Below are 72089 nucleotides of genomic sequence, written 5' to 3'. Positions count from 1 at the left end.
GTCTCATTTAAACACCTCATGACCCAGACCCATGGGGATGGGATGGAGAGAGAGGGAGTTTCCTCTCCCTTATGTCCAGGATCCCCTTGCTCTACTTCAGATGATCCATTAGTTCATTCTCTACTCACCAGATGTTTATGAAGCACTTACTACATGCTAGACATTGGGATAGGGGCTGAAGACAAAGTGATGGGAAAACAACACCTCTGCTCCCACAGAGCTGGGCGTGGTGGGCTCGGAGGGTCCTTAACAAGTCACTGGAGGGTGATGCTTCTGCCATGAATAATTCTGATGTTTCCACAAAAGTCTCTCCCACTCACTTCAGTCTTTGCCTGCAGGGTCAAACACTGAGTTTAACCCTCAGAAAGGACCCTGATGGCCATTTCTCTTGATCAGGGTGGGGTTGACAGGCAACTGCCTTGGATGATCTGAGAGTGCTTAGTTCTAAGCATCAACAGCACAGATGGTGCTAACATGCTCTGAGAGGACAGTCACCTGAAGAGCATGTTTTGTGATCCCTCATGGCAATGCATTAGGCATCACAGCCATACCTGTATGGGAGGTACTTGCTTCCTGGGTATTTTGGGGCGCCAAAGGAATCCCTTTGGCCCTGGGAATTTGTTGTTGGACGTTCTCTCCCCTGTGATGTTGATGGCACATCTGTACCAAAATAACACACAATCCAGGAAGTCTGGTCAAGGCCAAGACCAAGGAAGCACTGGGTCTAATTCAAGTCTGAGACCAGGGAGTAAGACTCTGCTGCTCTCAGATCTTTCAGGAGTCTGGAGTGGCCAGACCCAGTTCAACAGGTGCAGCTGGTGGCTGGAGAGGGGTAGACAGTACATGGGGTGGCTGCTGGAGGGAGAGCGGTCAGGGCCTCTTCCATCTCAGTCATCCTCCCACCCCTGCCCTAGGGGTGCTCCTCAAGGCCCTAGCTCCGTACTTGGTCCCCTATCCCACCTTGACTTCCCAGCACCGCGGGGTTTTCAGAGGTCCCAGTTGGGCCCACTAATTCCACCAAACAGAAACAATAAAATGATGGACACCATTGCATTCCCTTTTTTTGAAAGTTTCTTGTAAGAGTGCCTATAAATGTACAGAAAATTTAAGCCTATATTTTGCTATGTATTGTAGAGTGTACTGAATTTCATTATCTGACTGCCAGGAGGGTAACTCCCCATTGGGTTACTAATTACTATTTAATTACATTTAAGAGACTTTTCAATTTGGGGTGATGATTTGTTTTGCCTTGTAATTAGGAATTGTGAATAAATTAGAAGGGTTTTAATGTGATTTGGGATTTTCATTCACCATCACACTGAAAGATGAAAGAATGGGAAAGACAGCAAGATAAGAACGTGGGATGTGATTATCACCTCATTCTCCTGACACAGTTGTTCTCAGTTTGTGGCCGGAGAACCCTGGGAGTTGCTGAGACCTTTACAGGAAGTCTGTGGAGCCAAAACTATTTTCCTAATGATATTCAAACATTATTTACCTTTCCCACTATGCTGACATGCATACAGAAGCAATGGTGGGTTAAACTGCTCGTGTCTTAGCACAGACCAAGGCTGTAGCAGCACATTCTGCTGTAGTTATTATATTTTTCATCGCCACACACTCAGAGAGGGAAAAAGTCTCACTGAAGGACGACCTAAATGAAGCAGTAAATGCTATTAATTTTATTACATCTTGAACATTGTGTATGGAAAAAGATCTGTTCTAAGTGGGAGAAAGACCAGTGGACTTTAATGTAACATGTAACAAAGTCTGTATCGGTATGCTTTTGGATTCCACATTGCAACTAACCTTTAAGAAAATAGCATTTGTTGAATTCTGAGGTAGTAACAAAGAAGAGTCTCCACAATTATCTGAAAATGCCAGTAAAATGCTCCTCCCTTTCCAACTACTGTCGCAGATAGAAAACTCAGTTTTCTTCTGTTAAGGCAGGCATTACAGAGGTTTGCAAACAAGTAAAAAAATGTCACTGTTCTGATTTTTTCTTTTGAAAATACAGTTTTTTAATTCAAAAATATGTTAAAAGGTAACATGTATTGTTATCAGAGTTATTTTTAAAGGAGTTAATACATATTTTATTTACTTTTAGTCTATTTTTATTATTTATTTATTTGTTTGTTTGTTTGTTTGGTGGCTGGCTGGTACAGGGATTGAACCTGACCTTGGTGTTATCAACACCACGCTATAATCAACTGACCTAACTGGCCTGCCCCATATTTTAAAAATTTCTGTTGTAATCCATGATATGGAAAAATGTTGATAGGTATAACCCACATATAAATGACAGCTCTTTGGGGTACTCAATCATTTTTAAGAGGACACAGAGTTCCTTAGAACAGAATCATTGAAAATTCACTAACTTACCAGGCCCAAAAATTCTTCCCTGCCTCACTGAGAAGTTCATAACAAGAAGAATCCACCTAAACTAATGAAACCAGAATGAAACCCACGTCCCGACACTGGCCATCTACAAGCTGCCAGGGCAGTCTGGAGGAGCATGTCAAAGGGCAGGAATTTGAGACTCAAACGGTGAATATTGCCAGCACTGTGACAGTATCAAGCTTGCTATGAAGTATGGGAACTGCTCTGTAACATCTGTTCTGGGGGCCACATTTCCTAATTTATACTTAATGCCAAGGACAACTGAGCCTGGGCTTTCTCCTGATGTGTTACCCTTTAGTCTCCAAGAGAAAGTTTCTACCAATATCTCTTATGTGCAGAAATACTGTCTGAGGCAGGAAATAAGTTTAGATAGTCAAGACAGATACTTGATGTTCTTTCTTCCAAGATTCACCCCCTGAGATTTTAGCCAGTGCCTATAAAAGTTGGGCCCAAGTACGGACTTTTAAATAGGTTTGCAGATCAGGCTGTAAGAGAGCCCTGGGTGTTAGCAACCAGAAGGTATCATGGGGCTCCAGATTCTGCTTCACACTCAGCTTTAACCAAAGTAGCATTCTGGATTAATAGTTCTCCAAGTGTGGTCCCTGGGCCTGCAGCCTCAGCCTCACCTGGGAACTGTAAAATGCACATCCCAGGTACCCTCCCCCACCCGCCCCAGACCTGCTGAATCAGAAACTCAGTGGGTGGGGCTCAGCCATCTGTGTTTTAACAAGTTCCCCAACGCTGATGTGGCTCCAGTTTGAGGACCACTACTCTAGATAAAAGGTGAAGGAGGCTATGTTTGTCTCTGACACCTTCCTGCTGCCATTCCAGGGTAACTTATCTCTTTCCCAGTGGGCTGGTCAACTCCCAGCCATCTCTCCTACTTCACACTGTGACAGGACCTCACCTTTATCTTGCTGTCAACCCTTCCCAAATGTGAGCAAATACAAATCCCTCAATGTGGGGCTCAGGAGTGCTACCCAGAGACGGCTCCCTTGCCCTTGCTCTTTATCTATGACCCTCACCATTCAGCTCCTGTCCTTTTATGGTTTTGTCTCTTTTGGGAAGTACACACCTTTCATCACTCTTTAGCTCATGCGTAACTAATGAAAATATCCATGACCAGGCAAGCGAGCTTTGCCCCTTCACCTGCTTTCTCCTGCCCGGTTTTAGAGCAAGAGCTACTACACAGATCCTGTCACGCTCATTTCTTGTAACACCATGGAAAAGGAGAGGAAACTAAAGCCCACATGTTGGACTTCCATGACCGACACAACATTGTCATACCTGCTGAGTGCTTCTGAGGTGGATTCAGAGTCCTAACTAGAACTGCTAAGCCTGGCCAGCTGCATGAAAAATATGCCCAGCCAGTGCAATGTGTTACCTCTACTGGAAGAATAACTCATATTTTGGATTCTCTTGTTGGGGACTCAGGAGTATAATTACCATGGGAAATACAGCAGCTACTTAGAGAGCCAAGTGGATCGGGGCTCAGGAAACGGTAGCAATTGCCTCCCACCATCACCTTGCAGCCTTACAGAGAACAGTGAAGGCGGAACTGCCAAGATCTCCCAAAACCACCTGCAAATGTGGTCAACTCAGAGTCTTCCACCATGGGCACCAAAAGAGACTCACCTTCAGAGACTGGCATTTACTAACCTCTCATCTAAGATGTGCCACAGACTGACACTTTGGTTTTGTCTGTTTCCATTAAATATGCAATGAATTGTCCAGGATATTCTTATCAACAGAAGCACCATTTTTGAATGTGAACAAATGCACACATATGCACCCCACCCCCTTCTTCCAGGTGGCACGTTTGCCTGTCACCAAAATTGCTGCCAAGAAAAAAATATTGATATGTATGATTTTGGGGGAGCAAGGGGACCCTTGGTCTGGCAAGGCTAAGATACGTATAAAGACTCGAAAGGAAGTTTAATTTTAAAAAAAATCTTTTTTTATTTTCTTAGAAAGAATATTATTTTGAAAATGGTTTTGAAATTAAATTATTTTCTAGATCCACTAAAATAATACAACCAATCTGTTGGTCAATAAACAAATATTTCCAAAATTGTAGAATTGTGATGATTTTTTTAAAATTTAATACTTTGATAACGTTTAATAATTTAAACAATTTCAGCAAAATTAGTCAGTTTCTTTAAAATGTATAAAAACCTCATCAGGAAAACACAGAGATGAATGTTAAATGTACTTTAAAATATTAAATCAATCTAGCTTTCTCCTTTTTGGCATCTCAAGGAGAAAAGGCTGGAGGCCGAGGGCAGAGGGATTTCTGTGTTCTAAGCCTGCACTGAACTTCTGCAGCACACACAAGTCACCAGATCTTGGGGAAGAGGAATTCGTGAAAGGTCACATCTATTATGTCACTGACTTTTGGCAGGATCACCCTATGGCAGATGTAACATCATCGTATTCTTAAAGATCTGCAGAGAAATATGTTATTCCTTCATCTCTTTCCTCTAATGGCACAAAAGAGGACAGTCTGGGAAAAATTCGGCAGCCTTGCCTCTCCTCGTGGCACCACTGTTACAGACTGACTGTGTATCTCCAAAATCTGTATATTGAAGCCCTCACCCCCAATGTGACCATATTTGGATATAGGATCTATAAAGAAGTAATTAAGGTTAAATGAGGTTATAAGATTGGGGCCCTAATCCAACAGGATTAGTGTCCTTATAAGAAGAGATTCCAGAGGGCTGGCTGTCTCTCCCCGCAAATGCAACGAAGAGTTCGTATGAACACGTAGTCAGATGGCTGCCATCTACAAGTCAGAAAGAAAGCCCTCTCTAGGAACTGAATCCTGCCAGACCTTGATCTTGGACTTTCCTGTCTCCAGAACTGTGAGGTAATATATTTCTGTTGTTTAAGCCATGCAGCCTGTGGTAATTTGTTATGGCAGCCCTAGAAGACCAAGCAAACAGCTTAGTCCATGTGCTATGCTATTGAATCACCAGGGTTCTTGGTAGCGAGTAACAAAAACTGGTTCTGGCTTTTTGAAGCAATAAGGAATTTAAGAGGTTATTACCTGGCACTGTTAGAATTGGTGGGAAGCTGAAAGAATAGGTTTGGGATAGTGAGAACTATAAAAGATCTGGAGGGAAGGGTCATAATGACTGAAACAAAGCAATGGCCTCGCTGCAGGTGCAGTGTGATCAAGACATCCCTGTGACAACAACTTCCACTAGTGGGACAAATCTAGTCTCTGAAACTCCCTTTCTTCTCCAGGTCACATGCACAGAATCCAAATTCCCCAAGAGCAGGCATCTGATTGGCCAAGCTTAAGTCATTGGTCCACCCAAACTGGCTACAGCAAGAGGCAGGTGGAGGAAATATTTGGCCCTTTGACCTCCTCAGTGGGGAGAGGCAGATGGAGGCAGGAACCAGGATGTTTTCTGGCCAAGACAATGCTCAAAAGGAGGATGAAATTCCCAGTAATGAAATTGGGTGGCTGTTGGGAAGGAAAATGGATATACCATGGCCCCATAACAGTAATATATCAGTCTTTCCCCCAAAGGGATATAGGTGTTGAATATTGTGCTTAGGGTCAAATCCTGACACGCGCACTGTGGCATTAGAACACAGTTAAAACTCATAAAAGGTAGCATGGTCTCATTGAGGTTGATTTCCATGAGCTTTGATTGCAACCCTTTCTCCTACACCACACACTTTTCCTACATTTCTCAAGGCTGCTGGATGAGCAATGAACTGCCTGGTGTACCTCCTGTTCCTGTTGTCATGTCAACATTGACAGACGAGTTGTACTTTGGTGGATTTTTCACCACCCCATCTCCGAGCTTGGCTTCTTATAAGGCACAGTGATTTTGCAAGCATTTATCCACCTAGATCTTGATGAAGGTGGCTACAGTGAGTGTTCCATGACAGAGAAGTAAAGAATGTTCTGTGGCAACAGCTGAATCAGTCCACCAGAGCAAGAAGAAACTGATGCATCCTATAGAATCCCTCCCAACTAAGAATCCATGGTGCATCAAAAAGGGAACCAGTAGACCACTAGAGGACAAAGTGTCTTCTACTGATCAATGACCAAATGACACACATTTCATGATCTGAGAGCCATTGTCTATAAGAAGCACCATTTCTAAGAAAGAAAAAACACTGCCAAACTATGAGACAATGTTTTCTTATGTAGAAATTTTATCTTATGCCTATTGAAAGAGCTGTTTTAGTCCTATTTAGACATAGGTTTTGTAATATATCACTTTTATGTGCATATCAAAAGGAAAACAGACGAGAAATAAATTACAAACATCTTCACATGTGTACTCTGACTCTTCCAAATCACTTTTTGACTCAGAGTTGCCGATGGCTGTATCTTCCTACATAGGCTGTCCTCTTCTCCCTGAAGTTTAGTGACACAGTATTTCCTAAAAGAGTCCATCAGAAAGCTAGAAGTCATTGGTGCTGAGCTCCTAAGCTGGCTCTGCAATTATTAGACTTTGCCTTCTTTTGATGTGCACTTTAGGAATTGCTAAACCCATCTGATTCACCACTTTACTCTCATCCTCCCCCACCAAACCAATTTAGCCCCTAGAGGTTGTAGAAGCCCTCTGTGATTGTCATCGGGCTTTTCCAGGCTGCTGTCACCCATCCTACAGACTTTGATGTTGGCTTTTTTAAAGCTTAGGCAATGGCAAATAGGTGACTTTGGATGCCTGGCTGACAGTGCTTGTAAAACCCTGGATGTAAGATATAAATAAAATTCAGAAGCATTAAAATGTAAAAAACAAAATAAAATTTTAGAATCAATTAAATACAAAATTGGAAGTTGCTCTTTAAACTTAGAGGCAGTACAAAATGAGTGAAGTTATTAATGTTGCCATATAACAGTTATTGTCACACAGGACTGAGCAGTGGGGTACATGATATTTATATGGTGCCATATGACTTGGTCATTTTGCTGAGTATATTTTGACATCCATACATATTTCATAGACTTAATCACCTCACTAAACATTGGAGCGATTTGTATGTTGCCATCTCCCATCTCCATCTATTGCTTGTCCTATTTTGGAGTCTAACCCTATCCTTCACCTGACGCCTTCCCTGAACTTGAGCTCCACCCTGTGGGAAGGTGGGGTGGATTTGAGGATGAGATGAAGGTGCCTGGATTAGAAAAGATGACGTCAGTGGGCAGGTGAGCTTTGGGTATCAGTGGGCACTGGAACTGGGAGAGGCCCAGGGTCTGGGATCAAAAAGGGAAAGTTTAGGGTTAGGAAGAGTGTGACAAGCAAAGATCAGCAAGACAGTGTATGGGTGGTTGAACCAACATCAAGGACTCGATATTGGCATTTGCCAAGGACACATGGGGAGTCTGGAGAGTTAAGCAAATCCAGCCACAGGCAGCACTAGTCATCTGAGTACAACGCAGTACAATGCATCAGCAAGTCTTGGTTACAGACCTCATCTGTACATCCTGCAGAGCAGAGGCTGGGCAGGGCATAGACCGGCCCAGATCTAAAGAAACGAACAATAGGTGAACTAGAGCTGGATGAAGTGAGGAGACCTGGGACAGCGGTAGAGTCTGAGTATTCCTGGGGCTCATGTAGGATGACACAGGATCTATTATTCTTTGAGCATCTTGGTACAATATCTTCCTCTGGCTCTCAGAAGGACTTCCTCATTGTTTTCCATGGCCCTTCCCCAGAGGCACCCTGATGCTCCACAGCAGGGGACAGCTTAATTCCAGATGTAGAAACAACCGTGGATGTATTTTCATCTAATGTTGTTGAACCCAATAAAAGATAATGACAACTTGAAACAAAAATGAAACTTTCTTTAAGGCTCAGCCGCCTCACCTCACAAACGCAGCTGGAGTTTCCTGCTAACGTGATCCTTGAGTGTTTGGAGGTCCTGGCCAATTGACAAAACAATTTGCTCATGATGGTGGCTTAATGACAAAGAAGAAATCTCTTATGGACTCCTGGGGAAGCAAAACCTGTCCAAAGAACACAGCTTTGTGTTACTGTAACCATAGCGAACAATGGGGCAAGGGATTCTTTTATTTTCCACTGTGACTGTTCCAAAAATGACAAGCTCTGCAGGAAATCCTGGGTCCTATATGTACATAGATATACATATGTGTATATATATCTCCCTACTGCTGGTCCCATTCAGTCCTAATCAAGTCCTACATCATCAATGAGCTTATCCACAATGGAAAAGAAGAAAAACAAAACCCTGGTTGCAAATGCCTGCACAGGACTTGCTTTTAATGTTATCTCCCAGTGCTCTCCAGGAGAGAGGAAGCTATGGAAATGTTCAGGACAAGCAGCAGCAGGGTAGGGAGCTAGCAGGAAGCTTGGTGTTAAAGGATTGTTTTATTTTCATAGCTTAGTTTAGTTCATTTTGGTTACTCTTTTGATCTGATCAAAAAGTAAAGTTTTTGATCTGTAAATCAATCTTTTATAGAAGTTAAGACAAAGGACACAGTGTACTGATACCTCATAATTAAGTATTTTCTAATCTCCAATGAAATAAACTAAATTCATAAGCACAAGTCACTGAAGGCTTATCTACTTCACACTAGGCCAGATAACTTCCAAGACTGTATTAATAATTTCCTTGATATCCTCTTTTGCTTGGTGGGATGGTCACTTCCCTGAAGATGTTACGTGACAAATGACCATCTTAGCATTAGCAGACTGGAGCAAGGGATTCTCCTTCTGGCCTTGAAGAAAGGAGTTGCTGTGCTGTGAGGGGACCATGTGTCAGGGGACCATGGGCAGCTTCCAGGGGCTCGGAGCAGCCTCAGCTCACAGCCAGTGAGAAAATGGGAACCTCGGTCTCATAATCTTGAAGGACAGAACTCTGTACAAACTTGGAAGAGGACTCAGAGCTCCAGAAAGGAACTGAGGCTAACAGCTTGACTGTATTTCTCTACTACAAATGCAGTAATGAACCGTCTTCTACACACATGCATTTCTGACGGGCACATTATACAGGGAGGATTTTCTTACTTAACAAATATTGCCGAATTCTCTCCCTGTCTGTACCAATTTATACTCCTACCATGATGAATCACCTAGGAGAATGTGTAGTCCCCCACCCCCTTACCAGCACTTAATATGAACATGTCTCCTATCACTAATAAAGATGAACATATTTTCTTACATTTACTGGCCACTTGGTTTTCCTCTTCTGTGAAATGCCTTTTTATATCTTTTGTCTATTTTTCTATTGGGTTATTTATCTTTTTAAAATTGATGCATAGAAATTATTTTATAAATCCTGAATACTAATCCTTTTTTATTGTATATCCTGTATATCTTGCAAACATATGGTGTTTGCATATCAAAAACTATAGCTCATACTTTTTCTATAACTTGTTTATGATTTTCTTGTTATACAGAAGCTTTTCATTGTTGACGGGTAGTCAAATTTATTAACTTTTATGTGTTTTGACTTTGGTTTTTTTCAGAAGGCCTTCCTAAAAGGAAAAAGACCTCCCAAGATGATTAAATATATTATCCTATATTTTCCTACAATTTTTTTTTTATATTTTTACTTTTACTTTTATTCCATCTGGAATTGATTGAGAGTCACCCACTCTTCCACCCACTGTGATCTGACATCCACCCTCCCGTTCACCTGATCCCACTTTGGGCAAGACCCCTGGAGATTTCCATGCTGCCGAATCAAAGAGACAGTCTGCAGCTTCATTCTATATCACCTTCCAGCAGCCTTTGTAGAGTTGAGCACAATTTTTAAACACTCCCCTCTCTTGGCCTCAGGGACAGCACGCTTTCCAAGCCTTCCCTTCCCCATGCTGACCTTCTTGGCCTCCTTTACTGAATCATCCTTCTCTTCCCCCTGTCTAAATGTTGGTATTTCTCAAGGTTTGCCTCTGAGCCTCTTCTCTGTCTCTCCTTGGGGTTTCAAGCTTTTTGTAATCTCGATAAGGATTCCTTAATTACATGTCTAGCCTTAAATGTCTTTCCCAAGCTACAGTTTTGTATATTCCAATACCCACCTAACATTTCTCTGTGGATAATCTACAGCCATCCGAGGTGAACATGTTCAAGACTGAACCCTTGATTCTCATCCCCTGTCCCCAATCTGTTCTCGCTCTGGGCTTCATCACCACCCGCTCCTCTGGCTCAGACCAGACATCTAGGCGTCATCCTTGTTTTCACCCTTTCTTCTACCCTTTTATCCAATCCATCAGCACTTCCTATCTACCAAGTCTATCTTGATGGCATCTGCTGCCTTAGTCCTCACAGCACCCTCCTCCAGGGCACTGTTGTCCCTCACACGTGCCTCTGCATGGTGTCCCTGCTTCCCTGCTGTCTGCATACATGAGTGGTCTTCTTTACCAAGTACATCACTGTAGTCCCTGCTTTAAACTTTACAGTGTCTTCCCATTGTTCTTAGAATAACCCAAACTTCTTCCCAGGGTCCCTAAGACCTTGGGTGGCCTGGCCCCTGACTTTCCTCCCTCATCGCAGCCCACCCCCCAGGGTCTTCCTTCAGATCTTTGAACAAACCCAGATCTTCACCACTTCAGGGTTATATTAATTTCCTGGGGCTGCTATAACCAATTACCACAAACTTGGTGGTCTAAAACAACAGAAATCTATTCTCCCACAGTTAAGAGGCCAGAAATCCAAAATCAACTTTATAGATGAGAGACTGAGGTTTAGAAAAGGCCACACAGCTTCAAGAACCACTCCCTGTTTCCTGCCTACAAAGTTAAATATCCTCAATAAGATCTTTTTTGTAACAGCAGATCATGGTCACGAGGACAAAGACCAGACAAAGTATTTGTCATAGAGGGTCATTTGGTGAAGCAACTGGCCTAGAACCAGATGGAAAAAGCTCTGTCACTGTGGCTCAGGCTATGGAAGTAACTGTAATGTAATGTCCGTGGGTTTTCTACATTCAAATTTATACAAAGGAAGAACTTGAGATCTAGAAGTCTGGGCTGATGATATAAGGAGAATTTTGTATAAGGAGAATTTCCCTGGACATCTTTGAACATCCAGTTCTGTGTTTCACTGAGTTGCGTCTGTTCCTGAGGCTTTCAATCCACCAAAGAGAGGGATTATAACTCTTTATGACTCTGCCTGTAAAGTACGGCAGGGCTTGACTTTCCTCCAGGCCAAGTGCCAGCCGCATTCACGTTTCAGTCTGCTTTGAAAGGGCCTGCTTTTCCTCTTGGAGGCTTTTGGGATCTGGGCAGACATACACGCTAGAGTTATCTCCTCTCAAGCAGATAATTCAAGGATTATCTTATCTCGATAAACACATTGATCTTAGAAGGACAGTCAATCACATCCCAGAAGAATTGGAAAGTCTCAAGAGGGAAAGGGAAGCCATTCCAGGCCTCCCTGAGTGAACAGCCCACAGCTAGAGCCTCCTGGAGAGATTCTGGGTCACCAGCATGCACTCCAAGCCACTGTGCCTGCAGCGGCCTTAAACAGGGAGGGCTTCAGGACCCGTTTCCACTTTCCCCCACAGCAGAAGAGTTGGAGGAGTGGCAGGCTCCTTCACCAAGCACACCTGGAGAACCATTCAGTGGTTTCCCCCTTTCTCCCATCCTCCTAGAGGAAAAGTGCCTCGGCCAGCTGCAGCTGGCATTGTTGGCAACCACACGAAGGTCTGTGTCCCAGCCCAGTCTCCCAAATGCTTTATGACCCTCTGGCAGCCCACATTTTCATCTGCTTTTTAGATATTTAGTCTTCAGACTTTCAACTCCTCCTCCATACTCTGTCTGGCCTTCTGCCCTAATGACTAGATCAAAGGTTTCTAGCTGGTTTAGTGGTGGATGCTTCACCCACCATATAAGAGTCCAGTGGGTGGGGGGAAATTTATTTAAACAAAATAAAGCCTTTCTTTACTATGCTCTCTAACAGGCTAATTAATACTTTAAATCTCCAAGAGAAGGTAGAGTGCACAGGATTTCCCAAACATGCGTGATTACAGCACACCCGTTACTAGGGACCCACAGTCTACTAGTGATACACAGGACACAATCTGGGAACAATTGCATTAAGCCATATACCTCCTCTGACCTCAGGAGAGTGGCAAGATAGTGAAGATAATATTTACTGAGTGTCTGCTATGTGCTGAGAGCTGTGCTGTGCCTTTTGCAGGCATTGCCATTTATGTCTATAACTTGGCAATGTGGGTTTCAGCAGCCTTATGTCTTAGATGTGAGATGAAGTCCTTTGCAGCCATAGTGAGGTGCAAACACCAGAAGCATCCAAACATAAAATTGCCCTAAAAGGGTAAGTTTTATGATTGCTCTAGGTTAAACGTGTCCCCCAAAAGTTCATGTATTGGAAACTTGACCCCTATTGTAATAACGTTAAGAGGATGGAAACCCCAATTATGGTACTTGAAAGGTGGGGTCTTTGATTGGTGATTGGATTGTGAGGACCATGCCCTGATAAATGGGTTAATCCATTCACGATGTAATGAGTTATCACGGGCATGGTTCTGATGGCTTTATAAGGAGAGCAAGTGAGAAGGTTAGCTCTCTGGCTCAGGCCATGTGACATCCCGCATCCCTATAGAGAATCATCACCAAGAAAAAGGCCCTTACCGGATGTGTTCCCTGGTTATCCATTTAATAAATCAGGCCGTTGTACTAAGAGAGGAACAATCTGCCATGGTGCATGGTGGTCGTGTGCTCTGCCTGCTGGGCTGCGAAAGACTGGTCAGTGAGGTCATGGTGACTTTGACCATGAGATAAGGAGGGGGTGGGGGCGGGGCACCACAAATGATTCAGTCAAAAGATACTGTGAGATGTGAAAATCTCCGAAATTCATGAACAAAGGTCATTTACAGTTGAACAGGAGCTACTGAAGATCCCCAGGCTGAGGGAGAAACCCCAGAAAGAAAAGAGTGGCCAAGCTGGCCAGTCCTCTCAGGGCCGGGGAACCTGTGTGTCGCACTAAAGGAAAGCACAGCAGGTGAACTTCTGTTTTTTAGAGACAAATCTGACAAACTGTATTCTTACTTTCTTTTTTGGGAATGAACATTTTATTTTAAGATCATTTTAGATTTTTTGAAAAGTTGCAAAGACGGTACAGAGTCCCATAAGCCCACACCCGGTTTACCTTCCTGTTAATGGTGATCACTACTAATGAACTGGTAGTGATGCGTCATTATTAGCTAAAGTCCACATTTTATTCATCTGCCTTTAATTTTTACCTAACGTCCTATTTCTGTTCCAGGATCTCATCCAGGATACCACATGACATTCAGCCGTCTCCTCTTCATTGGGACAGTTTCCTAGACTTTCCTTGTTTTGGTGACCTTGACAGTTTTGAGGAATACACGTCCAGTATTTTAAAGAATGCCTTTTAACTTGGGTTTGTGTGATGTTTTTCTCATGGTTAGATGGAGATTATCAGTTTTGAGGAGGAAATCCACAACAGTAAAATGCCATTCTCATCACATCATGTCAAGAGCACACACTATGAACATGATCGTGTTGACCTTGACAACTTGGTTAAGGTGGTGTTTATTGGGTTTCTCCACCATAAAGTTATTCTCCTGGCCCCCTTTCCCTACTGTAGTCTTTGGAAGGAAGTCACTATGTACAGCTCACCCGTAAGGGATGTGGAGTTATGCTCCATCTCCTCAACAAGGGAGTCTCTACATAAATTGTTAGGAATTTTTCAGCATGGAAGATTTGTCTATTTTTCTTCATTTATTTATTTATTTGATCATTAATGTATATCATTATGGACTCGTGGATATTTATGCTATACTCTGTATAAATATATACAAATAACACCATGTTAGTTATTTTCTTGTTCAAATTACTCAGCTTTGGCCATTGGGAACTCTTTCAATTAGTTCCAGTGTCTCTTTAATGTGCCCCCATTGCTCTGTGCATGTGTTCTGTTCATTCATTTGTTTGTTTGTTTGGGGGGGTTGTTTATTTGGTTTGTTTTGATTTTTAAGCTCATCCTTGCTTTCTGGCACTATAAAATGCTTTAAGCTCATCTTGCATATTCCCTGTTCCAGACCTAGAAAGAGACCTGGGTGCCTTCTATCGGAGGATGGTATTAGAAACCAATATCTGAGTGCTGCATGTGTTTGTTGTTCCTTCCAGCAGACAGAGCAAAGAAATACGTGCATGTGCACTAACCAGTGCCTGTCACCACCTGTATCGAAATTAAGCTAAACATGAGTTCACACTGATGCCTAAAATCCAACAATGAGAAGCCTGGCTCCCACCACCTGCCATACATTTATTTTGTTGTTCAATTCTGGTATACCTGTCTAGTGGATTTAGAATTGTTAAACCCTATCCCCATGGAAGATAGCTTTACCAACTACAGTACAATGCTTATGAGCAGTTTCTTTTGCTTTTGGCTTTACAGTCTCTATTCATTTCCCAAGTGACTCGGTCAGCATCTTTTCTCCCCGCCCCTCCAATGAGGGTATGTCACACATCTGTAATACAGTTAGATTATTTTGTCACACTCTGCATTCCATCCTGAGATCCTCTAACCTCCTAAATGATTTTTTTAAATTTGCATATATTAAGGTTAGTGCTTTGTGCTGTAGACTTCTATGTGTTTGACAAATGCATAGTGTAATATATCCAGCCTTACAGAATAGTTTCACCATCCTAAAAAATTTCCTGTGCTTTACCTATTCCACCCTCTCCCTATATTTTTGTGGGTTTTTTTTTTTCCATTTTCAAGTAAGCAGATATTTTAGATGAATACCAAATAATGACATATATGTAATTAGAAACCAATGTAATTTTTAATTGCCTTCCATAAAATTTATAATAAATAAAAGATTTTAAAAATAACATTATTATAGAATATGTTTATTTTTTACCATACATACCTTATGTCCCATATTAGATAAAATGATTTACAGACCAAAACCTCTTCCTTGAGATCTTTGTGCCCTTTCAGTGTACACATAGCTAAATTCCAGAAATATCACTAGTTTAGAAGAGGTCAAGGCCTGGCCATGCCCACTAAAAGATCAATACCATGGCAAGTGGCAGGGTCCATGTTTAAACATGTGTCCAGCTTTTCACTGCTGCCTTTCAGAACTTTCATAAATCTGGTGGCTCAATAACTTAGGATCTTCTGTTGCCATGTAACCAACTTTTGCCCCACCCCATGTTTTAAAAAGTCTGAATCATGTTTATTTACCAACTCAAAGTTTTGCAACAAAGGCATTATTATGCCCACTCTGCAGCCGAGATTGGAGTGAAATGCAAAGGATCATTTATTTACCCCATGCTTGTAGTCAGTCACTATTTTTCATCGACTACAGTTTTACGATCTCAAGAGCAAATCTCACAGTGGTAAAACTTTTATGACTTACATTAATTCAGTGTCCTCGGCTGTCATGTTTCTCAACTTGCTGTCAAGCCACAGAAATATCTTTTTAGGATATTTCTAAGGGAAGCAGTGTGGAGACTTATCAAGCAAAATTTATAGCAACACTTTCTGAGAAACTGGAGCAGGTGGCTTCTGACACACACATGCACGCATGCGTGCGTGCACACACACAGAGTCTTGCATGTAACAGGATAGGAAATGCGTCCTTTGGGAAGGCAGCCACATCACAAGAACGTGCTTTTGTATGTACCATATGATTCCCAGGCTTGAATTTCCTCTTTTGGTCTCACTTCAGGCTCCATTGGGATGCGACCAGGAAAAGCATAGTGAGGAAGGTAGGAAAGTCGGAGGGAGGGAAGGAGAAAGTGGGTAGGAAGAAGGGAGGCAAGGAGGAAAAAAGAGAAAGGAAAGAAGGGAGGAAGCAAAGAGAGACAAAATGAGAGGGACGGGGAAAGAGGAAGACTATTTCTTAAGCACTTACCATGTTTCCAGTCATGGGCTAGTTGCTTCACGTCCATTTTTCTCCCTGATTCCCCATGGCTACACAACAAGGAGGATGACCAAAGTGACACCCGTGATGCCAAACAAGGGAGAGAAAAAAATTAATGGAGAAAATCCAGAGGAGTGAAGCAGTCAGAAGCAAGACCTCATTAGACAGCAAATTGTTTCTCCCAGTGTGATTGATTTGTTGTTGGTGTGGTTGTTGTTTAACCTCAGTAAAATCTTTTGCCTCCAACCTACCCTCCTCTGATCAGAGATAATAAATGTGTAACTTCATTTTTGTGTTATTAGTCACTAACCCAAACAATACTCAGGGCCCTGGGCAGGCTCTTTTGCCTTCATGGGCCCTCCCTCTATTAAAAATGAAATTAAAATAATATTTTATGACTATGTTGGTATATAGACGAACATATAAATATTACATATTGAAACATCTTCTCTTCTGATTTTGAAAGAAAGTAAAACATTTTCGTGAGTTCCTGAAAGTATTGTGGGCCCTAGACACTGTCTCCACTTGGCTTAACGAATCAGTCATCCCTGAAGACACCCTTTGTCAACTGATGGGTATGGTTTGCACATGTCACCACATGATCACAACTAAGTCTGATTCCTGACGTGGAGGATCAATGCTCTGTGTGACCAGGGGGTCAACTTGGTACTGCTAAGTGCCAGTGGTTGAATTCAACTGATCTTTATCCGCAAGGTCTTTGCTTAACTATCACCTGAAAGTACGTGTACATTTATTCCGTAGTTGACAAAAGCAGCACTCATGTGGCTGAAGAGGGAATGAGTTTACCCAGAACTTTTGCACATGGTTACTGCAGCCCAGCTCTACCCCGTGCATGTTTCTGCCTGTAGAAGCAGTTGCCTGGAGTGGAACAAAGTGACCTAGAATAGATAAGGTATCAAGGAACAGAGACTGGTCATTCTTTCCTCTGCGAAGATTCTGCGGGTGTGGGCATTAAAAAAAAAAAAAAAAAAAAAGATAAGGCAAGATAAGATGAAAGAAAAAGAAAATGCTAAATTCTTTCTTTCTCTTCTTGAGAATTAAATACCGTCCCTACAGTCTTTCACAATTCTTAGTATTTGATATTATGACAGTCTTTGGAATAAAATAAGGCATTTATTTATCAAATTGATCTATCATCAAAATGTAGTGTTTATATTTTTGTAAAATCAAATTACTAGAGAAATTCACAAAAGAACTTTAGGATGAATTATTTTTTTAAGTAATGAACAGCCTGTAATGGAGCTTTTCTGTAGGCTGGGGGAGTGAACCGGACAGTTTGCAGCAAGTTCCCGTGAAAATAGATATGCTAGGGAGGTACAGCAGAAAAGACATTTATTTTGCATTTGAGTTGCATTTTTCTAGATACTTCTCCCAGACCTTTGCACGACTCATGCCTCATCTTTGAGACCTGAGCTCAATATTCCCCCCTAGAAAGAGAAATTGGTTGACCACCCTAGAGTTCTTTATGTCACTTTACTTTTATTTCCTGATGATACATGTGTCATCTGAAATTATTTAGATAATTGTTGATTGGTGATTAGTTCACTTGTTTGTTATTTATCTTCCACCACCAGAACAAGCTCCACAAGAGCAGACCACATGCACGAGTATGTTTTGCTCACCGCTGAATTTTCAGTGTCTAGAATTATGCTGGCACATATGTGTTGAACAAATGATTGAATAAATGAATGAACTCAAAGATCCTTCCAGAGAATGCTGGCAACAGACATCTGAAAATTTCTGGGAAGGAATGAGGAGCAGTATACTGGATCCCAGAGTGTTAGAGCCACAGGGTCCTGGACGGTCACCTGACCCCACTCACGCATTTCAGAGATGAACACAATGCAGTGGCCTTGAGATAAGACACGCCGTGGCAGAATCACTCAGAGGCTCAGAGTGCCCCAGCTGCTTCCAATTCCTGAGGCAGTCTCCAAACCACAATTTTAAAATAAAGGCATATGAAAATCAAACAGGGTACCAACCAAAGTCGTCTTCTCTAAGATAAATCGGTCTGTCTACTCTCACGCAGCTGATATTAACCAAGGCAAGACCATCTGAACACCAAAACCAAATACGCACTCTCTCTTTTTAAGTTTTCAGCCCAAACCAGTGATCACCTCTCTCTCATTTCCTCTCTCGGTTTCCCCCTGTCCCTTACTCAAGGATGGTAAAAAGGAAAAGAACTAAAATTTATTGAGTTGACCATGTCTCGGGCATTTCCCTAAGTGTTTTACATTCCTCATCTGTTATCCCCATTTTATAGAAGGGGAATTTAGGCTTAAAGACATGAGATAATTTGCCTGAGGTTACACAGCTAATCATAGTGGAGTTTGGGTACCATCTCAGGTTGTCTGACAGCAAAACCTGGACTAAAGATTTTTTTAAACAATTTTTAAAGTAGATAGCACATTCACAGTGTTCAAAATTCAAAAACCATATATAGATTTGCTACAAAAACTCCCTCCTACCCAGAGCTACCCAGTTTCCCTCCCCAGAGGCAAACAATATAATAAGTTTCTTGAAGATCTTTCTAGAGATATTTTATGCACATACAAGTCAACAGAGGTGTGTACGTGTGCATGTGTCTGTGTGTATTCTTTTGTAAACTTTTTTTCTGTGGAAAATGCTGAGCATATACAAAAGTAGACAGAATCCTCTAAGGGAGCCCCATGTTCCCATCACCTGCTTCCAGTAGTATCAATTCAAGAACAATCTTGTTTCATGAACATCCCACTGACCCCTCCCAGACATCATAGTATTTCATCTATAAATATTTCTGTGTGTATATTGAAAAGATAAAGACTTTAACAACATAACCAAAATGTAATAATCACCCCTTAAAATTAACAAGAATTTGTTCAGTACAGACCAACATCACATATCCAGTCAGGATACAAATTTCCCATTGCCTCATAAATGTCATTTTTTTTTTTTACAGCTTATTTGAATTAGGATTTGAATAAGGTCCATGGATTGCAGTAGTTGATAGGTCTTTCAAGTCTCTTTTAATCTATAGTTCTTTCTCTACTTCTCTTCTTTTTTATCTCTTGCAATTTATTTGTTGAAGAAATCAATGTATTTGTCCTACAGAATTTCTAAGAGTTTGGATTTTGTTGACTTGTATGTGAACAGTAGCATGAAACACACTATTTTGCACTTTGCTATCTTCACTTCACAAAATTCATTAACTCATTCAACAGATTTTTATTGGGAACCTAACACTGTCCTACACATTGAGGATATAAAAGGAAACAAAACAAACACACAAGCAAAGAAAAAATCCTCACCTTCATGGAATTTCCATTTTAGTGGCTGTCTCCAAGCCTTGGCATTACAAACAATGCAGCATTTTGCATGGAAAGGTGAATTCTGTAAGGTAAATTTCTGGGAGTAAATTAACAGCTCAGAACATAGTGCATTTCTAATTTTGACATATACAGTTTCAGTCCAGTTAAGCCATATCCATTTCCAAGCCCAGCAGCAACGTGGGGGAAGCCAGCTTCCCTCATGCCCCCACCAAGGCAAGGTTAAGGCTTTAGGACTTTTCCTATTTGATAGCTAAAAAGATGTTATCGGTGCAGTTTTCCTTTGCATTTATCTCATGATATTAGGCATACATTTCATATTTAAAATACATTTTAATTTCCTTTTCTGCCAATTTATCATTTTCCCATTTTTCTGTGGGCCTTTCTTTGGACTTTGCCTTCTCAATTTTGTAGGTGTTCATTAGAGGGATAAGCCCTTTGTCCATGACTCACAGATATTTTCCCTCAGCTTATTATTTCCCTTTTGCTTTGGGTATAGTGATTTTTTACCGTTTAAAAAAATTTGATTTTTAAAAAGTGTCGTCAAATTTATTAATTTTCTCTCTTATGGCTTCTGAGGTTTGTGTCAGAGTTAAATAAAGCTTGGGTCTTTAGTCACCAGTTTATTTCACTGGCCAAGATTGCCTGAGTTAATCCACTGTTATAAATAACCACAGAGTCTCTTAACACAACAAATCTAAGTTCTTGCTCACACCATATGTCCAATACAGACCAACTGAGCTTACACTCACTCAAAGACCCAGACTTCAGGGACCACTGTGACATGTGTGTCTGCCATTGATGTGTCAGGAGAAGGGGTTGTGGCAAATTGCACAGCAGCACTTGAAGACTTTCACTCACATTTTGTTGGCCAAAGTTTTATTCACCACCTGAGCTCAAGGTGATGGGCAGTGCAATCTCAAGTGTGCCCAGAAGGAGAATGGGCCCAGGTGGGAACAACCTGCATGACTGCCACAGGGTCCTCCTTTCCTTGCTTGAGTCAAGGTGAAGAACTGCTTTTCTGCTAATTCTAATTCTATGACCTTCCCTAGCACATCTGCAAGCACAGCAGTGCAATACAGAACCACATACTAGAATACCTCGAGTTGAATGTCTTCCTAAATTTACTCCCCACTGTAACTGTTGAGGGTGGGATATCCTGTTATGGTAATTGAAAGGTGGGGACTTTGAGAGGTGGTTAGATTGTAGGGCCATGCCATAGTGAATGGATTAATAAGTCATGTATTTGCTTTGCAGGGCTTTAAAAGGAGAGTGAATAAGGAGGTTAGTGTCTCTCTCTGCTCTGCCATTTTTGCGATGTGATACCCTGCCATCACTGTCACCACCACTAAGACCTTTACCAACTGTGTTCCCTGGACTTTGGACTTCCCAGCTTCAGAAACTGTAAGTAACAAATTTTGTTTTCTTACAAGTTACCCAGTTCTATGCATTTTGTCATAAGCAACAGAAATGGACTAATACATAGAAGGTCTCTCTGATGGGCTGCATTGCCAATTTGAGAGTCTGGATGAAGCAGATGTTCAGAGAGAGGCAGCACTTATTCAACCACAGAACATCACGGCCTCCAATGTCCCAGTCTTTGGCATAAGAACCGTTGTTCTCTAAGCACAAGGAGGCTTCAGCCTTCCCACTTCAGGAGCCAAGATGACACTGTTACCCACTGGCTACTTGAGCTTTTTTGGGTGCAACATCTGGAACAAATGCATAATTTAATGTTGGTCACTTTTACATAAAAATAAATAGTCTGCATCCTACAGACCCAGTGAAAGGTGCTGTTTGTTTAGACAGTGGATTTTTTGCAGATTTTGCAAAGCCAATGGAACTTGGAACTTTCAACATAAACAATGAGGAAACTAAAATAAACCCTTATGGAGCATAAGAGATAGGAACATTTTCTTCAGCATGAATCATGAGCTAATTATTGTTCCTAAAAATATAAACTAAATTAATTTATGCCCAGTCAGCAGCTAGTGAATAGGGGGAACCCAGTACCTGCCTTGTGTTCAGATACAGAATATATGGAGACAAGAGATGTGTGCGATTTTTCTGCTTGCTAGAATGTAATCTCTCACAAGTTACTTCTATGGGGGTTCCTTTTGAGGACATATACGTAAGCAATAAGAGAAACAGGGATCTCTTGGGAACCTAAGAATAGAAACCAGCATACACCCAGACTTGGATGGAACTAAAACCGCATCCAAAGCATGTCCAGGAACTCGCTCAGTAGCAGGAGTGGGTTCTACATAAAAGAAGTACAGGGGAGGAGCAGGGTTCTGAGAGTTGGTGCTAGTGCCTCGGTGGGATAAGCAGCAGTGGGGATCTCCTTCGTACCCTGGGATGGAATGCTAACATTCACAATGTGCAGTGGTAAAGGGGCTCATTGAAGTACCAGCCATCTTTGGGGGATCCAAGCCACATGCTCACTGAAGAGACACTGATGATAGGGACAGAAATGTTAGAAGACAGCTTCTTACCTTAGATAATTGTGCCACAATACAGAAAAATCACTGTTTTGGATTAGCCAGTTTAAAGAAAATTTAAAAAATTAAAAAGCAACTGTGATCAATTGTATTATTTATTCCCAATATTTGCTGTTCCTCTCTGCTAGGCTCATCTTTAGGAGGCCTCTCCCCAGGGGCCTGCGTGGTAGGAGGAGTATATATCTTGCTCCTTGAGGTCAAGGTTCACCATGTGGCTTTCTTTGTCTGATGGAATTCATACCATGTCTGAGCAGATGTTTTAAGAGCCATTGCATGATTCTGCCATTGCTTTGTTCCCTCTGCCACAAGACTAAGATAGAGGCTGCCCCTTCAGCCTGTATCACAGAACAAAAAATCAAGAGTGAAAGCTGACCCCTGCCAGTATGTATATATATGGGCAAGAAATAAACATTTGATGTTGTTGTCAGGCTCTAGGATTTTGAAGGCCATTTATTATTGCAACATAATTTAGCTTAAGCTGATGGATACAGATACTGGGACCAGAAATGTGGTGCTAATCTAGCAAAAATCCTAAAATATGTAACATGTTGCCTGCAACAAGTTGTTGCCTGCAACAAGAAAAATGGACCAAGTGAACTTGTGGCTTTACTTAAGAAAAACAAAATATTGGTAGCACGAGTTTGCTTCTATTGCCAGCATATGACAAGAAAATAAAAGAAAGATATTATCTCCAAAAAGGATTTCCAGTTTGAAAGCAAAATTGGAAGGGAAATATAGGAAATCCAGATATTCCAAAAATTACAAAATCAGAATTAGGGGTAAAGAGGATGACAGAATAAGGAGAGCTGAGGAATGCTGTTTGAGAGACAATCGATCTCTAAATTCCATCATTTGCTCCATACCCTTGGGCCACCACTCCTTCCTCACTTCTCTAGAGAGGATAAAACAGAAGGTCATGTGACTGAGGGATGCCAGTCACAGAGACAGGTACAGGCACAGTTTGTATGCTGAATGCCTACTGCACAGATACCCTAGCCATTTTCTGCCACTCATCTCCCAAAGCACTGGTGACCAGCCCCTTCTTCTCTAGCCAGGAGACTAAAAGATTCTCCAGAGAATTTTAACAGCCAAAGAGGAAACATCTTAACAGATAGTGACATTAGATATCCTCCAACAAATGGTCCTCCTACATCACACTATAGTGTGAAAATCAACAAGTCCCAGTCATGAACTCAGAACTTGCAATTACCCTTGTATTCCTCAACTCTTAAATTGTGCAGAACAAGGATTACCAGACAGCTGAGAAGAGTGAAACAAACAAATGGAAACAAATCAACTTGAAGAAAATAGCGACCATTCAGTGAGAGGAAAACATATCTATATAATAAAAACTTTTAAAAATATAAAAATTTATGTTATATAGAATTAATATTCTTTTTATTAAAACCTATCATTATATAACATATATAATTAGTATTCTCAGAGACTTAAGAGAAATGTTTGCATCTGTGATATAAGAATGAGGTTTTTTGGAAAAGGATCATTCAGATACTCAGAAATCAAAAAAGAGATCTTAGAATTTCAAAATACGATTGCAGAAAAAACAACAACAAACTCAATAGAACAGTTCAAAGTTAAATTTGGGGAAATCTCTCAGAGAGTAGTCAAAAAACATGAAAAGTAAAAAATAGATAGTGAAAATAATAAAATTAGAGGACCAGTCCAGATGGTCCAACAGTGATATTTAATAGGAATTTCAGAAGGATATTAGAGAAAACGAGGTGAGGAAATCATCAATGAAGTGATTCAAGAAAATTCTCAGAACTGAAGAAATTGAGTGGCCAGACTGAGGGAGCCCACCAAGATTCATACCAAAGTACATCATGTGAAATGTTAAGTCCTGGAACCATTAGACGATCCTACAAGTCACCAGAGAGTAAAACACAGGTCGCACATAGGACCAATAATATTCATGGCTTTAGACTTCTTAAGAGAGACACAAGAAGAAGGAAGATATACTAAAGAAAAGTGATGTTTGACCTATTATTCTATATCCAGCAAAACTATTAATTGAGTATGAGAGTAAAGTAATTTTAAGATATGGAAAGCCTCAAAAAACGTATTTCATATATTCTTTCTGAGGAATCTACTACAGGAAGCACTCTAACAAAATGAAAGCGTAAACCAAGAAAAAAGAGGCATGGAACACACATGGGAAATCCAACAAAGAGAGGAAAAGGGCATCTCTGCTATGATGAAAGGAGGCCCCAAGATGACCAGACAGAGGGAACATTGTTCAGATGAAAGCACTGTCCTCCAGAGATGTGCCAAGGGGGTCATGAGCAAAATCTCCACTGCCATTACTTTTAACTATGGTCAGCATGGCCAGGTGAGGTTATCAACTGATCTTGTCCATATACTGATAAGGTTTCTTCTTTCTCCTCCATGACCTACTGCTTGTATGAGCCGAGGATCGTCATTTCACCCCACAAGAATGTTCTTCTTTGACCTCCTCCTGGGAGCTGGAGGAAGGTTGTAGGAGTTTAAACCTAGGAAGTTCTGAGCAGCCTATTTGCCTGCCTGTGTTACTGCCGGACCCAGAACGTGTTCTATGACCAGCAGGGTGTGACTACCTGTTTCCAGGTTTCAGCAATGGCCTTGCCCCTGACCTTCCTGAAAGAAGTGCTTTCTATACATCCAGAGAATCCAAATCCAGGGATTCAGTAGAACTTATCTTCTCTCAGGAACCTAGTGGTAGTTTGCTTTTTTATGATAGTTAAGTTTGCTACTCAGTCAAAACTGAGCAATGTTTTTGTTACAGGGATTCATTTTCTTCTTCTAGCTGTGCATAATTGTTTATGTTCTATTATTTGTGAAACATTTTACAAAAAATGATTCTTTTAATTTAAAAAAGAGTCAAGTCTCAATGAATGATTTAAAAAACAAAAAAGACTGAGGAAGCTCTGTGTACTGACATGGAATGATATCCAAGGTACTTTGTCAGGTGAGAGAAAAGGGGACAGAATGGGATGTTTATGAGACAATGATTGAGTAGAGAAGTCAAAAAAAGGTACATCCCCCACACATATTTGCCTGTGTGCACATAGAAATGCCCATGGAAGGATACATCAGGAACTGATAACACCAAATTTGAAACTGGGTACCTGAAGAGCGGAGACAAAGAATTCTCACATTCTAGCCTTTTATAGTTTTGAATTTTGAAGCACTTTAAAGTCTTACTTACTCAGAAAACTTTTTTATCAAAAAAAAAAAAAAAAAAAGAAGTGCCTGGCAACATGGAACCAAATGTTATAGAAGATATGGACTCATTTACTACTGATAGGAGGGCAAATTGGTAAACCTCCTTGGAAAGCAATTTGGAAATATCTCATAAGTCTGGACCGGCAACTACAGCCCTAGGAAAATTTCTTTCACATGTGCCCCAGGAAACATACACAAGAATGCTCAGAACAGCCCTGTACATGATACCTGCAGTGGATTGAATGTCCCCCAAACTCACTGAAGCTTCATCTCACTGTAACTGTTGAGTGTGGGAAATCGTATTATGACCATTGAAAGGTGGAGGCCTGAAGAGGTGATTAGGTTGTGAGGACCATGCCCTTCGTGAATGAATTGATCCATTTGATGGCTTAATGGTGGCCGTGGGTGTGATTCTGATGGCTTTAAAAGGACAGCATGTGAGAAGCTCTCTCTCTGCTCAACCCATCTGCCATCACGCAATGTGACACCCTTCCTTGCTGAAGTCACCACCCACCAAAGAAGGCTCTTGCCAGATGTGATCCCTGGACTTTGGACTTCCCAGCTTCCTGGGAATAAGCAATAAATATTGTTTCTTTACAAATTACCCAGTTTCGAGTATGTGTGTTATAAACAACAGAAACAGACTCATACGATAACCAAAAAAGGAAGAAAAAAGGGTAGCAACCTAAAAGTTCCCCAAGAGGAGAATGTATTTAAAGAAATCTAAAGAAATTGTGGTTGATCCTACAGCAGTGGAATTGAATCAACATATAAAAATCACAAATAAAATGTGGGAAGGAAGCAAGTAGCAAAGGGTATGTACTATTTGATGTGTGCTGTTCCGACCTGAACAAGTTCTCTATGTCCATGCACGTAGTAAAGTCTGATGAGCATGACAGTGACAGAGACAAAATTAAGGTAGTGGTTCCCTCCAGGAGGGAAGTGAGAAATAAACTATGGGAAACGTATGTAGGGGCTTCCGCTGTGTGTGTCCTGCTTCATTTCTGAAGCTGGGGTATGGGTCCATCTGCTTTATTTTGTTACTCGAGCTGACTTCCTGATTATCTGTTATACTTGAAGTAAATAAAATTGCCACCAAAATCACCTGGAATATAGTATCTCACTCAGTCTAAATAGGATTATAATCACAAAAGAATAACAGAAAAGTACATTCCAACAAGTCTAATCTTTCATTGTCTATCACTTCACATTCCAGGTCTGGAATTTTTGTTAAGTTGGGTCTTGCTAGATTCTCTTTAACAGAAAAATGTAGGAATAAAAATGTCCTGGAGTTTTGCAATTAAGTCATCAAATGTTTAGAGTTAGGGATAATTTTGTTAATTGCATAGTCCAAGCCCCTCATTTTTATAGGCAAAATGGAGGCTCAGAATGGCAAGGGACCTTCCTAAGGTCATCAGACAGAGAAAGTCCTTGATGGGACCACAGTCTTCTGGCCCCTGGCCTGGTGCTTTCTCCTGCATGGCATATTCTTATCAGAGAAGAAAGTGTCCAGTTCTTGGACCAAAGCATTAACCAGGCTCAAGTTTGGGCAGCACCCCAGTGGTCTGCCTGGCCAATCACAAGAACAGGATTTCCTGGATGGGGCCGACCAAAGAGCAGAGCGTGTGAATCGTAGCTATAGTGCAGCTACACACCCAGAGGTGCACTCTGTTAATCATCCTGCCAGACCACCCATCTGAAATGGTGTGAGGCTCCATGAGTCCAGGGAGAGGCAGGAAAGTTTTGTGGGGCCTGTCTAGGAAGCGTTCTGGCCTTGTGTCTGAGCCTTGAACAGCAGCATGGGGCGTAGAAAGTAGGAGCACTGCATTAGTCCTTGCTCTGCTACTTACTAATCTAGGCTCAGACTAGTTCGTTCCTTCTCTAGTCCTCTCGTCATCAGAATAATGAGAATCATAACAGTGTGATCTCATCTCATACAGTTGCTATGGAATTACTTATTTCAAATTACGTGTATGCATACAACGTCTAAGATACAGTAAGTGCTTAATGGTGGGTGCTATTATCATTGTCCTTTCAGGAGAGAAAGGTCACAAGTTTTCAGAGCCTAAAAACAAAGCTGCTCTGGGCCAGACAGCAAAAACTCAGTTCTCACTGGGCCCCTGCCCTTCCACTACATGACGCAAGCCTGAGGTCACCTACGCCTCTCCCAGTTTGCAGAAGCAGTGCATGTGGATTTATGTCTCCCATCTTCACAGCCCAGCTTTCATGGAGACCAGGAGAGAGGCTGACGACATAAAATCAAGCTGCTGTCCCTTAAACCCCACGTAGGTCACCTTCAGTGGCTGGGGACACCCTGAGCAGGTGTTTACAATGTCCTCAGCCAATAGACCCAGCAATCGATGAACCAGGTAATGACTCCTCTTCACTCAGGCAGTCACATGCCCAGGGTACCCAGCATTTCACACTGGGCCCTGTGGGGACTCCAGTGACATTCAGGGAAGAGTAATGAAAGAAAAGAAAGAATCAAATCCAAACAGCAGGCAAAAAGTTGGGTGGTCTTCAGAAGATGAAGGGACCATCAAAGCCCCCAGGGTAAAAAAGAACTGTCCCAGCCTTTGAGCCTTTGAGAGCACTGGGTGGGTTTTGAGTCCTCCGGCCACAGACCTTTCTACTGCCCCTTCTCTGCCTGCCTCATGAGGACCACCTCCTGCTCAGAGCCCTGAGCATCGTCCTCCCCACTTCTCCTCTCTGTGGCCCAGTGCTCTTTGGTGTCTGGATTTTCAGTCATTCCAAGTCCCCCTAAAGGATGGAGTTTCTGTTCTCAGATTGGATTTCCTGAACTGGGAGATTAAACTTGATTAGTAACTTGATCCTAACAGGACAGGACATTTCTTTATGTGGGAATACTACCCAAGATGGTCTGAAAAGTGAAAACATCAGGTTTGATGGAAAGGAAAGCCGTGCGTGTGCACACCCTGTGCGGTGGCAGCCTGCACACGCTTACTTTCTCAGAAGGAAACATTCTTGCCACGGGGTGGCCTTTGGGACTTATACTCCTTTAGCTGTGGCTTCTGGCATTTTGGGGCAACCTTGCGGGTCTCCTATTTTCCACCATCTCCCTGCCGGCTGCTGGCCCGTCCTCCCAGGAGCAGCCCAAGAACATCGCTCTTCCCTGATCCCCTGAGCCACTGCATGTGGCTGACTTGCAGCTGGTTCCTCCTCCCCTCCCCTCCCCCCGACCCCCAGTGGCAAGCTGCACATGCTGCCTCTGCAGCTGGCACTGCCACTGCACTGGAGCCCCTGAGATGCCATCTTCACTGTTCTCCCACCTGGGTGGGGAACCATCTCTCTTCTCTGTGTTAGGTCCCACTGGCAGGGCTGAGCACAGCTGATCTGGAACAGCTTGGCCGTGTACTCACTGCCCCTGCTCCAGGGGCGACTTGACCATGCACCGAGTTGGACTGGGAGGCCAACTGAGGCCGAACAGCAAGCTGAGCTCACAGCCTCATCACTCACACCCCCATGCCACCCTTGCCTTTGTCGTTGAGTCAAACTTTCTCATGCCAGACTCCGTCTTTCCTCAGGATAGGTTTCCTCCTAGGAGGTGTCACAATCAGTCATTAAAAAAAGGGTTTGGGAAGACCTCCCTTACCACATGACCCCTTGAAAGGGCTAAACCTTCACCTGGGCTCCAGCTGAACCCCCAGTACAGGTGCATGTAGAGGGAGGGGCCACAGCACAGGCTCCCCACTTGGTTTATGAATCAGGGTCAAGACGATGCCATGCATGCCCCTCCACTGCCCAGGGGAGCTAGGTGTTTTCCACCTCTGTCCAGAGTGTCCAGAATATCTGCAGGGCTAGTGGTTTCTGATGAGCAATTCAGTCCCCCAGGAGACTACTGCATGAGCAGAGTCTAGGTCTGCATTCTGGAAGCTTGGGGTTAAGGGATTTATAGGGCCACTGAATGGGACCTTTGGACAATGCAGAATTGTCCTGCGGGCCTGGGGCTCTGGGCAGGGCTTCCTGCTTCCCAAGCCAGGCTTTGGTATTGACTGTATTTTGTTGGACAACATGGGAAGCAATAAACCCTCTCTTTGCCTTTTTTGGAGAAAAAGAAATCAGGTTTATGTTCTTGGGAAAGACGTGGTGGAGAACATGCTTTTCATTATGTTACACAGAGGCAGATGAATATCGGGTCAGGCCTGGACCTCTGCAGCTGAGGCTTTAGTGCTGCCTGGTGCACTCCACTTTCCCAGGAATTTGACACTGTAAGACTCAGGACATGGGAATGAAAGACTTGGAGAACCCCATTTCAGTTCTCCCATCGGCTTTTTTCTTCCTTTCCCCTTTAACCTCTCCCCACCTCAGCCCTGCCATTTCTGTTTCCCATTGTCCCAGCTGTCCAGTTTCTGGCCCCATCTCCAGAGCCCTGGGGCTCCAGCGCCCCGGCCCCATCTGTGCCAGGGCTGCCCAGAAGGCAGACAGATCAGAGGTCTCCCCTTGCACGTCAAGGGACGCCTTCACCATCTGCTTTCAATGAAGTGTGGGTTTTGGTGCATATTATGGAAACAGAAACGGAAAAACCATCGGGGTCCCTCCTGCAAAAACAATCATTACCCACTGAAATGAGCTCTCAGGAACTTCCGGGTGGACTGCACATCACTATTAATGAAGAAGAATTCAGACAGGAATTCTGGCAGGGCTGGATATTTAGAAGGGGAAAAAAGAAATGGAATGTTTTGACTCACCCAGTGGTTAACAGAGCAAACACAACAGTCCTCCAGCCAAGACTGTGGAACCTGACACCCGCCTGGTTTCTCTCTGACTCAAGAATGTGGCTGGCAGGGCTGCTGTACTGGGGAAGTGGGCTGAGTGGCCAGAGCAACACCCAGCACACACCCACCCGAGTGGCAGCAGAGGCTAGAGATGCCACGGAGCCCCAGTCAGTGATGGGACCTCCAAGTCGGCCCCATCCTGGGCCTTCCTAGAGGGATTTGCTGCCGTTTGCTTCAGCCCCATTCAACCCACATGCTGAGGAGCTGCAGTGTGCAAGACAGAAGCCTCAACAGGTCTACAGTGTAGCAAGCAAGAAAAGGAAGCATCGAGAACCATGCCTGTGTGTACTGGGCACTCAGCAAGGATCAGGGATGAAAAGAGGACAGAGGGGACCCCAGAGAAGAGCCAGCACAGATGTGCATACTGTGTGCAATTGCAGGTCTGGAGCATGGTGTGTGTGCGTGCGTGTGTGTATGCATGTGTATGTGTGTGTTCATGTGTGTGTGTGTTCGTGCGTGTATGTGTGAAAACCGCAACTTCCCTCCTCTCGCGGATGCCTGGAATCTACACTTACAGACCCGTTCCCTTCTTCCCTCTTCAGACACATTATCCTGGAGGAAATAACGCTTCATGCTTTATCAGTAAGAGGAGGTCTTGATGGGAGGAAAAGGCAGAAAACATGAGCGCTGAGTACCGCCACAGGGCTGCAGCAGCACGAAGGACAAAGGTGGTCAGGAAGAGATGAGGTTTGCCTGGCTTCCCAGTTCTGCTGGGGTGACCCACATTTGGGTCCTGACCTTTGTGCAGTTAGGGAGAGGGAACGAGCCCAGGAAGAAGGTGGCCTCCCTCATCCCAGAGACCACAAATTCCATGTCAATGATTTTCAGGGAAAGTCCTCTGTTGTTAGGTGGCTGGCTTTCCAAATCTGGAGTCCTCAGACGGGTCCGCTTTTGACCTCCATCTCCCAATACCGTACTTCCCACCGGTTGGCATCTCACGCGTCCAGTGCTTTACTGTTCTCAACGTGGCGCTCCATCACGCCTCTCACTGACCCTCAAACACCCTGGTCACATGGTCATTTTCACCCGCAGGTTAAATAGAGCAAGTGAGGCACAGAAATGAGTCTGAGGGGGGAGGCTGAGAACCTATACCTCAAACCCTCCCCAACCCCAGCTCCTAAGCTCCACCAGTGACTGCAGAGCATGCCACACCCGCAGGCACATCGCCCCCTCTCAGAACCCTGCATGCAGTAAGAAGCCACATTCGGCTTCCTGGGAGTGAGTCATCAAGATGCAACAGTGTAGCAGCAGTGACTATTATCTATGAGACTCCGGCTTACAGGACAGATGGCCCTCAGAAACTTCAAGGCCAGCTTAGTGAACACACTCTCTTCGGGTAGGTGCACACTTCAGCTCAGCAACTGCAATGTTACAGCAAAGAGCTCCTCATTTCCCCAGGCAGAGAGAAGGTGCCGAGGGCTGTGAAAGAGTGCCACTCTTCCCCTCCTGGTGGAGGACAGGGACTGCTTGTCCTCCTGGTGGGAGGGCTGTTTATTTACTCAGCTCTCTGGATAGCTCCCTGACAACATTGGAGCAGTAGGCTTAAGTAAACCCGAGCACGGTGTGTGCACGTGCTGGGATACACAGGCAGCCTGTCTCACCCAGGTCTCTCCTCAGCTCAGAGCCACCGTGCAAGTTCCACAGCAGCAGGAGGGCCAGGGTTCCTGGAATCCCCTTTGCCATGCACCGATCCCAAGCCAACCCAGCAAAGCAGGAGACACTGAAAACCAAATAGCGAGCTCAGACAGATCACCACCTGGGCAGCAACGCACCACTTGATTTGTTAGATAACAATAAGTTAAATAGTCACTCATCACACACTGCTCATTCTTTAGTCTATTACTGAGGATTTGCTATGGAATTTACTGTTATTTTGTTGCCTAGATACTAGATTATTGTAAGCAGGGACGATTCTTTCCAATTTTTAACATACATTCCCATATAGTTCATTGAAAATGTTGGCACTCATTAGGCCATCTGGATATGATAATTTTGGATAGGTGGAAGGATGGTGTGATTTGTCCAAAGCTATACTGGGAACTTCAGAAATTTAAAAGACCAGGCTACATCTTTGCCAAAAGTTCCTTCCTACCTTAGGACATTTCACTTAACTGGTTCACACCCCCGGACACTGTTTGGCAACTCTGCTTCGACTGGAATTAAGGGTCCGCTGAGCTAACTGAGCCAAGTGCCGTCTATGAGTCTGATCGGTTACTCATGTGGTTGGTACTGACAAGACAGGGTTAGTTTATTTTGGTTCAGTGATCTGGCCGTCCATTGTTCAGCAGCCACAAATTATGACCCACAGAGGAAGAGAATTAACTTATGTACAATGCTATGAGCAGCTAACACCTAAATAGGGGTTACTGTGAGTCACATATTATTCTATGCACTTTGCAAATGTTAACTCATTTAATCCTCAGAATGATTGGATGAGGTACGTTCTATTGTTATCCCCCTTGTACAGATAAGGAAACCAAGGCACAGAGAGGTAAGCAATTTACAAAGTCACAGATGGTTAGCTGGTCCACATACAGACCCAAGACTCAGTTCCTGTCTCGTCTTCTCCATTAATTGCCAGCCATGATTATTCATGAATTCTGGTCAATTAGTGGAGCTGATTTGCCATGGCTGAATTTGTGCTGCCACCATGAGGAGGGGACATCACAGTCCAGCTGGATCAGTGAGAACTCAGGAACCACAGAGAGGGAAGGAACAAGCAGCAAAGAGGTGGGCCTCTGTCCAGTCCCCATAGCCCCCAGCAGTGACCTGGGGCAAGGAGCCAGGTCAAGGGTGGAGCAGGACTTGCCTATGGACTGTGGTGCATAAACTGAGGTACAGGGCCTGAGCTCAGAGTCCAAGAGCCAAAGCGAAACAGAAGGCCAGGCTGACCCTCTGGCTGGGTCATCTGCCCAAAAGGATTGGATGGTCAGAGGAATGCAGATGTGAGAGGGGGATGGAAACTATGGGTCCACAGTGGAGGCAGAGCTCAGAAGAGGTGGGGACAGACACAGGACAAATTCTCAGAGCCTACTGAACACTCTAAGCAGCTTCTCAGGAGAGACCTTTAGGTGGGTGTGTCTCTGGGGCTCAGGTGGAGGTGGAGGTTCTGTTCCTCATATCCCTGGCTTGGTCAAGTCCAGTACTGAAATTGAGACGTGGTCTTGTTACTGTTATATTCTGTGAGGACATCACCAGAACACAGGAATCCCAGTTCATCCCACCCTACACTGAAGCTCAGAGAAGCAGGATCAGACAGTGGGTAGAAGGAAAGCCTTTGGAAGCAGATAAACCTGGGCTCAGACTTTGGCTCCACTGATTATTAGCGATGTGACCTTGGGCAAATTAATAATCTCCTTCTAAGCCTGTCTTCTCAGCTATAAAATAGGAATAATAATAAAACACATAACTCAAGAGGTTAATGTTGTTAAATGAGGTAGGGGGTGCAGGAGGCTTTGCACAATGGTTGACCTATAATAAATATGCAACAAATGATACCTCTTCCTGTTGTGATCATCAGTGCTAGGAAGAGCAAAAGTTCTTGACCGGAAGGTGGCGAGGAGGGGACAGGGCTGAGGTAAGATAATCACTCTAATTGTTTGTGGGACTCTCTTTTCTTCCCCATAATTCTAACTAAATGGGTATCAGCTCTTCAAAAGATCATCCCCTTTCCCTTACCTTTAGAATTCAGAACTTCCCCTGAACCCTGAGCAGTTTCAGCTCTTTGCAAGGCATGACTTAAGCTTCCAGCTTTTAAAGCACCAGGCCAAAGTCTGAGTTTATGTGTTTGGACAAATCTCCCACCATCTGAATAGGTGCCTCCAGCTTTATGAAGGGATGTAGGCCCCATAGTCACCCACCAAGACCTCGAAGCCCTTGAACCCCAGTGGAGCTGTGCACCTCCTCACCCCAGGCAGCCCAGCCTTCTCCAAGGATGGCTTTCTGTGCCATCAAGGAACATCTCTGATGCCCGGGACAGCTGGACATTGGCCTCCATCTCTCCCCCGCCCCCTCAGTGAGGCATGAATGACTTCAGGATACATCAGTTCACAAAGGAAAATATGAAGGGAGCCTGATTTTCCCAGCTGCCTGAGAGGGAAAGGAAGCTGGGCCCTGTGAATCATACAATGCCATCGAAACAATTCCAGGAACTGTCCAAAGGAAGTGACTAAAATAGCCCAGTGGATCACCCCATGCTGATGGCAGAAAGAAAATGGAAGCTGCTATCTCTCCAGCACAAGGAGAGGGGACATTTAAAAAAAGAAAGAAAGTTTCTCCACAGCAGGGGAAACCGTCCTGTAAATATTTACTAAAATGGAGTTGTCCCTTACCTCCCAGGCCCAGGAAGGAAAAGTTGGTGGAGGGGGAGGAGGTGCAGGTCTTGGTGCTGGGGGCCAGCTACCCCTTGCCAGGCAACTGCCAGACACGCACTCATCCCCGGCTCTGCGTAGTAGGTTGTGGATGGCTTGGTGTGGGCCACACTGAGACTAGTCACACCATGGAAATCAGCAAGCACTGCCAGTTAGGGCTTCTCTCCTCCACCCCTCAGAGATGATATGTCAACATTTACCAGCACACGACTGGGCAGGAAGGGACATCCCAGCTGGTGGGAGGACTCATGGTGGGTTGGGGCTTGGATATGGATGCAGAGAAAGCAGAACCTGGGGCCCAGGCTGTTGTGGCCCTCCCAGCAGGACAGGACCTTGTTTGCAGAGAAGTTTGAATCTAGATGCTAACTCTTGAGGTCTTTTCCCTTTCCCTCTGCTCTAACAGAATCCATTCTGAAAATCCATCTCCAAAGTGAAAGAATTTTAAAGTCTTCAAGATCCAGTAACTGAACACAGAACCCAGGAGAGGATAAACAGTCGTCTGTTATCATACTCATTATCCTTGGTTTCAAAGGGCTCAAACATGTTTACAAAGAGAACACGAGAGTTCTCTGTGTTTATTTTAAAGTATGGACTTTAATAAACAGTCTTAAAAAAGAAAAAACCCCAAATAACACACGGGGGAAACAACCTTCTTTCTTTGTTTTATGCATCAGTCAAAACAGAACACTCCCCTTGGCTTCAGCTTAAATGAGTTTTGTTTTTTCACAAAAGTTCACCGTTTATAAAAGACATACACTTTATAGACTTTGATCTCCCCACTGGCACAGCTTGAGGTTGGTTCAAAGTTCTATAGAGTTAAACACAACCACATGTGACTGGGGAGGCTCAGATGTACCAAGTCGGCAAGATCAGGACGGGAAACTTCAGAGGTGGGCAGTGCCAAGATCAAGGGCGCGCCCTCACTCCCAGAAGACCTCAGCCGAATGCTCTCTTCTGCTGGCCCACTCCTGGTTCGCTGGCACTTTCATTAGCATGGAGAATTGGGCAAACATGACACAGGTCCCAACTGTCTCTCGGCAGCCAGGAGAATGCCAGCTGAGCTGGCTCCATGTCCGCCTTACTCTTTCCAATCTGCTGTGATTTTGAACACCTTGAAGGAATGCAAATCTTGGCAAATTTAAAAAAAAAGGTAAAAACCTATACCCCTCAGTGACAAGAAGACAAAAGTACAGGCATTTTAAATCTGTGTGTGTTCATGTGCACATAGATACATAGGTAAGTAGGTAGATGATAGGGACAGATTAAAGATAGACAGATAAATTCCATCCTGATTCCATTCTTTCTGCAAGAAAATTCACTTTCCAATATCCTTTTCTGCAGATGCCTACCTGGCAGCCTTTGTCGTCTTCTTCCATGCTAACAGAGCCCTGGTTAAATTCCAGTGTCCATCTCTCCTCCTGAGGACCCAGGGTGAAACCTGATTGCTCTATGCCAATCCTGGTGGCCCCAGTCCCCTTGCTTGGAAGGAGACAATTTCTAGTCAATGAGATATGATGAGTGGTTACTTTGGGAACTACCAAAGGGGAAAGGCTGTCCTTCCCCAAATAAAGGGACATTTAAAAAGCCTCTCTCTTTTCTGTCTCCACGATGTCTGAAGCTGCTGCAGCTGTTTTAAAACCATGAGGGCAGCTAGCTAAAGGGTGAAGAGCAGGAAGATGGAGAAAACCAGGGACTTCAGCAACATGGTTAAACCACTGAATTCACCAGCTATTAAACTGACCTCATTCTGGACTTCCTCTTAGGGAAGAAATAAATTCTCTTATTATTTAATTTTTTTTTTTTTTGGTAACAGCTTTATCAAAATATGATTCACATACCATACAATTAACTTATTTAAAGCGTATATTCCAGTTGCTTTTAGAATATTCCAGAGTTGTGCAACCATCACCATAAATCATTTTTAGAACATTTTTACCACCTTCAAAAGAAACCCCATATTCCATTTAGCTATCATCCAACCACCCCCCAATCCTCCCATTCACCCCAACTCTAAAAGCCACGAATTTCTGTTTATAAAATTGTCTATTCTGGATATTTCATGTAAATCGAATCATACAATAAATTGGTGTTTTGTGACTGGCTTCTTTTACTTAGCATAGTATTTTCAAGGCTCATCCATATTGTGGCATATATCAGCACTTTTTCCTTTCTCTAGCTGAATTATATTCCATTGTATGGATAGACCACATTTTTCTTCTTCACTCATTATTTGATAGACATTTAGGTTGTTTCTATCTTTTGACTATCATGAATAATGCTGCTCTGAACATTCAGTACAAGTTTTTGTGTGGTCATATTTTTTCACATCTCTTGGGTATATACCTCAAAGGGAATCATTGGGTTATTTAAGTAATTATGAGTTAGATTGTCTGAAACCTGCAGCCAAAACTGTACTAACTGATACAGATTGAAGCAAACAACACAAAGAGAAATGAAGCCCTTGGTCTGCACACACACTCTGGTTGCCAGTCTTAGGCCATTGTCTCTCCTTGATGTCACCAGGAAGAGGATACTCAATCAAGTTCAAGGGTGCTGGAGTATTCTGCATCTAATCTATCTTAAAGAGTCATCTATTTTGTCTGATTTTTGCAGTACCTAAAAAAAAAATGTCTAAAAAATGTTTGAGCTGCAGTCTCCTCTACTAAAGCGCATTATCTACTCCAGAGGCCTCAGCATTTCAGAAAGTTATGACGGAACCCACTCAGTCTCTTGGTCACGGTAGAACAGTGTAACCTTTCCATAGTTACCTGGCAAGTAATCCTGTAGTCACACTTTGCTGGCTCCCTATGAGCATGAAGAGCATTTGTAGCTTCAAGAATGTTTTTTAAATTTCCAGTAATTGCAAAAGAGATCATTCCTTGTACCTTTCGTCATAAGTTTCCATACCTTATTTATCAGTTAGGTTTAGAAGTAATTGGCAGGAAAAGGGCCAATTGTAAAAGTAAAGTCCAGTTAGGAGAACGAAAATCACACTAGATATTCCAAACAGAGGGGATTTAATAATACAGGGAATTGGTTACACAGGTATTAGATGGCTGAAAGAGTAAAATGTAGTTTCTAGAGTAACCCAGAAATTAATAACTGCAGAATAACTGCAGGATTCTGGAGGATTGATGATGTTACCAAACCTTGAGCTGGGATGAGGTGTCCTCACAGGTCCTGGACCTCTGGAGAATGGTCCCAGCCCACAGACGTTCAGACATGTGAAGGTCAGAGACTACCATCTCCCCATATTGAAATAATGCTGATGGGAACTGAGGGGGAGCTCCTCTCCCACCTTCCAAATCTCCACTAGTGTTTCTGACTTACAGACCTAATAGGAAGCTGGTGAGGTAGATTGGGAAATGTCCTTTACAGAGTCTCAGCCCCAAAGTCACAGAGCAGAATATAGAAGAATCCTCTTAAAACTAACAAATAGGTAAATGGTTATCCCTTTGGCCAACATCCATACACAACCTTCTACTCTCACTCCAGATTTCAGACAAGAATAACAACTTGCTTTTGCTCTGCAAGATGCAATGATCTTTCTTACAGATGAAGACACTCTTTCCCTCTCCCCAAAAAGGTGAGACATAAAGTTCCCACTGTACTGTACCCATTTATATTGTTGTGAATTTCTCTTCTAAGTTCTGTCAAAATACCCTCTGAGTTTCTGTAACCTAGACACTAAATGGTAAAGTTGATGAGTAAGGCTCACATAAAATAAATATAATGTTATTTATGATACTTATAATATAAAATTCTAAATAAGGCTTATATAAAATAAATAAGGCTTATGTAAAACAATGCAGTACAAGCAAGGAAGCGAGGTATAGCTACTGCAGTCTTCATTTCTACAGCGAGACACAGGCCATTGTTGATTTTTGTAACTTCCTCCTCTGTTACTCATTCTACATTCCCTTTCTCCACAGCCAGTCCCTCAGGTGATTGGGGCTCTTTTCTTTGTTTCTTTTACTTCCACTCCTAAAGGGACTGACTTCTACAGTCCTACTTTTCTTTGGTTACTATAGTTTCCCATCAACTCTTGTTATTGGACTTGATAGTACTAAGAGTTGCCCCCCAAGAATCCACTAGGTCCCACATAGTCCTCCTTATCCCAATAGTGTAAGCAGCAACCACATTTTCTGCTTGGTAATCAGGATCAATCACCCCAGTCAGTGGAGTTAACCCTTTTTTGCCTGTTAGTTCAGTGGCATGAAAGTCCAAAATGTGCAGGTGGAAGTGTCAACTCTCGATTTGATGGAAACATTGTGTCTCCTGATACAGGCGTTCATCTGTTGTTAACTAAGAACTATAACCCCAATGTTACTAGGGTGGGAAGAAAAAATTCAAGTGGGTTTACTAGTAATAGGAGACAAGTTCATGTTCATCTCTTAATTTCCAGACTCTTCTACTCTGGTTTTGGGGAAACAGCACCATATATCAATTACCACACACTGTAGAATGGTGTCCCAACATCTCAGGTGTTTTCTCCCAACTTGCACTATAACTGCCTCATTCCAATACTCTATGGAGCCAGATACTTCTGGGTGATACAGCACATGAGACTAGTCAATTCTATAGGCAGAGGCCCACTGCCGCATCTCTTCTGTTATGAAACAAGTTCTTTGGCCAGAAGCAAAGTTATGTGATACACCACGTAATAGATTAAATTATGTCCCCCCCAAACTCACTGAAGCTTGAGTTGTGTCCCCCAAGTTTTATGTATTAGAAACGTGGTCCCCACTGTGACTGTTACGAGTGTGGGAAATCCTATTATGGTCATTGAAAGGTGGAGCCTTGGAGAGGTGACTGGATTGTAGAACTGTACAGTAGTAGTGAACGGATTAAAAATGGTGATCAGGGTCATGGTTCTGAGGGCTTTAAAAGAAGAGGAGAGTCTGTCTCTTTCTCTGCTGTCTCTGCTTCCACCATCTTGCAATGTGAGACCCTTGGGTCACTGTCACCACCACCAGATGGACTTTGGACTTCCCTGCCTCAGAAACTGTAAGCAATGAATTTCATTTTTCTTTATAAATTACCCAGTTTCCAGTATTTTGTTATAAGCAACAAAAATGGGCTGAAACACACCATGACAGGGAATAAAGCATTCTGTAATTTCACGAATGATAGAAGTATTTCAGGAGTATGGCAAGTGAAAGACAACCCCCCTCCAGCTAAGGGTCTATTCCAGTGAGCAGAAATTGCCTCTCCCCTCTTAATAGGAGGGGTCCAATATAATCCTCCTGCCTGCAGGTGGCCTTCAGGAATGGGGCTTAGTATATGTTTCTGCTGTTGGCAGGTTAGGCACTCGGTAGTGGCAACAATTAGATTAATCCAAGTGGAAATGTCTGTGCTTGGAATACATGCAGGGCTTCCAGCCCCATCAACACGGCCACTCTGTACATGGGCCCTGTCTTAGTCCACTTTCTGTTGCTTATAGCAGCATACTGAGACTGGGTTATTTATAAAGAAAAAAAAATTATTTCTTAGAGTTTTGGAGGCTGGGAAGTCCAAAGTCAAGGAGGTGCATCTGGTGAGGGCCTTCGTCTTCGTGGGGACTCCACAGAGTCCTGAGACAGTGCAGGGTATCACATGTCAAGGGGGCAAAAGTGTGTTAACATGATTGTTCCTCTCCTTATAAAGCCATGAGTGCCACTCTCATGATAACCTACTGCTGTGGGTTAAATATGTCCCCCAAAAGTTCATGCATTGAAAATCTTACCCCCATTATAATAGTGTTAAGAGGGTGGGAAATCCAATTATGGCATTTGAAAGGTGGAGCCATTAAGAGGTGATTGGACTGTGAGGACTGTGCCCTCATGAATGGATTGATCCATTCATGGAGTAATGGGTGTGGTTCTAATGGCTTTATAATGACAGCATGTGAGGAAGTTAGCTCTTTTGCTTACCCCATTCTCACCATGCCATACCCTGTATTGTGGTAGAGGATTCTGGCCAAAAACAGCCCACACCAGATGTGCTGCCTGGACTGTGGACTTCCCAGACTCCAAAACTGTAAGAAATAAATTTCATTTCTTCATAAATTACTCAGTTTCAGATATTCTGTTATAAGCAACAGAAACTGACTAATACATCTACTTATGTGTTTAACCCATTAATCTATGAACTGTTAATCCATTCATGAGCGCACAGCTCTCACGATCCAATCACCTGCCAAAGGCCCCACCTCTCAACTCTGACACACTGAGGATCAAGCCATGTGAGCTTTGGAGGGGACAAATATTCAGACCATCACAGGCCCATCAACTGAGCACCAGTGTGGCTGGGAAGAAAAGCTGGTTGACATCCGGAGCGTGTCATCTTATTCATATAATTATTGAGAGCCTCTTGTAAATACCACTCAGTAAGCATTCATATAGGACAGAAAAGACCTCATACTTTGTGCCCCTTCTGAGACTCCATCTCATTTCTGGAGGTCCAGAGCTCTAGAGCATGTCAGAATTTCATATCCAAAGTGAAAAAGTTGTTGCGCCTTGCAACTCCCACAACTAGGAGTACCTATGGACTCTGGATAAGACGTATAGCCTATGTATCGTGGGCTGTTCCACCAAGAAACAGAGCTGGAGGTTTAGAGGCCTAAGCTTGTCATTTTCCCTCTGTGAATTCTCCAGTGCAGTCAGAAGCAGCCATCTGGATTCTCAAGACTTGTCTTCAATGGGTACTTTGCTGCAAGCAACCATGGGGAATTACTAATTAATCATGATGCTTCTGCATGCCATGGTTGCCAGTACCCAGTGCTTCATTGGCAAGGAGCTCAGCATTGCTTTCAAGGTTGAAAGACAGTGGCAAATCAACCCCAAATCCCCAGCTTTAAGGATTTGTTTCTTGAGGTCCCACTCCTCCCCCCTGATCCCCTATCTGCTATATCAGTCAGGCTCTAGTTAAGGGGAGAGAAAGCACATTGTATAGTTTAATGCACAGAATCATTAAATAGGCATGGGAAGACTGAAAGAACAAAAGGCAGATGCTAAGGTAACCCAGAGATTACTCACAACAGAAAGTAACTACCTTCTGAGGCTGGCAGAATAAAAGGGAAGATGTTATCAGGATCTAGGTGTTGTAGGGGAGGTGTCACTTCAACCTCTGGGGACACGGTACCGTGCACTGGAGACCAGATCCTGAGGGGGGAGGCTTTGCACTGCTCATATCTAGAGCCGTGAGCCTGACCCAGGGTGAGAGAGTGTGGCACAGCTGGCAGCCCAGCTACAAAGGCAGCACGGCACAGCCGCCATCGGCATCTCTGAACAGACACAACACAGCTGTGCTGGGAGCAGTAATGGAGTGGGCAGCTGGAGCCTCTTCTCTGCTGCTGCTAGAACAATGCTGATTGGAACTGGAAACATGGAAGGAAGCCCTTTTCACCCTTTTCCCAACTGCCAATTTCTCCTAAATGCCTCCTATTGGCAGAACCTAACAGGAAACCAGTTGGCAAGGGAGTCTGAGATGCAGAATTTGGAGCGCTCCTGCCCCAAGTGCAGAAGGGTGGGCTTCGGGCTGAGAGACAGCAGGTTGACAATGGAGACAAGAGAACAGAGGACTAGGAGCCAGGAAACCTGGTTCTGGCACCAGTCCTGCCCCTTATTGGTGGAATAGCCTTAAGAAGTTCCCTAACCTTCCTGTATCTCAGTTTAGAAAAGGTAGGCACTATCACTGACCTTAGAAGGTAGTTATGAAAATACATGGAGTCAATATATGCATAAGTGCTTTGTAAACTCTGAGTGCCATTTAATGTGAGGTGTTATTGTGATGGCTGCTCCGTGTTGTTGAAAAGCTGCAAAAAGATAGTTTATCTGTCCTCGAATTTGTCATATGTGGTATACGTTGCCTATGAGGAAAACTATTAGTGAAAGGGAAGTGCAGGGACATGCAAACAGTAGGCAATGGTCACACCAAAATCTAGAAACATATAGAAAAAAAAAAAAGAAAAAACAATTCAAGCCTCAAAACCTGACTCAGACACCAGGTGTGGAAGAAACAGTCAATAGATGCTTCAAGTTCAGTGTTCTTGGCCCCAGTTTGTTCTGGGAATGAGTGTAGAATGATGGTGGGAAAAACAAAGCAGGGTACACTCGCATGGAGGTGGGGTGCTGGGGGCAGATGCTTTGTGGAATCAAGCAGGGAACAGACTGCAAGAGAGAACATTACATGGTTACTCTCCATCCCTGACTGTCCTTGGTGTTTTTACCACTATCCTTCAACTCGTTTCCTTTGAGGGCACACCGGGGACAACAAGCAGTCAGATTGAGTGTGTGACAACACAAACTGGACCAGGACAAAAATCTTTCCAAGTTCCTTTTCTATCAATTGTGCATTTTTGATCATTTATGAATATTGACTTGAACAGAAAATATACTTTTTATGACAAAAATGGCTTTGGTAGAAGTGACAGCATCTCCTTCCTTGAAGTTATTGAAAAGGAAGACCTGCACTTCAATCTGGGAGCAGAGCGCTGGACACAATGAATCCCAGAGGTTCCTTCCTGATCTGGAGTGGGAACAATATGCTCCCAGTAATTTCCAGAGAAGGAATCTCCACCTGCAAACAGATTTCCTTTTCCTCCTTTGACAAATTAGTTTACCAAACCTCGGGACTGTGTCCTTTCAAAAGTCACCTTCAGCAAACTATTCTCTATGTACTCGAAGGGAAAGTCTGACCTACTTACCTAAATCGGGCATGCTATCCACATGGGTTGTGCCAGGTCTTTGGTGATTTGGGTTGGCTTATCCGCTTTTACCCTACTGTTGCTATAAAACTTACACCAAGGCAGCAGGTGCCAACTAGAAAGTAGGTTAATGGCTTCAGAGAGCTCCTGGTGTGTGCTGCTGACAGAAAGAGCAAAGATCTCTTGAGGATCCCCAACGGAGGGCCTGTAAATTATCAGGCTAGCTGGAAATTTTGTTCCACCAAATGCATCTCTTTTAAGAGGACAGAAGAATTGTGAAGATAGGCACTGGTCACAGTTCATTCTTCCTAACCAAAACAAACCAAATTCAGGAGTTCATATCATGCCTCAGTGCTTAAACTTCGAACAGTTCCATGAATTAGTTCCCAGATCCACTATTTTTAGTTAGAAACTCTATGTGCAGATAAGAGGGTTCCAGGTAGAAAAAACTGTACGAGTATAGACAGAGATGTTGGAAAGAACGGTGGAAGAGATGCCAGGTTCAAGATGACACACTGAGCGTGCATTAACTTATCCTCTCCCCGCAAATCCCATTGCAATGGTAAGAAATGGCATAAAAAAAAAAAAAAGAAGAAGAAAGCCAAACAGTGTTGCAAAACAGGAAGGTGTGTCATAGGCAGGCCAGAATTTATCTTGTTAGGTTTTTAAGACATTCAATTGTAATTCACACTAATTGTAGTAAGTGAAATGATACACAGATATTTAAAGAAAAAAGTTAACTTCCCCCTACTCCTCTAAGGCAACCAATGTTCATGGCGTGATGTGTATCTTTCCAACTCTTTTTCCCATATATATATACACACACGTATACATATACATAGATGATAGATAGGTAGGTAGATGATACATAGGTAGATAGGAGAGAGTATGATTCGTTTTTATATAAACATTGTCTTATACAAAATGGATACATACTATACTATTATTTCACAACTTTTTTCCCTTATTTTTATAGCAGTTTTAGTTTTACAGAGACATTGAGCAGAAAGTACAGATATTCCCATATCCTTCCCCCTCTCACATATACAATTTCTCATATTATTGACATGTTACATTAATGTGGTTACATTTGTTACAATTATGAATCAATATTGATATATTATTATTAACTTCACTTTATATTAGAGTTCCCTCTCTGTATTGCACAGTTCTGTGGGTTTTGCCTAATATACAATGTTATGTATTCACCATTACAATATTATACAGAATACTTTTGCTTCCCTAAAATCCTCTTTTTCTTACTTGATATATCATGTGTATCCCTCCAAGTCAGTACAAATAAATATAACTCATTCTTTTTAGTTGCTGCAGGTATCCCATGACATGGATGTGCTGTAATTTCTTCATCTCTTACCGATGAACATTCCAGTAGCTTCTAGCCTTTTATCATACTAAGCAATGAGGCAACAGCCTTGTGAATTCATTCTTATGTGTTAGTACGTTTCTTTTGTAATATAGCTTCACAAAGATGGGACTGTGATGCCAAATGTATACGTATACTTTATCTCTATTTAAAAGTATATATAATTTATGTACTTTTTAAAATGTATTATGTATATATAATAAATTATATACAATTTATTATAATTTATGCAGCACTACTTGACAATTCGTTCCTGAATAGCATGACAATTCATTCCTAAATATTTCAGCAGCCTCTCTAGGAACAGGGATTATCTCCTACAGAGCTCTAAAACCACTGCCATACCTAAGATAACTAAAAATAATATCATAGTATCATTTAATATGCAGTCCATATTCAAATTTCCTCCAATTGTCCTAAAAATGTCTTTTATAGTTTTCTTTTATTTTGTTTTTCTAACCAGAATTCAATCTAGGTTAATGTATTGCATTTGGTTTTTATATGTCTTGGTCTTTTTTAGTGAAGAAGAGCCTTGCTAATTTTTTCCTTGAGACATTGGTATTTAAGGGGATTAACAAAGTTATCTTGTAGAATGTTCCACATTCTAATTTCTCTATTTCTCCCCCATGGGATCAGTTAACTTTTTACTTTACTTCTAGTATTTCTGAAACTGGAAGTTAGATATAGAGGCTTGATAGATTCAAGTTACACATTTCTGGCCAAAAAAAGAAAAAAAAGAAATATACATTATATGTGATGTAAACAAATACTTATTTCAATCTTAATAAGTGAAAATATTGAAAATATTAAAATTGTCAGATTACTTCCTCCAAAGATCATAGCATTGTGCACTCCCACCAGCAACATCTATTTCCTTACATCTTAACTGCCCTAGATATTATTGCTCTTTTAATTTTTGCAAATTTGATGGATGTTTCAAAACAGTGTATCTTTGCTCTTTCGCATTTTCTTGACTGCTAGGGAGGTTAAACTCCTAGTCATGCAATCCTAAAGTACTGGGCGATCTGCTTCTGTGAATTTTATGTTTATACCCTATATTTGTAAGGGTAATGTAATTCAATAAAAAAGAAAGCTCAAACTTTCAGGGGTGTAAAATAATAGAAGTTTATTTGTCATTCATGTGAAGGTGCAGTGAGAGTGCCTGGTGAGCAGCTTTCTAGGAGATGATTCAGGGATGGGTGGTCCCTCCCTGTTGTGGCTTCACCCTTCCCTGGAGCTTTGTGAAGAGAACGTGGAAAAGCAACACCCTTTTCTTAAACACTTTGACTCTGGCAGTGACACATTACTTGCATTGGTGAGAACTAGTCACATGACATTATTAGATGGGGGTGGGGGAGGAGATAGGAAATCTGGTTCCTGATGGGACAGCTACTTACCAGAAATGGCATGAAAATACGTGGCCATCTTTGCCACTTATCCTTTCACCCATTTTCTGTTGGATTATTTGCTCTTTACTTTTTTACTAATAGAATTTTTCTATATGGAAGGGTTTACCATATGAGAGGTCTTCAAAAAGTTCATGGAGAGATTCATGCTATTTTTTTGATTCTATTTTTCCATGAACTTTTTGAAGTACCCTTGTATGTATGAACTATATGTGCTATAAATAGTTTCCCTGTTATATTATTTGTCTTTGAATCCTAGTTAGTGTATCTTTTGCTGTAAAATTATTTTTAAATTACATGTAGTCAAATTATATATATATATAGACACATATACATGTGTATACACATACACAGACATTTATACATACAAACACATGAAATCATATTTTTTCATTTATTGTTTCTGTATTTCCTGTCTTTCTAAGAAGTTATGCCCCAAATAATTCAAATAGTATCTGGAGTTTTCTTCTAGTATTTTTATTATCTATTTTTTTACATTGCACCTTAATCAGTATGGAATTAGTTTCTTTATGAGATACAAATTAAATTCTGGGTTTGTTTCATTCTAAATGGACAGCTCTTAGTCAGCATTGTTTATTAAATAAGTCATGCTTTCTTACCTAGCTTAAAATGTCACCTTGTGTATATTAAGTTCCCATATATTCATTAATCCAATTTTAAAGTCTGTTCTCTCCCATTGATTTTTATTTATTTTATTTAGTGGTACATATTTGTGGTGTTCGGTGTGTTGTTTCAATACATGCATATACTGTACATTGATTCACTTAGGGTAGATAGCATAACTTTGATCCCATTAGTCTACCACTTCCCCTTCCCTACTGGCCTCTGGTAACCATTATTCTACTCTCTACATATGAGTGACATCACGCAGTATTTGTCTTTCTGTGCCTGCTTTACTTCACTTAACATAATGGTCTCCAATTCCATCCATGTTGCTGAAAATCACAAGATTTCATTTTTTTAAATAACTGAATAATATTCCATTGTGTATACATCACAGCTTTTTTATCCATTAATCCACTGATGGGCATTTAGGTAGATTCCATCTTTTGGCTACTGTTAATAGTGTTGCAAGAAACATAGGAGTGCAGGTGTCTCTCTGATGTACTGATTTTATTTTCTTTGGGTATATACCCAGTAGTGGGATTACTGGGTCATAAAGTAGTTCAATTTTTAGTTGAGGACCTCCATACTGTTTTCCACAATAGTTGTACCAACTTACATTCCCCCTAACCATATGGGAGAGTTCCCTTTTCACTGCATCCTTGCTAGCATTTGTTATTTTCTGTCTTTTTGATAATAGCCATCTAACTGGAGTAAGATGATATGTCATTGTTGTTTTAATTTGCATTTCCCTGAGGAGTGGTGATGTTGAGCATTTTTTCATGTGCCTGTTGGCCATCTGCATGTCTTCTTTTGAGAAATGTCTGTTCAGGTCCTTTGCCCATATTTTTAATTGTATTATTATTTGGTTTTTTGCTGTTGAATTGTTTGAGTTTCTTATATGTTCTGGATATTAGCCCTTTCCTGATGTGTAGTTTACAAACACTTTCTCCTATTCTATAGATTGCTTCTTCACTTTGTTGATTGTGCCCTTTGCTGTGCAGAAGCTTTTTAGTTTGATATAGTTCCATTTGTGTATTTTTGCTTTAGTTGCCTGTGCCTTTGTAGTCATGTTCAAAAATGCATTTTGTGTAGCATTTCACTTATGTTTTCTTCTAGCAGTTTCATAGTTTTGGGTATTAAATTTAGGTCTTTAATCCATTTTGAGTTGATTTTTGTGTATGGTGACAGATAGGCATCTATTTTCAGTCTTCTATATGTGGACATCCAGTTTTCCCAGCACTATTTATTGAAGAGGCTGTCCTTTCTTTATTGTGTATTTTTAGCTCCTTTGTTGAAAATCAGTTGGCTGTAAATGTGTGGGTTTATTTCTGGGCTCTCTATTCTGATCCATTGGTACATTTGTCTATATTATGTCAGTACCATGCTGTTTTGGTTACTATAGCTTTATAGTATATTTTGACATCCAGCAGTGTGATGCCTCTAACTTTGTTCTTTTTGTTTCAGATTCCTTTGGCTATACAGGATCTTTTGTGGTTCCATACAAATTTTAAGATTGTTTTTTATATTTCTGTGAAGAATGTCATTAGTATTTTGATAGGGATTACATTGAATCTATAGATGGCTGTAAGTAATATGGACATTTTGATGATATCAATCCTTCCAACCCATGACCATGGGATAAACTTCCATTTATGTGTGTCTTCAATTTCTTTCAGCAATGTTTTATAGTTTTCATTGTAGAGGTCTTTCATCTCCTTGGTTAAATCTACTTCTAAGTATTTCACTTTTTATTAGCTATTGTGAATGGTATTACTTTCTTCAGTTCTTCAGCTTTTTCATTATTGAAATGTAGTAAGGCTATTGATCTTTGTGTGTTGATTTTGTATCCTGCCACTGTACTGAATCCATTTAGTAGTTCTAGTAATTTTTTGGTGGAGTCTTCAGGGTTTTCTACATGTAGGATCATGTCATCTTTAAATAGGAATAGTTTGACCTGCTCCTTTTTGATTTGGATGCTCTATATTGCTCTCTCTTGCCTTATTTCACAGGCTAGAACTTCCAGTACTATGTTGAATGAGAGTGGGGAAAGTTGGGCATCTTTGTCTTGTTCCAGATCTTAGAGGAAAAGTCTTCAATTTTTGTCCATTCAGGATGATATTAGCTGTGGGTTTGTTGTATATAGCTTTTACTGTGCTGAAATACATTCCTTCTATACCTAGTTTGTTGAATATTTTTATCATGAAGGGGTGTTGGATTTTATCAAATGCTTTTTCTGTGTCTATTGAAATAATCATACAGTTCTTACCTTCATTTATTGATGTGATGTATCACATTTATTGATTTGCCTATGTTGAACCATCCTTGCATCCTTAGAATGAATCCAATTGATCATGATGAGTGACCTTTGTGATGCATTGTTGAATTTTTGGTTCACTAGAATTTTGTTGAGGATTTTCACGTCTATGTTCATTAGGGATATTGGTCTGTGGTTTTCTTTTGTTGTTCTGTCTTTTTCTGGTTTGAGTATGAGGGTAATTTTGGCCTCATAGAATGAGTTTTGAAGTATTCTCTCCTCTTCAATTTTTTGAAAGAGTTTGAGAAGTGTTTGTATTAGTTCTTTAAATGTTTGGTAGAATTTGTCCGTGAAGCCGTCTGGTCCTGGGGTTTTCTTTGTTAGGTGACTTTTTTAAATTACTGCTTCAATCTCATTACTCATTATTGGTCTGTTTAGGTTTTCTAATTCTTCATGATTCAACCTTGATAAGTTGTATGTCCATGAATTTATCCACTCCTAGGTTTTCAAGTTTCTTAGCATATGCTTGTTTGTAATAGTCTCTTGTGATCCTTTGTGTTTCTGTGACATCAGTTATAATGTCTCCTTTTTCATTTCTAATTTTATTTGAATCTTCTCTTATTTTGTTTGTTTATTTAGCTAAAGGTTTATTGATTTTGTTTATCTTTTTGAAAAACCAACTCTGTTTTACTGATCTTTTCTCATTGTTTTAAAAAAATTTTTTTTAGGTTATCAAATTTTTAAAAATTGAAACGTAACTGATGGAGTTTGCATGTGTTGTCCCCTCCAAAACTCATGTGGAAATTTGATCTCCAATGTGGCAGTGTTGGCCTCTCACCATGTGATCTTCTTGTACCCACCTACTTCCTACCATTTTCTGCCATGAGTAGAAGCAGCCTGAGGCCTGTGCCAGATGCAGCTGTCCCAGAGTCATAAGCCAAATAAAGTTCTTTCCTTTATAAATTACCCAGTCTCAGGTATTTCTGTTATAGCAACACAAAACAGACTAAAACAGAAACTGATTGTACATATCCGTGGGGTACAGCACTGAATATCAATACCAATGTGCAATATGTGATGCTCAAATCAGGATAGTTAGTATATTCAACATTACACAATGTTATCATTTTTTGTGGCCCTTTACCAATTTCACACTAACCCACTCTCCCTCTCTCCCTTTCTCATCTTTGGTAGCCTCAGTTCAGTTCTGTCCATGTTTTTTTTAAAATAATTTTTTAATTCTGCTCTGATCTTTGTTATTTCTCTCCTGCTGATTTGTGGTTTGGTTTGTTCTCATTTTTCTAGGTCCTTGAGGTGTATTATTAGGTTGTTTATTTGAAGTTTTTCTTCTTTTTCGATGTAGACATTATTGCTATAATTTCTCTCTTAGAACTGCTTTTAATGCATTCCGTAGGTTCTGGTATGTTGTGTTTTCATTTTTATTTTTCGCCAGGAATTTTTTAACTTCCTTTTAAATTTTTTCTTTGACCAATTTGTTGTTTAAGAGCATGTTTTTTAATTTCCATGTATTTTTTACAGTTTCAATGTACCTTCTACTATTGATTTCTAGTTTTATCCATTGAGGTCAGACAAGATGGTTGGTATAATTTCAATTTTTAAAAAATTTGTTGAGACTTGTTTTATGACCTAACATGTGGTCTATTCTAGAGAATGTTCCATGTGCTGCTGAGAAAAATGTGCATTCTGCAGCTGTTGGATGAAGTGTTCTATAAATGTCTGTTAGGTCTAATTGGTCTAGAAAATTACTTCTGTCTGGATAATCTGTCCTTTGCTAAAAGGAGGGTATTAAAGGCCCCACCTGTTACTATGTTGGAGTCTATTTTTCCCATTAAATCTAGTAGTATTTGCTCTATATATCTGGGTTCTCTGGTGTTGGGTGTGTATATATTTAGAATTGTTACATCCTCTTCTTGAATCAATCTCTTTATCATTATACAATGACCTTCCTTATTATTTTTTTTAACTTTCCTCAGCTTGAAGTCTATTTTATCTAAAATAAGTATAGCTACTTCTCTCCTTTTTTTGATTTCAATTTGCATGAAATATCTTTTTTCATTCCTTCATTTTCAGTTGATATATGTCCTTATAGGTGAAGTGAATTTCTTGCAGGCAGCATATTGTTGGTTTTTGTTTTATAATCCATTCAGCCCCTCTGTATCTTTTAACTGGGGAATTTAATCTATTTACATTTACAGTTATTATTGACATATAGGGACTTGTTACTGCTATTTGGTTACCTTTTTTCCAGTTGATTTGTAGAGCCTTTTTCCTTTTTCCTGTCTTACTGTCTTCCTTTGTAATTAAGTGGTTTTCTTTGGCAGTGTATTTTGATTTCTTGCTATTTATTTTTAGTATGTCTATTACAGGCTTTTGTGTTAGGCTTACAACAACATGTTCTTGTTATAACAGATTATTTTAAACTAATAACCACTTAACTTTGATAGCTAAGAAAAAAACCAAAGCCAACTCTATGCTTTGATGTCATTCCCCACCTCTTACTCCCCCAACTTTTTGGCATTTTTGCTTCAAGTTACATCTTTTAATATTGCCTATCTCTTATCTGGGTGTTGGACTCATTATAATTTCTGGATTTGTCCCTTAGTCTTCGCAGTAAGAATATAAGTGGTTTATTCACCACCATTACAACACTGGAGTATTCTGAGATTGTCTGTGAACTTACTTTACTAGTGAGTTTTGTACCATCAAATGTTTTCTTCTTACAATTTAATGTTGTCTTCTTTTAGCTTGAAGGCCTTCCTTTAGCATTCCTTGTAAGGTAGGTCTAGTATTGATGAATTCCTTTCAGTTTTGTTTGTCTGGGAAAGACCTTATTTCTCTTTTATATTTTAATGTTAGTTTTGCTGGATACAGAATTCTTGGTTAACAGTCTTTTTCCTTCAACACTTAAAATATATCATCCTACTCTCTCCTGGTCTGTGTATTTTCTACTAAGAAATCACTGAGAGCTGTATTTGGGCTCTATTGAATACTATGTGTTTCTTTTCTCTTGCTGCTTTCAGTATTCTTTTTTTTTCTTTGTGCCGTGAGCCATCCTGCTACAGAGAATGGCATGGGAGCCTGAGTGATACCCCTTGTTCTGCAGGCTACAAGGGGGTCCCGTGTGTGTGGCACGGCTCCATGGAAGTTCTTGTTTGTTCACCTTTGGTTGCTTGACAAGGCTTCCCAGAATTAAACAGCCTAACCTTTTGGCTTAGTATGGCTTTGGGAAATTCCCTGCAGTTTCTCAAAGGACATGTTAAAATACATCAAAATTAACTGGCTTATTTTTAGAGCATTGTCAGTACTAAAGTTGTTTTTCATGCATGTTCCCGGTATGGGTTGGCTCCATTTAATTTTGTCATTAATCTTCCTTGTTAGTGGTGTGTGCGTGGACCTATTGTGGCTGTGATCATGCTCTTGTATGTGTGGAATGAAGTTATTGTGTTGGATTTCTATCCACATTCCCCCCAGGGAGACGGTGGGTCTGGGTGCAGTAATGTTCATAAGTAATTGATCATCAACCAGTTACAGATTTCTTTGTTTCTCCCCACGCCCACAGTTTCACTTGATTTACCAAGAACATGTTCTTTCTTTAGTAATAATAAGAATGATATAGTGTTTTTGTTAGTTTGAGTAGGATCATTTAACTTTTCGCTTTGTCCCCTGTGCTGTTCCCGGAGTCTATTGGCAGGAAATAAAAGGTATAAACATTGTGATTTTGATTATAAATTAAAATGATCAATATAGAGTATAAGCAATATTAAATTGTTAACCATAACTAATCAATGTTATTAAAATCAAGTATAGTAAGTATAAGTAAGATTTAAAAAGGGTTAAATTGTAAGCTAAGAAGGTTAAGAATTATAGTTTAAACTAAAAGTCTGACGCTCTTCAATGCCAAGCATGCTGCTATTGTATAGTTTCCCGGCCACAGGCCACAGGCTTTGGGGTGAACTATCGATGCATGAGTGGGTGCTTTTATCACAACATAATTGCTTTGGAACATTCTGTTTTTTCTTTTTCTATAGAGATGAACTAATAAATGGTTTGATTAAAAGATAAATCATCATGTAAAAGGTTAAGTAAAACATATAAATGAAGCAAGATTTTTGTGGTTGTTGTCCACACTTGCACTAGACATCTGTGGTTCATCTCTTTCTTTCCTCGCCGATGCCACACCATCTATTCAGGTCCAACAAATCCTGCAGACTGGTCTCCGGCATCTTTGGTTTTTGATAATTTGATTATGATGTGCCTTAGGGTGTTCCTCTTTGGACTGAATTTGATTGTTGACCTCTGAGCTTCTAGTACCTGCGTGCTGTCATCTTTCTCCATAGTTGGGAAAATTTCAGCTATTACTTCCTTAAATATGCTTTCTTTATCTCTCCCTTTTTCATCCCCTTTAGGTATGCCAATGATGTGAAATTAATTTTGCTTGAAAGCATCCCATAATTGCTGCAATTCTGTTTCATTTTTTCTTATTTTTTTCTTTTTCCTCCTCTGATTAAATAATTTTATGGGTTCTGTCTTCAAGCTCACTGATTCTTTCCTCTGTTTGATCAAGTCTGCTGTTGGAGCTTTCTATCAAGTTTTTCAGTTCAGATAACATATTCTTTGTTTCTAGAATTTCTATTTGTTTTATAAAAATTGACTCTATTTCTTTGTCAACTTTTCATTCTGCTCCTTTCCAAATATCATTTAAATTTCTATCTGTATTTTCTTGTGATTCCCTGAACATCTTTAAGAGGATCATTCTGAATTCTCTGTCAGACATTTCATAATGCTGCTGTTCTCCTGGATCAATTGCTAGTGCACTGTTTGTTTCCTTTGGTGGTGTCCTATTTCTCTGTTCTTTCTTGATCTTTGTGTCTTTACACTGATGCCTGCACATTTGAGGAGACAGCTACCTCTTCCGTGTTTGGGAGGTGTTCTTTGGTGGTGTTAGAGGTGTTCTTCAATGCTCAGTATCAGAACTTTGTCTCTGGTCTGTGTGTGTGTGTGTGTGTGTTTCCATTCTGTCATGGATTAACAGCTACCATCACCACTTAAACACTGCACTGGAACTAATTTGCTTCCCATGGTTAATCTTGGATTGGGGGAACCTTCCTGTAGGGATTGGAATTTGAACTCTGTGCCTGAGCTAAATTGTTGCCTTTCCATTGTTTCTCAGACTGGGAAAAACTTTCTGTGCAGACTGAATTTTAATTGTCAGCCTTTTAGTCATTCCAAGTTACGTGGAGTCACCACAAATGCAACAGGGCTATATGGAAATTCTGGCCCAGGACTGAGTCTTTCCTGCAGACCTTCCACTGCAGTCTATTGCACTGACTGGTCTCCACTATGTACTGACTGTGCTGATTGGAAGGTAGATTAGCTGCCTACACTGCTTCCTGATGTACCCCAGGGGTATCAGCCCCTCCTCCCGGCACTGCAAACATTTTCCATGGGACAGTACCCACATGAGTCTCCCATGAAGACTCACCAACTTCTGGGTGATTCCTTCCTCCCATTGGCTGCAGCCCCTCCCTCCTATGCAGGCATCAGGGAAGCTTGTGAGTAGCTTTGCTGGCCTAATAAATAGAATGGTGGCTCTGAAGTCATATATATATTCTCCTGCAGACTCCAAGTAGCATCACACAAAGGGTGCTGCTACAGCTTTGCCTCTGCAGGTAGGTTCCATGTGTGCACTGTGCCATGCCAGCCCAAGAAGCAACTGGGTCTGCGTCTGAATAGTGTAATCCCTCCTCCTGATTGCTGCAACTTTCCATGCCTTCATGAACTCAGCAGGTCTCTCCTCCTCTTCCCCCAAGTTCCAGTGATTTCAGGATGGCAGCTTTTGTGTTTTAATAATTGTAAGTTGATCTCTTGTGGATGAAAATGATGCTGAGATCATCTATTCCACCATCTTGGGGACGTCACTCTAATGATTTTTAGACATGTATTCTTCCACGTGAACTATGACTGTATTTACTTCCAAAAAATGGGAATCCACTGAAATTGCATTAAAGTAACTTGGAATGACTGACAATATTTTGAAATTAAATTGTCCCATATAGGAACATAAACTATCTCTCCATTTATTCATGCATTGTTTAATGTTCAATAACATTATTGGATATAGTCATAAGCATGCTGAACCTTTTTGATAAATTTATTTGTAAATATGTTATGGTTGTTTTCATAAATGAATAATATTTAAGAATTTTTTTAACTTCCAACTTTTTATTGTTGAAATAAAGAAAAGGTATTCATTTTGTAAAATTACTTTGTATCTGGCTATTTTGTAAAATTCTTCTAATTCTAATAGTAGGATGTCTTTGATTTTCTGTATGTACAAGCATATCATCTGAAATAAAAATATTGTTTATCTCTTCTGCCTATAGAACCATGGGGTCATCCATGCCACCCCCTATTCCAGATATTTCCATATTACAAGGGATTAGGGCAATTTCTCCTGGATTAAACTGGAAAATGAGTCTCTAAACAAAGTCACCACCTGACTTGGGAAAAAAAGGGGGCTCAGGGAGGGAGATTCCCAGTATGCAATACATTTATAGAGTGAAGGAAAGTAGAAAATTGAAAAAAAGGAGGCCAGGACAGGAGAAATGAAATCTTTAAAGATTGAAAGAGGAAAAACTATCACCATCAAATTCTATATTAAGTTCAAGTATCCTTCAAGAATAAAGGCAAAATAAGGACACTTTTAACGAAAAGAGAAAGAGTGAGAGAGAAAGAGAGAGAGAATTTGTTTTCAGCAAACCTAGACTACAATAAATGCTGAATCAAGTTCCTCAGGGTGAAGAAACCTGATAACAGATGGAAGCCCAGACCTTCAGAAAACAATGAGGAACACTAGAAATGATAAATATGTTATATGACTATTTTTTCCCTCTTAAATTTATTAAAAATGCATATGATTGTTCAAAGCAAAAATTAAAACATTGTATTTTGGAATGTATACTATATATAATTTATTACATATAATAACTGTAGCAGTTCAGATGGGGCTGAAAATGGACAATACAGTTGCAAGTTTCTTACATTTTATGTGAACTGGTACAATATTAACTCTAAATAGACTATAAAATATGAAGACTGTATACTGCAATCCCTATAGCAACTTCCAAAAAGTAAATAAGAAAAAAGCGTTTTGAGCTTGAACCTTCACCTTCATGGGAGGACTAATCTGCCCCATCCGGTAATGTTGGCCTTGACCACAGGACCTGACTTCATCAGTGAAATCAGAGCAGAACAGCTAGTTCTGAGCCTAAAGCTGAAGATACATCACATGCTTCTATTCACTCCCTTGGGACTTTCTGACCTTCACCATGAGAATAACATGGTCCAGGTTGCCAAAGCCCCTCTACCATGAAACATGTGGTTTAAACTTGACTAATTTTCAGCCTGAAGCATACCTGCCCCCACCTACCTACATACATGTGAGTGAGAAATAAATTGTTCCTATATGTTCCTATATGGGACAATTTAATTTCAAAATATTGTCAGTCATTCCAAGTTACTTTAATGCAATTTTAATGCATTCCCCATTTTTTGGAACTAAATACAATCATTACATAGTGCATGTGGAAGAAGAAATGTCTAAAAATCTCAGTTTAGGACACTGAGATTTTTTTTTTTTTTTTTCTTAAAAGATGACCGGTAAGGGGATCTTAACCCTTGACTTGGTGTTGTCAGCACCAGCCTCACCCATTGAGCTGACCGGCCATCCCTATATGGGATCCGAACCTGTGGCCTTGGTGTTATCAGCACCACACTCTCCCGAGTGAGCCACGGGCCAGCCCCAGGACACTGAGATTTTATGGCTGTTTCTTATACAGCAAAAGTTGACTAATACAGTAGAATTTAAAAATGGGAATGTAAGTAAGGAGTAAAATTCAAGCAAGTCTCTTTAGGTTACTAACTTTACCAAACAGAAAGTCCACTGAATAACACACAATCTGAAGCCTACCAGGATATAAAATCCATGAATAAAGTGATTTTGTCTGTCTTGTTCATCACTGCATTAAAAGGTGCTTGGTCCATGAAAAGTATTCATTAATTCATTATTGGATGAATGAAGGACTATAAAGGATTAAGAAGGTAAATAAGAAGGGAACAGTTTGGCTAGTCTGAAGAGTTAACCTGAGATGGACTAGGGACAGCTGTAAGGCCTTGAATAACCCACTAAGACAACTGAACTTGACTTAGCTACTAATGAGTCTTATGAGCAGAAATGTAACAGGACCAATGTAAGACCTTAAAATCAATCAAGAAATAGTGTGCAGGAGAGGTAGATAGAGATGTAGGAGGCAAAAAGACCCATTAAAAGACTGCTGGGATTGTCTAAGCCAGACATAATGGCTTGACCCTTATGGTTTTAGGAAATACTGATTTTGGCACCCCAAACATGACATCCAAGTGGGCGTTGAAAACAGAGGCCTAGATCTCAGGAGATGAGTGCTAATTGGATTTGGAATTTAGAGATCACTCTTAACTGATTTGGCCCAGATATGAAGTCACAAAAGAGGGTGACATCACAGAGGGATAAATTAGTGTCATGAGAGAAAGATCAAAAAGAGAATCTTGAAAAATGTCGTTTACATTTGTATAGTCCTAAAAGGAGGAGAATAGTTGCCCCCCCCCGAAAAAAAACCCCCAGAAAATATGTCAGTGCACAGGTGCAGAAACCAAGAGAGAAAGGGTATCAAAATGCTGCTGAGGAGCCTGGGTAACAACGAGCCCTGTGAATTTGGTAATTGGAGGTCCCTCTAACAGGTAAGAAACCAGATAGCAAAGAGCAGAGCAGAATGCACATGGAGAAAAAGCAATGGCAGCAGGGGACGGACAGGAAGGACAGTGAGGAAAGGTTTTGACTAGGAGAGGGGAGATGTGAGCACATTTGCAGGAGGGGGCAAAACTCCTGGAGAGGGGTTGACTATGACAAAGAAACAAGAGGGGGAGTAGACAACTGATAGAGGAAGGAAGGAAAGAGGTGGAGAACTCAAAAAGGAAGGGAAATGAGAGCCTGGTGCAACCTGCACCTTAGAAAGGCAGCTGCCAGTAGCTGTGGTTTGTCAGTGCTGAGGCATCCTGTTCACAAAAGTTTAGCCTGTCCACATTTCAAAGTGCAGCTTCAAGAGTAGGGCTGCCCTTCACCAGTTGCCCAGAGTGTCTGGCTATAATATCTAGAATTAGAGCTGGAACAAAGGAGGGAGGGTCTTAGTAAAAGCCTCTGATGACAGTGATGGTATCTAGCCCAGCTTTCCAGATGTTCCATGCATTCTTACACTATCTTTTAGCAGAACCTGGGACAGGTATTGTTCTGCCAGTCATGAGGACCAGAAATGGGAGCACAGATTTGGATGCCAAAATCAAAGTCAGGAAAGGGGCCCGTGTTTCCTGTTGTCCCCTAGATGGCCCCACATTGCTCTGCAAAACTAAAGAAATCACTTAACCCCGGCACTCAACTAGGGAAAAAGTTTTAACAGAATGCTAATGGTTCCAACAAAAATACTTGCTTGCATTTGACCTTGATATTTTTCTTTGAAAATGAACCACAGTAGCTCCAAGGAGAATGGGGAAAGGGAACAGATGGACAATGTGATAAAGGATTGTGGATTTGCCTTAGAAATATAACTAAACCCTGAGGCATCCAAGCTTTTCCTAGTGTATAAAACAGCCTATAATTTTTCTAATTTTTAGGAATTGCACTTAAATAGCCATTCCTCTGGGTGACAATAATAAGAGTTTACCACATACCAGGTACTGTTCCAATCACTTTATATGTATTATCTCATTTAATCCTAACAAGAATCCTGTGGGAAAGGTAGAAGTACCTTTCCCCTCATCTATGAATGAGGAAACTGGCCTGGAGAACATGAGAAGTTGGCTATATTCCCAAGAGGAAAGGCTGGGATTTGAACTCAGAAGTCTCATACCAGAGCCTCAATCTTAACCACTATACAAGGCAATCTGTATGTACACATTACTTTTCTTCATCATACTGAAAAATACAAAACATAATTTAAATTTTACAATTTTATAAAGCCATCTCTACATATGGTTAGGAGCCCCTTATGGGATAAATGAGCAGGTTGTTATGTCTTTTCTTTTTGCTCAATGAAGAATAGTGCAGGTAAGCCATTTAAGCTAAAAAACTAACTCAGTGGTTCACGTGGCACACCACCACCAATCTTGTCCTCAGTATATACAAAGGCAACTAAGAAGAACCTGAGATTTTTAAGTGGGCAAAACAAAATGCAGTTGCCACCCCACATGTCTGTCACCTCCAGCCCTGTGATCACCGCACAAGGCAAAGGATTCTTGGGCTCTAGAGCAATTTCAGTCTCTAGAACAGCAGCCCTCAAAGTATGGCCCAAGGAACCTTTGTGACACACTCATTTGAGGTGCTTGTTTAAAATGCAGATCCCTGGGGGCTGCCTCAGACCTATTATCCAATATTTTTAGGTATTGGAGGGAAGGGGATGCAACCAGAGTATATGTGCTATGGGTCAAATGTGTCCCCCAAAAGTTCATGTATTGGAAACAATCTCCATTGTAACAGTGTTAAAGAGGGCAGGAAATCCAATTATGGTATTTGAAAGGTGGAGCCTTTAAGAGATGATTAGATCATGAGGACTGTGCCCTCCTAAATGGATTGATCCATTCAAAGAATAATGGGTGTGATTCTGATGGCTTTATAAGGAGAACAAGTGAGGTTATGCATCAACCTTGTTCATGCCATTCTCTTGCCACAGGATACTCTGTGTCATTGCAGAGAGCTCCCACCCAGAAGGTGTCCCTCACCAGATGTGTTCCCTGGACTTTGGACTTCCCAGCCTCTGAAACTCTAAGAAATAAGTTTTATTTCTTTATAAATTACCCAGTTTCAGGTGTTCTGTCATAAGCAACAGAAATGGACTAACACAGCAATGTTATTTCGTGTATTATTTTGTGTTATGTTTAATTCTCCTAATAAATTGGAAGGTTTATAGATATGTTTTCAGTTTTCCAATTGGTTACATTTGTAACACTTTAGAGTATATTTAACCCTCTATATCTTGATTTAACAATTTTGGTTACTGTCGATATCTATTAAATTCTCCTTTATCAACCCCTTGTACCCCCTCCTCCTTCTTTTAACTCTTGTGCCTGATCTTTATACAATTTTCCTATTTATTTTTAATCATGTTGGAGGCTCTGGGTTTAGCTAAAACTAGTAAAATTAAACTGGCGTTTCATGCTTTACCCATCTTAGGCTGCAATTGACAAGATGAGTCATTAGCAAACATGCTCTTCCTTCCCCTTCCCTTCTTATTGTCTTTTGATGTATCACTGAACTTCATGATATTTACTTCCATTTCTCTTCAATCATGACATTCTCAAGACAAATCTTTAGGATAGTAGGTCACAAATTTTGCATACTTAAGGTAAGGATCACCTACCTTCCTAACATCCACATTGTATTAGTCCATGATTTGTACACATAAAAACCTGCTAAACTCTTGCTGATTTCCATAATAAAAATTGAAAATAAAACTAATTCAACCAGAGAGAAAATATGTTACTTACAAAGAAACAACAATTTGGTTGACATTACTCTTCTCAAAGGCAATAATATAACTCAGACATGCTGAGAAAAATTAACCGTTAACCTATAATTCTGTAGCTAGCTAAATTATCATAAAAAAGCAAAGTTAAAGGCATTTCCAAACAGAAAAAGACTGAGAGAGTCAACAGCTAACAGATCCTTCAATAAGTAAACTAAACCCAAAGGACTGATACAGTGACAACACCCCCACATGAATCCTGAATACAATTCTACAAGTAAAGGAGGAGGCTGACCCATCAAATCTCCTCCAGCACTTTTTATTAAGTATTATGAAGTATTTATTAAGTATTATCTCCCTGTCTTCATCCTTTATAAAGAGGCAGCTAGGATACAACCAGGAGAAGGAGTCTGGGCAACCTGAATAATTCAGTTTCCTATTGAATTTTCTAAGAGAACCTACCACATAAAAGGTAAACCAAAGTCTAAGGCAGGGCTTCTCAATTCTGGATGCATATTAGAATCACTAGAGAAGCTTTAGAAACCTACTGGTGCCCACCTGACCCCAGAGATTATGATTTAATCAATCTGAGGTGGGTCCTGGGCATTTGAGTGTGTGTGTGTGTGTGTGTGTGTGTGTGTGTGTGTGTATCCTGATCAATTTGGATTCTACCCTCAGCAGATTTTCCATCGCTCCAGCCCCTTCAGACTTGCTTAGCACAGACCCCTTTTATGCAACTGCTATTGGAGAGAGCAGAAACCTTCCCAATTTCAGCTGCTGTTCTCAAATTAGCTCTGTTGATACTCTCAGAATTTTCCTGTTTTTCAGGTCCCTCAGTGCTGCCTCTGTTGCTTCTTTCTGCTTTCTCCTGCAGAAATGCTACTTCTTGCAGGTCTGTGGCTGTTGGTGGGTCTCTACCTGGTAAATTTGGGGTTTCATGGAGATATCTTATCACACAGTTTTGTTGTAAATGTCAATGGGAATTGGGTTTGCTATCTCTTTTAATGTAGAGATTTGAACAGACTAATAAACTATGCTGCCTCTATCTTTTCAGAATCTCCTCAGGTTACTCTATGTACATGGTTGGAAACCATGGTCAGAAGGATATTTAGTCCTGAGGACTGTTACTAGGAACAGGTATTCCTGGATTTGAGGACCACGCCTAGATGAGGTCTATGGCTCTGGTAGCTAGCCCATGGAATTGACTGAAAATAAAAAGATAAAAAGCCTACTAACATTTCAAGGAAACAGTGTTGTAAAAGATCTCAAGCCTGGCCAATAAAACCTGTGATTCGTCAATCTCTAGGGTTACAGTCATATATTTCTGAAACTTCTAACACTTTGATTTCAGTCTTGTGAGAGATCTTATTGGCTTTATCTTACATAGAGAGAATCAAAAATATCCAGCTACACTATACCCAGATTTCTGACCCACAGAAAGTTGAGATAATACATATTTGTTGTTTTACCATGTTTGGAGGATTATTTGTCATGTAGCAATAGATAACAAATGCACTGAGTATGTGTAACTCGAGATATTTGACTTTATGCAAGACTCTAGCTTAAAGAGTGTTTGCACTCTCTGACATCTTCGTCCATCCTTGACCATACTTGCTGTGTAAAGGAAAGATCAGTGAACCTGACCCAGGAAGTCTCTCCCTGAGCCCCAGCTCCATGGGCGATTGGCCAGGCATCTCTGGGTTAACTACCTTCAGTGTTCTCATCTTAAGAAAGGCATAATAATTCCAGCCCTACTTTTCAGAGCTACGATAGCCACCAGTTGAAATAATACATGTGAAAACAGTCCCAACCAGTGAAGTACAGTACAAACATGAAATGTGTAGCTTTTAAAAGCCAGTCCTGCCCTATTGCCATTTTCTGTTCTGTTTCTTTAAATACATCCATTCCTTGTACAATCCCAATTGGGCTGTCATATTTAGCCTGAGAAATATGTGTGATTGAAACTATATATCACCTGGGGAGGCTAAAGTCTACTGGGAAGCAGCGTGTTTTCAAAGAGTCCTTCCCTCCTCTAGGGATTAGGTTGTCAGACTACATCCTGGCATGTGGAGATGAGCACTTCCTCCAGGGAATTCGGGGTGGGGCCACGGTTGAGGTCTTTCCTGGTGTTACTAGGACAGCTGAAGACTCTTTTCTGCTAAGCAGACAAAGGAAGTGACTTTTGATTTCCTGTATTCTATTCTCTGGGGTGTCATCCTTGTAAGGAAATGCTGGACTTAGAGAGGAAATGTGTTTGCTAAAATAGAAATAATTAAATCGTGTAAATCAAAATAACAAGATATTTATGGGATTTTTTTTTTTAAATAAAAGAAAACTCCAGTGAATCAAATCTAAATGCAATCATTTGAATATCCAACTTAGCTCAGTTAATTAACAAGAATTTATCAAGCAACATGTGTCCAAAATGTTTTTAGGTGCTTTTCTGCATTTTGTGAAGTGTCTACAGTAAATTTGTAATACTTTAGTGATCAAGAATAGAGAGGGTTTGGTTAGGAAAGGCTTCCAGTAAATAGTATCTAGTGTATTTTCTTACTTTTTTTTTGCAAAAAGAAACACAGGAATAGTAAGCTTGAAACTGATGAGTGAGTAAGAACAAAACGGGAGGTGGAGAGGAAAATGAGACTTCTCAGAGAATACCTTTTCATATTTTGATTTTTGAAACACATAAGTGTTTTACATATTCAAAAAATGAAATTAAATCAAAATGGATTTTTTTAAAACCCTAAAATTGAATACAAACAGAAGGAAATAAACAAAAATGTATATCAAATTGATAAAATAACCACATAGAGAAAAAAGTATTTCAAGTAAATTTAATAAGGAACTTCGGATTCTGGCTAATTCACTTTTATCTGTACATCTGTAATGGGTTAGATTCTAAGGCCAAGAAGAGAGGCAAAGGCTGGCCAGTTTGCTCAGCTGTTTAGAGCGTGGTGTTGCTAACACCAAGATCGAGGGTTCGGATCCCCATACTGTCCAGAAATCTGAAACCTTACTTGCTAGTTCTCTTGACAGTAGTAATATTATTTGTGATGATTAATTTTATATGTCAACTTGACTGGGCCATGGGGTGCCAAGATATTTGGTCTAACATTATTCTGGGTATGTCTGTGAGGATGTACCTTAATGAGATTAACCTTTGAGCTGGTGGACTGGGTTAAGCAGATTGCCTCCCTAATGTGGGTGGGCATTACTCAGCTGGGCCTGAGCAGAGCAAAAAAGCCGATCCTCCCATGAGTAAAAGGAAACTCCTCCTGCCCAACTGGGGATATCATTATTTTTTCTTGCCTTCAAACTCAAATGAAAATTTTGTTTCTTCCTGGGTCTCAAGCCTGCAGGCCTTCAGACTGGAGGTACACTATTGGCTCTCCTGGTCTCGTTTGTTGGCTGCTGACCTTGGGATTTGTCAGTCTCCGTAACTGCATGAGCCAATTCCATATAGTGAATCTCTTTATATACATATATGCATACACACACAAATCTTATTGCTTCTGTTTCTCTGGAGAACTCTAATACTCATATATTATTGTAATTCTAAAACAATTCTATTTTTACTTTTCATAAAGCAAATAGGTTAATATATTATTTCTACTTAGGAAACAAGATTGTCTCTGTAAAAGAAAAGAGATGAAAATATTTTTTAAAAAGAAGGTAAGAAAAGCCCTATACTACGACATTCTTGTAGAAAATATCATTAAGAACTCGTGATTTTCTTGAAAATATATCTCCTGACCTTATTCATTGAAATGACCTTGTAGAAGTGCATACACCCAGGGAAAGAAAAAGAGGTGCAGATAGAAAGAAAGCTCTTCCTTTACAGAATGCAAGCTAACAAATGCAGAAAAGATTACAGAATTTTTAAAATCATCATTTTGGAGCCCCCAGTGTAATAATTTATTCAGACAGGGATCCTCACAGGCAAAATATTGTTAGTGACAGGGTATTCACACAATCTCGAAGTATACCCCCACAGATTATTTACCAATTGAAAAAGTAAAAACAAAAACAAAAAACTACACATAAACAATGGCAAAACATTAGCCAGCATATCATATTTGCATCACAACTATTAGGACGACCTAACATCATTTGCTTCTTGATGTGATGGAATAACAAGTCCTCAACATCACCTCTCTAATATTCTCACCCAAATTGTTTGAGCTTGATCTACTCATACATTAAGACTTTACTCCAAGTTGCAAGGGGAAAAAATAAAATAATCAAGAGCTACCAGGAACAAAGTAAACAACACCATGAGGAAACAGATCAATCCAGGAGGTAGGATATTGGGCTGAACTCTTCAAAAATACACCATCCAGAAAGACATAAAAGGAAGTGGACTGTTCTATAATAAACTAAAGAGTAATATCAGCTGTATGCAATGCTTGAACCTTAACAGCATCCTGAATTGAATAAAGGAACATAGATTACATAGATGATATAAGGAAATTGTTAATTTTATCAGGCATGATAATGTTGTTATAGTAGGAGAATATCCTGATCCTAAGGAGATTTATGCTGAAATATTTAGAGGTGAACTGTCGTGATGACCACAATTTACTTTCAAATAGTTCAGAAGAAAAAAAACAAGTGGATAGAAAAGAAAAAGAAGGAGGGGGCAGAGAGAGAGACAGACAGAAAGAGTGCACAAGAATGCCCAGGAGAGAGAACAAGCAAATACAGCAAACTTGGGGAATCTAGGCCAAAAATATATGGGTTTCATTTTATGACTCTTTCCATTTTTCTGCGTGTTTGAAAAATTTCAAAATAAAAAATTGCAGGGGAGGGAAGTATTGACGGTAATACTTTGGAAAAATCAAGTTAAGTTGCTGTTGGATTGATAAATGATTGATCTGTGCTCTCGGATAAGAATAGTAACTTTCCCCACGGCTGGGAGCAACACACCCCATCACTGTCAAGGATCATTCTATGATTCTGAGTGTGCATCATTCACTTAAAAGGGCAAACCTAATCCACGCCCTCCCCAGCAATCGCTACAAAAGCAACGAGTGCTTTTCCAGAGCAGCCACGTGTTCCAGGGAGCAAAGCTTGCAGGGCAAGAGGGTCTGTTTTCAGAACAAAGGGCGGGGAGGGAATGGAAATAAAGTGAGGCTTGGCTTTGAAAAATCAAGCAGTGCACATGTCAGTTGTACAACCAGCAGGAGAAAGCAGCAAAGTGAGCGGAGGAGCAGGGAAGTGCAGCTGAAGGAAGAAATGTGGGCTCTGAGCTGGAAGCTTAATCTAATTTTATACTTGACAGTACTGTTTCCCAATTTCCAGGAGACGATTTTGGCTATTGTTAAGAGAAGACTCTCTGTGGCCTCTCAATCCATTTAGATTCTTTTACCTGTCTCTGCTCTCTTCCCCACACATACGTGACTACCTCCAAGACTTCTGCTCCCCTCTCCTTCCTCCAGAACACTAAAAAGAAACACCTGGCAGCTACTTTCCCCAGTGTCCACTCAGGTCCTTCAGAACCAGCCTCTGCCCTAAGAGCCTCTTCCATTACTGGGGATTTGAGCCACACATGACCTTCATAGACTCCCAACTGGGCAAAAGAATCACGGTTTCGCATCATGAACCAGAATCTCATATTTTTCAAGCTCCCTGATGGATTGAATACTAGTCCGTTTTTGTCCCTTATAACAAAATACCTGCAACTGGGTGATTTATGAAGAAAACACAATTTACTGCTTACAGTTTCTGAGGCTAGGAAGTCCAAAGTCCATCTGGTGGTGGCAACAGTGACCCAGGGGTCTCACATTGCAAGATGGTGGAAGCAGAGAGAGAGAGAGAGAGACAGACTCTCCTCTTCTTTTAAAGCCCTCAGAACCATGCCCCTGACCACCATTTTTAATCCATTCGCTACTGCAGGGTCCTACAATCCAATCACCTCTTCAAGGCCCCACCTTTCAGTTACCATAATAGGGTCTCCCACCCTCTTAACAGTGTGACTGGGGGCCATGTTTCTAATACATAAAACTTGGGGGAAACAATTCAAGCTTCAAGGAGTTTTGGGGGACATAATTAAATCCACTACAGATTGACTATTTTTAATTTATTGCAAGCAAAAACCTGAACAACTTTGTAAGGGTGTGGTCACAGCTAGCTGGTTTAAAATAGATCTGTATGCTGGCATTCATCTTTTGGGTGGGAGTCCCTGTCCCTGTCCTGTGCTCAGCTGTGCAACAAAGGGTAGGGAAGGTTTGTAGATGTGGTTGAACAGCCCATTAGAGAGAACAGGCCAGAGCCAGAACACCTGGCCAGAGCACCCTGGCACTTTATTTCTTTGAAACCTGTTCAAAATAGCTATTTGGCTTTTCATAAATGAAATTTCCCTGAAAAATCCGATTATAAATGTTATTGAGTTCCAGGATAAGACTGTTGCTTTTGTATAATCCAACAAGTCCCCATATCCACAAAAGTTCCATGTACCTGATGGGTACTAAATACAGCATACATGCAACCTAAAACACTGTCCACTCCGTTTTGTATTGGGACATGGTTTTGCTGGATGAATATCTGTTGGATGGCAACACAAGCTGTCTAAATCCACTTTCCTTTTCCCTCTGGCTGCTGAGATGTTCAGAGCCACATGTGAAGCCCACCTCTGCCAGTGTGACCAAAACCTTACACCTGCACCTGGGGCACTTTATTTGTGCATCTTTGTGTTCTTAGCTTATATTGGTTGTGGTTCTGGAAGTTGCATGGAATCCTTCTTAGAAAGAGGAGGCATATAACAGGTGAAGAAAACACAGGCTGACCCTAAAAAGTGGTAGAGGCTGTCCTGGTTCCGTGCTGTACTCAGTTTGCACACTTGCTGGGGACCTAAGGATGTTCTTGGCCAACTATCAGGGATGATATGTCACAGACCACCAGGCCCAAACCCAAAGTCAATATAAGAACAATAAATTTCTGGAGAACAGCTCTCAGTTAGCAAAGCCAATGAATGAAATGGCCATTTTGGCATTTGATTATGTACAAACTGCACCAGGGAACCAGGTGTCACTGCAGTGCCTTCCCCACGAAAGGTGTCCTACCTGTACACCTTTTGATGATGCACAGCTGTGCCTGGGGAGCTGAGAAATGGGAACTGTGTGGGACACTTGATAGACATTTACCCCACCATCTCCATGACAACTCAGTAATAAAACATTATTATTTAATTTTACACACAAACTGAGGCTCATAGAAACTAAGTTGCTCAAGGTCAAGTAGCTGCAAGAAAATGGCAAAGCAAGACTTTAAGCCCTGGTGCATCTGATTCCAAAGTCCTGGCTTACTTTGGCATGCCTGCAAGGCTCACTGCCTGGCCTTGCCTCTGTTTCCTCACATGTCACAGGCATGAATGCCACTTCTCCTTTGATCCCTGATGAGGCTGCTACATGAAGCCCATTAAGCATTTTAATTCTTTGGAGGAAAAGAATCTTAAAACCATAAACCCATATGGAATGAAGCCAAAGAACAACTGGACGACTGCCCAGTCTGATTTTGGGTCCCTGTGAGAATTGGAGAGCAAATGTCAAAGAACAGATCTTGCCCTCTGGCACCCCTGGATGTCACAAAAATTTGTGGAAACTCCTGGAGAAGTCCCTCAGCCCATGTAAGACTTTTGTAACCCCAGCATTTAAGGGCTTCCCTGAGGTAGGCCAGTGTGGTGGCCCTGGGGCTAACGCCTGTGCCCCGCACTGTCAGCCCCAATAAGGACCCCTGAGCATAGTCGCAGAAGCAGGGCACTGAGAGTCCCCTCCTCCTGCTTCCCTCCTACCTGAGCAGCTGGGGTGCCAGCCAGGGCTGTGGCACTTCAGGAAATGCGCTGACAGGTGGATGGAAGATACTCTGAGCTCCCGCTGGAAGCTCCTCAGTGAACTTGCTTCAGAGCTTGTGCCTTTCACATCCCAGATCCCTGGGAGCAGTCTCAGGAGGTGTGTCCTAAAATTTGTCTTCCCTTTCAAGAGCATTTTTGTGCTCCTCTTTTTCCAACAAAGCTCCAATTCTTTCTCCCTTGTTTCGAATCCTTTCCCCCTTCTTATACTGATATCACTGTCTCTGGTCTCTAAGCCCCTCATCCATGCTCTCTCTCATCATGCTCTCTCTCATCACCAAGCCTTTGCACAGGCTGTTCCCTCTGCCTGTCCTTACCTCTGATTCCCCATGTGTCACGTGCATGAATATCACTCCTTCATTGATTCCTGATGAGGCTTCTACACAAAGTCTATAAAGCATTTTACTTCTTCAGAGGAACATGTGCCCCAGGTTCCCTCCCTGACTTTGACTTTTAGGGAGTTCTTCAAATTAAGTCATCACTTCTGAATAGGCTCCTTGATTTCCCCAGACAGAGTTAGTTCTCTGCTAGGAGGTCCTATAATGCCTCCAATGGTTCTTCAACTTTCATCACCATGTAATTGTTATTCATTGTCTATTTCTCCCACTAAACTCTGAGCTCCATGAGGACAGGTGCCATGGTGCTCAATGTCTAAACAATGTCTGACAAAGAACAGATGCTCAATAAATGTCTGATGAATGAATGAATGAATACAACATGAAGATGTAACTCAGACTGATGCTATAACAATGGTAATAATAAAATATGCCCAGATTTATGGATTTTTTATAGTTTAAAAAGTGCTTTCATATATATTTTTATAACTCTGTAAAATAAGTGTCTCTTATAGAAAGCTTGTTTTTTTTTCAATTCATTAATTCTTATTAGTATGATTTTTCATGTAGACAACTAACATTTAGCCACTTTACCTAAGATTTTTAATTTAAAACTCAATAAAGTTCTTATGATCTCAGTTTTACACATAAGAAAAATAAGATCACATGGCTAGTAAAGCTCTGGGCCCACACCTAGTCAGGGTTGTCTGACTCCATGGTCAAGGTCAAAGTGGGCCACACTCACATTTAGTAATGGGACATCTCTTGGTGCACCATTCCAAGTTCACGTTGCCATTGGTAACCAGCCCATAGTATGATTTCACCCTCAGTCCTGCTCATGCACCCACACGAAAGGAGTATAGTAAACCAGAGACTTCCTAAATTTCCAGTCTCCTTCACAGGGCAAAATATGTGTCATTTAAAATGCCCCCATTTTCAGCAGAACCCAAACTGTCAAGAATGAACAGCATGGCTGGAGTTGCTTTTGCTGAAGCGCTGACGAGGTGATTGATTCTGTGGCGTCACATGTGGAAATTATCAATTTGCTCCCAAAAGAAAGTGGAACATAGTTTTAACACAGAAATATAACACAATTTATTCCACGAACAGCTCCCCAGACCCCAAGTGGCCCTTAGGCCACACCTTGACAATGACAGGTTTGGTAATTTCTTAGATTGATAACACAGACGCCAGAATCGGAGCCGAGTTCAGATGGCCACAGGGTGGGGGACTCCCCGCCTCTAATGTCGGTCACTATCATAAAAGAGATAGGCATTGCTTTCTCCTGGGCAATGCTAGAGCTGCTGCAGCATGTTCACACCTTGACCATGGGCTTCACAGAGGGCCAGGATCCCCAGGGCTAACCCCGAAGCCACCCCCATGCTGCTGCTTGTTTAAATGAATAAAGGTTAATTTAATGTACATTAGACAAGCAGCAATGGACTGCTACCATCTCCAGGTGCCTGTCATCCCTAGGGTGGACTGGCACATAAGACATTCGTCACTGGTGAAGTGGTGCTGAGTGATCTGAGAGAGAGAAGAGGCTCTGTCAGTCTTACAGAGCTGGAGTAAATTGGCCATTTCCCCTTCTCCTTAGGAGTCACACATGGGCAGAGTTCCCTGGCGCAGCTGAGTCTCCCAAGCTCAGGGGCCATTCCCTGAGGAGCACAACCACTAGTCTCGTGTGGGAGATGTAGGGACCCAAATGCCCCAAGGGATCACACCCCCATCACATAAGCCCTTCTCGGCCACACCCCATCATGGCGCTGGTTGCCCCTCTCTTCCGTATTCTCCTTCCCGCCGGCGCGAATTACACACCAATCAGCTCCCCCCCAAACCCCATGCGGTATGCTAAGTAGGGATTGTATTTTAAGCCAATCAGCTTTCCCCTTAAAGCCCTATATATGTGTGTGTGTGCTGCCTAATAAACGGGCTCTCTCCGGTGGATCGTCAACTGGTGTCGACTCGTCCTTTCAGGAGACGACAGGAACCAGTGCTGGGCCAGTGGTAAGCCCTTCTTTGGACTTGGCTCAGCTTGAAATCTCAAGAAGCCAAGAAGGCAGCACTGAAAGGGGAAAGGTATAGACAAGACCTAGTTCCAGGAAGTTGTACAGAAAAGTTTACAGAAATTCATAAGCTCTGGTCAAAGGATTCCTGCTAATCTGGAACAGAATTCTAATCCTCCTGGAAATAATTGGCCCAGGAAGAACACACCTCATCCAAAGATCAGAAATAACTAAAAGAGAACTCACCCAGCAATTTGAAGCTGAAGAATCTGGTCCCAGTTCCTCTGATACTGGCCATGACTCAGCATTCAGGCCACACAGTCCTCTGGTAGCTCTAGGCAAGGCCCTGCCTCCAGCTCTGCTCTTGACCTCTCAGGAAGTAAAATGACACTGGCAGCATTTTGCACACCAGAAAGCTGTGGCCCAGAGTCAAGGAAAGTATATCCAGCTCCTCAAGAGGACTCTAAGAAGCAAGACGTGATTGAGCACATCCCTGGAACAGCCTGCCTCTGAACTTGTTGTTATATAAAATAAAGTCCAAGTTATTTTACAGGGATTTTCTGTTATGTGCGGCCAAAAGCACATCAACAAAAAGTTGTATAGGCGCTGGCTGGTTACTCAGTTGGTTAGAGTGTGGTAGTACTGATAACACCAAGGACCAGGGATCAATCCCACTACCAGCCAGCTGCCAAATAAATAATAAAAGTTGTACAGAATTCGCCATTTGTGAAATAGAAACAGATAACCAAACAGTAAATAACGCAAAGGTTATGTGCTTATACCTGCAAAAACTGTAGAACAAAACATGAGAAACTAGGAAAAGTGTTGCTTTGGGGAGGAAAACTGGGTGCTGTTGGGATAATGTGGAAGCAGACCCTTTTGTCCACCTTGTGGATTTTTTGCCTTTGTATACTACCTACTCAAAATTAGTATTTCTCAAATCAGAAGATTTTCATTTGCAAACATGCTGCTATGCTCTCAGGGCTCTGAGCCCCATGTGCAGGCTAACCTGCCCCTGCAAGATCTCAGCATCTGCGTGTGTTTCCAAGTCCTCACCCTTTCAGCCTCTCCCACGTTGCCCTCTATTTCTACACCTGGTCCTGGTCACCCCCTCTCCTGTCTTCCAGTTTTTTCTCCGTGTGGAGCACTCACCGCTCGGGATCAGCCCCTCTGACATTGGCCACATCTCATTCCTGGAACTTCACAGTCCCTAGGGGACCGAGGCTACGTGCTGCCTGCAGGATCCCTCCTTGGGGCTGGCCCATTTCCTTCTCTGTGCCCCGCCCCCTATCATGAGTCAACACATGTCTAGCAATTCAGGAGGATGACAAGGCAGGACTGTGAGGTGCCACGAGGAACATGGACCATAAGCCCGAAATGAGCTGCTGTCAGAGCATCTACTCCCATAAAATGAGGAGGCCTTTGCCAATCTGTCACCAGCTCCTAGAGGGGTTTTCTTCCCAAGTGGATGATAGCTGAAGGTACACTGCCTATCAGAAGAAGATGTGA

The 72089-nt window shown here is 41.5% G+C and overlaps 1 long non-coding RNA gene across 1 annotated transcript; it reads right to left on the bottom strand.

Moving 5' to 3' along the window:
- Positions 1–16272: 16272 nt before the first annotated feature.
- On the bottom strand, positions 16273–70894 carry LOC134379635 (uncharacterized). Its single transcript, XR_010023814.1, has 3 exons — positions 70827–70894; positions 19560–19641; positions 16273–16301 (listed from the first exon to the last, which is right to left on the bottom strand). It is a non-coding gene; the product is annotated as an uncharacterized LOC134379635 (long non-coding RNA).
- Positions 70895–72089: the final 1195 nt, after the last annotated feature.

This window comes from Cynocephalus volans, chromosome 6, assembly GCF_027409185.1.
Source record: "Cynocephalus volans isolate mCynVol1 chromosome 6, mCynVol1.pri, whole genome shotgun sequence".
Taxonomy (NCBI): domain Eukaryota; kingdom Metazoa; phylum Chordata; class Mammalia; order Dermoptera; family Cynocephalidae; genus Cynocephalus; species Cynocephalus volans.
This window is presented reverse-complemented; position numbering and strand designations above follow the sequence as displayed.